At 38.0% G+C, this 72,089-nt stretch overlaps 1 long non-coding RNA gene and 1 pseudogene across 1 annotated transcript; both read left to right on the forward strand.

Moving 5' to 3' along the window:
• Window positions 1–9,808: 9,808 nt before the first annotated feature.
• Window positions 9,809–41,660, forward strand: LOC107536371 (uncharacterized). Its single transcript, XR_015714763.1, has 3 exons — window positions 9,809–9,938; window positions 35,619–35,727; window positions 41,097–41,660. It is a non-coding gene; the product is annotated as an uncharacterized LOC107536371 (long non-coding RNA).
• A 6,464-nt stretch (window positions 41,661–48,124) lies between these two features.
• On the forward strand, window positions 48,125–49,876 carry LOC148092716 (uncharacterized; annotated as a pseudogene).
• The last annotated feature ends 22,213 nt before the right edge of the window (window positions 49,877–72,089 follow it).

Below are 72,089 nucleotides of genomic sequence, written 5' to 3' on the forward strand. Positions count from 1 at the left end.
AATCAAACAGCTCAAGACCCTGAAATTATTATTGGAGGTTTCTGGGATTTAATATTTCTTAAAGTTTTTTTTTTTTTTTCAAATCCCCTTCTTTGCTCCCACCCGCAACCCAAACTTTGACACATCCAGCTGGCAGATCCCACTGACTGGAAGTTGACTAAAAATTGCCAACTCATTTTCTTTCTTTCTTTCTTTTTTTTTCCCCCAGTGCAGCTGGTGCCAACATGTGATGATTTGTTTTGCTCCAGTCACTGAAGTTTTTGTTTTCTTTTATTTCAACCCCCTGCTGGCTTCCCAACTTGGTGCTGAGTCATCTGGTGCAGGTGTTCCACGCGGCTGGTATTTATGTCACTCGCAGATGGTTTGGGTAAATTACACGATGTTCCTGCAGCCCTGTTGAGGCTCTCTCAGCTCCCTTTGATCCACCGGCTTCCTGTGGTTCCTGCACATGTGCAGAACTTCAGGGCACTGGGTGAACACTTGGGCGGATTCTATCCAAAGATGGTTAGGTTGCTCTGGGCCCCATGGTCTGATGGGATCCTACTGAGACTAAGAGAGGTTGACTAGAACAGAGAACCCTGAAATCACAAGGCACCACAGCTTAACCTACAAAAGCTGCTAAATACCAAATGTGTGATAGAACACAAGTAAGTTAATGCTGTAGCTACCTAAGGAAATTGGCATAAAAGGGGCCACTTTCTATCTCTGAAGAGCAAAGCTATGTAAGTCTCAGAAATATGCATCTAGTGTTTTCTCTTTTCTTTCCCCTGTCTAACCCCACAGGGTCTCCAGCCCCTATTCCAGTGATCAGTGTGAAGATCGGCTCACAGGTAAGAAACTGAAAAATCTCACTTATTTATACTCTAGACATAAGGCATCAATCAGAAACATGAGTTCTTGCTCTTTTCCACCTGGGAAGGCTGTCCTTTATCATGAAGCAGTACAATACACTCCAATTCATGGGAAAGGCTCAATGAATTACCTTCCTGAGGAAATGTATAACTTAGCAAGAGAACTCTCTGTTTGGCCATCTCCAAAGACATGAAGCGTTAATGGTATTTCAGAAGCATTTTCAGAGACAGGTTTTTGGCAGAGCTGTGCCTATAGAAATTTCATCACTGCAGGTTGCCTCACTGATTCTTACAGAGTGACCAACCTTCCAAGGGGTTTCCCATGAAGAGTGAATTTCAGTATTAAAACCGAGACAGTCCTGGGCAACCAGTAGCCACCCTAATGTGTGCATAGAACTACCTGGGGAACTTGTTAAAGTGCAGATTTTTGGGTCCCAACCCTAGAGGTAATGATTCAGTTGTTCTGGGGTAGGGCCTGAGGAGTTGCATTTCTAACAAGCTCCAAGATGATGGTAAAACTGCCGGATCAGGGCTATACTTGAAGTTGAAAGCAGCTAGAACATCCTTTGCTACTCTCTAGCAGCTTTGGAAGAGAAGATTACATGTATGAGAGGGTACAAGTAAAGAGCACAGAGGCTGGAGCAGTGCGTTTAATACAAAAAGGCATTATAAAAGTGACTCGCCCTGAGTGTCTCAGGAAAAATTGCCATAAGAAACAACAACCACAAAATTTCAGTGGCATACACCAATCAACACATTCTTACATGCCCAGATCACAGGCCAAAGTGGTTCAGCTAATTTGGGCTCAGCTTGGGGTGGGAGAAGGCAGGGACGTCTTTCAGTCTATAGATTGGGTGTAGGTCCTTCCACATATCACATGTTGGCAACCTGACACCTGTTTTCTCACAGTGGAGGTCAGAAGGGGAAATGTGATGTTTCTGAAAGCTTAGGCTCAGAAATAACACAATAATAACACTTTTGCCCCCATCCCATTGGCAATAGCCAGTCAAGCCCACAATCAATGGAGTGGGCAGCATATTCTTCCATTGAAAGTGCGTAAGGAGGGAGTGGATACTTGCTGAATGATAATCTAATCTACTACAGTGATCTCCGAGTTTCAGAATATCCAGTCTGGTGCCTGAAATATAATTGATACACGGCTTATAACCTACAACCAATTTTCAGGTTCCCTTAGCATTCAGGTAGGCGTAGTTACCTAGGGAATGAGGGACTGAATTTTAATTATATTTAAGTTAGAACTGACTTAAATGTCAATCTGAAAACTGAAAGCATGTAAAATATTTTTTTTATTAAACACAATTTTATAACTTTGGGGGAAATGCTATAATACAGATTCTAGTTACTCTCATTTATTAAAGAAATCCCCTTGATATTTCACCTTATTTGATTTCTTTGTAGGAAACCAAATAGAATATAGAATATGCAATGTTCACCCACGTTACAAGTTCTTGTTTAGAAATAAGGGTATTACTCTACTTAATTTTATTTTATCTGAAATATTCTGCCTCTTATCTTCATTATCTTTTCCTCTGAAGTCCTCAACCAGTTTCCATTCCATTAAATAAACCTGAAGATTCAGTGACTTTTCCCTACAAAAATATCACAGATATCTCATGTTATAATAATGTATCACATAAGAGACTTAGAGAGAAAGCACATATAACTGTCAAAGAAGTAGGTAAATTACTTAAGAAATCATCTTGATTACAATACAACCATCATGTTCTTTAAACAGGTAAATTACTTCTGATTTTTGGCAAAACTCATTAAATGGGATCTACCAGTATATGAGGAAAAAAGTATTATTTCTTATTGTCAGGGCCTCTTTGAGCACTAGAATAATTTTCTATTATTAAAAGACTGGTCAATTTCTTAAACTTCGTCTTCAATCAGGATCCAGATTATGTATCATGGTTTCTTTAGCTTTCTGGCAGGGTCACAGTGACCCTGGACACAGTATTTCCATGCCTTTAATGTACTAATGTATCCACAGGTCTCACTGAAACCACCAATGGAAGAGCAGTGCAAATAGGTTGTCAGGTAGGATTGTTTCTCCAAGAGTGACTAATCTTACATCTGCTATGAAGGTTCAGAGGTAAGTTCCCTTTTGTGCTGCTAATCACTCCAAGAATTTTATGCAGGAGAAACCTGGTTAAAACAAATGACTTTAGAAGCTTTGAAGCGGAAAAACAAGGAGATGGTTGTAATAAAATTGCAATATGCAACCTAATAAGTATGCAGGGAACTGTGGATGGATATTGTTAGCAAGTATCTGCTAATTAAGATGATCCCTCTAGAGCTGTGCTATTCAATATCATAGACACTAGCATTATGTGACCATTTAAATTTAAGTTAATTAATATTGAAAATTCAGGTCCTCAGCCACATTAACCACTTTCAAGTGCTCAATAGCCACATGTGACTTGGGCTACCATATTGGAGAGCAGCAATATGGAACATTTTCATCATTGTGGAAATTTTCACAGGGGATGCAGTCCTTGTTACACTTATATCCACTTATGTTCCAGGATCTGCTCCATTGAACACCACTGAATTCTAAGCACTTTATATATATTGTCATTTGATTGTTACCTTAGGGAATAAGACCTATTTATGGGTTACTTTGAGAAAAATGTGGTCAAAAGAAAGTAAGAGCTGACCTAAGATCATAACTAAGTCAATTTATTTGAATCAAGGGAACTTCATATTTTTTAATTACAGCTACTGTTACTGAGATAACTTCCTAGAATTAAGCCATAGATTCTGCCAGAGACCCGAGGGAACAGGGTCAAGAACAGGGACCATGTCCAAGTGGAAAGGAGAAGAAAAATCTGGGATATTTGTGGCTTCACCAAAGAGTTGAGATTCAGTAAGAAGAGTTGGAGCAGACATGGGAAACTAAAGCAGAAATTCAGCTATAGGCTCTAGGTAATCAGAGATAGGTTGCACTTGGGAGGTTTGAAGGTTCCCAGATTCACCCCAGAAACAAGGCTCAGGGCTTCAAGACTGATGTTGAAACCACTAAATGGACAGGTTAGGATCCTATTTTCCTTCTAAGATTAAGTTGGACCCAGTGTCTAGAGTGAGGAATTTAGGAATCTACAGTTCAATATAAGACTGCCATTCTCAGAACCTTGGAAGAAAGAAAATCCATAACCTCTTTGTTTCTCTTAATAAAACTCAATTTAGCTATGAAATTTCAGAGGAAGAAGATGGCATACATTCAATGTTCTGCGATATTACTATACAAAGAGAAAGTCATGGAAATTCCAAAATAACATAAGGAATTGTTGAGTTTTGAACTTCAGGACAGTTGGTAATAAAAATACCCTACCCTACTATATATAATAAATTACTCTTATTTAGGACATTGGACCAAAATCTCAGAACACCAAGGACTGTGCAACCTTGTTTTATTGCAGAAAAAAATTGCCATGGTGTTTGTATTTGGAAACTTTCTTATGTTACACAAGGAAAAAAATATAAGCTCTCCAGCACCTGGTATTGTTTGTGAGGTATAGCCAGGGTGACAATATAATTTATCGTACAAATAGAGACACTTTTGAGAATGAATGTAATTATTTATAATTATACCAGAACCACAGGTGTAAACCAGAACTGTTAGAGGCAAGGCAGGCGCACTGTCCCCCAGTACAGACCACAGCTGCGTGCAATTGGATCATGCCATTTTCCCACCGCAGTTGCCAAATATGACCCAAAGGCTGTTCTTTTCTGCCAGCTGGTTTGCAAGCTGATTGGAATAATGATGAAAATGCACAATGATGAAGATGTCCAGTACCCTTAAGTAAAAATAACTAGTGTGAAGAAAAATGTGATTGATCATTACTGTTGAGTTTTTGTTTAAAAATAAAACCAGTCACTTAATATAATATATCCAAGAAAAAAAGTGTTCGGTAACCAATTTCCACTCACCATGAGCGAGTATTTCTCTTCAAATGTTGTTATAAACCCAATTGCCTACTATCTTTAAGGTACTGTGTTTGATATTCTAGTCTGGTTGTCACTAGGCAGTAGGTGAATTTGGAGGGCAGTCTGGTTATCACAATGTTTGGGGTGCACTACTGGTATTTAGTGGGGAGGGACCTGGAACGATACATGTCCTACAATGTGCTGGATAGTCTCACCCAATGAAGAGATGTCTCAGTTCTCATCTGACATGCGTGGATGAAAAATGTGTTTATAAATACCTAAGCCTAAAATTTCATTCTTTATACACATAAATAGAAAATATCTTTTTTACACTATCTTAATAGCAACTATCATACACTTGGTGGGGATATGCTCGTTGTCTTATTTGTCACTTTATCAAAAATTGTTTGCTATTTCAAAAAGTGACATCACAGAAGGCAACACCAATCATCATATTTGAGTAGCAACACAACACACCTGCATTTGTTACTGACATTCAAGGTGATCTTTGAATGGGTGTAAACTTTGACAACTTAATTATATCTTCTAGTGTAGTCATGCCCAAGCATTTACATGTTGAAATACTTATTTTATCATGAATTATTTTCCGCTTATTTTCTTTTACAATTTATTTTTACAGTATAATTACAATATTATATTGACAAAAATAAGTGTGTGGGAGGTTTATATTACCTATGAATTTTATTTAATATAGTAAAGACTGTGTTATAAAATCTCTGATATAAATAGGGCCCTTGGATTGGATAGGGCTGTGGACCAGGGCTCCAGGGCAGTGCTACCCAAAGCATAGTCCCAGAGTTGGCAGCAGGGAGTTCATTAGAAATGCAGGTGATTAGGCTCCACTCCAGGTCAACAGAACCACAGTCTCTTAGGTGGCAGCCAGGTGATCTGTGATTTAACAAGCATCCTAAATGATTCTTATATATGCTCTTAATGCATACAATGATTTGAGGATTATTGCTCCAGGTAAGATAAAAATGAAGAGAAATAATTTTTTTTTCAGAGAACAGATAGCCTAACAGTAGATATAAAGATACCTTCTTCCTTCAGTTACATGAGCAAGAAATTCACAGGGATTATGATGACCAAAGACATAACAGAAATTTGGCAATAACCTAATTTCAGAGACTGACACGTCAACAGCAAAAAGCTGGGTCGTGAGACAAGTTGAAACTACACAACTTCGATTAAAATGAACAGGACTCATGCTGTTAAGACTCGGTACAGTTCTAAAAACATACCCAACAGAGTACTTAAGCTGTTCCAAAACACGTCATTTGCTACGTTTTAACAGGGAGCGAACAGCTGGGATGTGTTATTAGTGAGCCATGTTTTCATAGGCTTTCTGGTTTTCTTTAGCCAAAGTCTTACAACAGTCTTCGGACAAATTAGTGCCTGAAGCTATAGGAAGTCTTTAGTCGTTTTGGAGAACTGCTGAGTAAGTCAGGTCTCAAAGACAACATGCCCACACAGACTTGCTTTGGCACCTTTGACCTTTCCACCTTGGAAATGCCTTCGCAACCAATTACACTATTCTCAAATGTCTATTTATTTTTAATGACTCTAGTTAAATGTTAAGAGTTATTCCGATGACCCCGTTCAAGACTCACAGGAAAAGCCTCACCAAATCAATAGATTAAACTGTGAGAAGCTCTCAAATAAAGGAGCAAGCATCAACTCAACATCTTAATAAAAGGAAAAGTTGTTGGGTACCTCTGTGCCTTGATCTTGATCGCACTGAGCCAGATCTCACCTTTCAAAAGACATAGAGAGATCGCCCCGGCTGGGCAGCTCAGTCGGTTAGAGCATTGTGTCATCCAATATGCCAAGGTTGTGGATTCGATCCCTGGTCAGGGCACACACAAGAAGCATATATAAGTGGGACGACAAATCAATATTTCTCTCAAGAAAAAAAAAAGACATAAAGATTTCCACAGGGAAGCACTACTGGGTGAAATGGCTTTCTTGCATCCACTTTTGCTCCAGGGCATTGCGGTTTGTTGTGATTGTTCCTAATTGTCAGCACAGTGATCTAGCTCTCACAGATTCACTAAAACAACTCCTACAGATATTCTTCCTGTATTTGCTTGTTGGGGTAAATCCCAAAACCTTGTCTCCTCCTCCTACGCACAAGCAAGCGGCCTCCCTAAGGCTCTTCCTTGGGTTTGCCTCCTGTCACCTGCGTGGGTATTTCTCTCTAACTTTGTGTTATTTTCATTGCTGCTCACCAAACCTTACCGAATCTCAGAAAGTCCATTTGTGTCATTCTACACAGGAAGGTATTTTTCAAAATATTGTTACATGTCCATTGTTCATAGGCTTATGGCCCACAATGTCTAGCCTCCTTTTTTTACGGACCATGAGCAATTGCTGCAACTGCATAACCCCCACTGGGAGAGAGAGGGGGAGAGAAGAGAGAGAGAGAGAGAGAATGGTGCCAATTCTTTTGATATCTCAGTATGCAAAAATCTATGTGTCTAAAATCATCCGGATAAAAAGTATGAACTCCCCGTCTTACTTTGGCTGGAAACAACTTCACTTTGACATTCATGTCCCCTTTGGTACAGATTGCTGCTCAAAGAAGCATTTAGCAACAGGTGGTCCTGGTTGCACTCAAGCAGTTCGCCTAGGGAACAAACACATGCTTACCCTGGGGATTCCCAGGCCAGTAAACCCAAGTAAAAATTACAACTCTCAGCACTCAGCTCATTTAATTTTACACAATGCAGGCCATCCTCTTTGTTGGGAATGAAAAGTATATTCCTTTTAGAAAAAAAGCACAGTGTGATGGAAGTGGGAGAGAAAGTATTGAAAGTTAACAGACTCGGGAGATAATGAAAGTTCTGCCAATGATCAGCCCTGGGATTTTGGTGAAGAAGTTAAGATTTCTGTTCATTAACAGTATCAGAGTGTATAAAATTAAGAGGTTTAAAAATCCTAGATGGCCTGTGAAAGGATTCAGGAGGTGCACATATGCATTACTTTGGATAAAAATTTGGTGCATATCAGCACATGCTTTTTACACATTTTTACAAGGGTAGATATGATCCAAAAAATTAAGAATCATGGGATTAAATTTCTCCAAGGAAACTTTACTACCCTAATGCTCTATTTAGTTTATTTCAACAAAAATTTATTGAAAACACCCTGGCCAGGTGGCTCAGTTGGTTGGAGCATTGTCCCCACAGACAAAAAGGTTGCGGGTTCGATCCCGGTCAGGGCACATACCTAGGTTGTGGGTTCAGTCCTCAGACAGGGCACATACAACAGGCAACCGATCAATGTTTCTCTCTTCTCACATCAATGTTTCTCTCTCTCTCTCCCTCCCTCTCTCTTTCTAAAAATCATTAAAACATACTTATCCTCAGGCGAGGGTTAAAAAAATAATTATTGAAAACTTTCTCTGACAATACACTGTGTCAGGTCCTTGGATATATGGATAGACAAACACATAGGCCATGCCATGTTGCTGACTCTTCCATGACTTTACAACCCCCCACTATGAAGAGATCAACAGCACAGATTTAATGTTTCTTATAACCTGGGTTCCATGCTCATTTCTTACTAAAATTTTATACTGAGTCCACAGGTAACTCTTATGTACAAATTGAATATATCACCTAGAAGTATCTGCATCCTCTGCGGGTTTACCAACACAGCATGTCTGGCCTCACCCTAGACCTCCTGAACCAGAATTTGCATTTTAAGAAAAAAAGATTCCTATATACACATCAAGTTTGAGAAGCTCTTGTCTGTAACACTCAGTAGTTCCACATCACCCTTCTTAGCTAAAGAAATAAATGACATGATCCTTGTTCCAGAGAAGCCTTAACTTCAGTGTCATTATTGCTTTTGTCAGCATAAAATATAGCTAGGGTGACAATGCAATTTATCGTACAAATAGAGACACTTTTGAGAATGAACGTAACTATTTATAATTATGCCAGAACCACAGATGTAAGCCAGAACTGTTAGAGGCAAAGTAGGGTGCACTGCTTTCTTATAATCATGTGGACTAATAATAATAACAATAAAATAACTAAATTGTAGGGGGGGAAATCTACCTATTTATTTCTGTGTCTAAACATTTATGGGCTTCATTTTTTGAGTCAGAGGATCAAATGGATATCCGTAGCATGACTGTGATTCACAGCAATTGCTCAGAAAATTCTGAATGGGTGAGCATCAGGAACAATACAACAAAGGAAGTGATCAGGAATCTTTGGTTAGAAAGAAAGGAAGTGACTTCCACTTCTGGCCACGGTGGAGTAAGAGGGTAAACATGATGTTTACTCTCCCATCTGGAACAAGACAAAAACAGACAAAATATATGAAGCAACAGATTGCAAGACACTGGACATGAGGCAACAAAGGACAGTGATGGGTGAGGGATGGTAAAACATTAAATGAGCCTTTCCATTACCTCAGATGATTGCGATGAGATCGTTTCCAGGCCACAGCGCAGGGAGGGGTGCTCAGGGAGAGCTCAGCAGACTACTTACTGTGAGGAGGCAGAGCTAAGAGTCTATGGAGATTATGTAGTTTAGGTTGACAGGACAGAGTAGCGGAGACCTGCACAGACAGGGAACCCTGGGGATCTGTGGAAGGTCCCCTTGCATATTGATTAGCCCACGTGTAGTGAGGACACTACTTGAGGCTGAGGAAAGAGTCACCTGAAAGGATTAGGCACTGTTCTAACTGGATCACAAGGGACTGGAGCTAACACCTGTTCCCATCTGCTGGATTAGAAAACATTAAGAATCATGGGGCATTGTGTAGAGTCCACAGAAAGCTCTTTCCTCAGTAGTGGGAAGTAATTAGCCTTAGACTAAGCACTGCTCCAGCCCCACCTAAGAAGTCTTAAAAACAAGACGCAAAAGGATTAAACTGTTTCCAAGTAATTTAATTGTATCCCTAAACAAAACAGAGTATTTAGAAAAACACAAAATTATTCAGCACTCAAGATGGTAAAATTTACCACATCTATTATTCAATCAACTATTTCTAGGCATGCAAAGGACAAAGAAGATGCCACCCATCAGGAGGAAATAGATCGATTCTGCTGCACCAACCCTGAACGGATCCTGATGTTAGCATTAGCAGACAAGGACACCAGTAAGTTTGGAATGAATGAATTAGTATCCTTTTTAAAAAAATTAGGAAATATCATGCTTTTAGGAGAAACATTACCACCTGGTGGTATTTCTAGGTATTGCCAGTAAAGACATTTAAAACAGAAGTATAGTTTTGGGGGGAGATTACAAAAATACCTGTAGAAATCATTAAAACTACTTGTATAAGTAAACAGTTGAAAAATTGTATAGAGTACTTATACAAGTAATATACAACCACTTGTATAAATTATACACACATACATGTATGAGTATTCAGAATTATGTAAATTAAGGTTTCAACTAATAAATAGGCTTTCTGAAACAATTCAGTCATTCATTAAGTGAGAAGGGCATTGTATTCCTTATAACAAAAGTAGTGTTCTTTTTTTTTAGTTTACCGAATTTTTTTTTTTTTAAGAGAGAGGGGAAGGGAGAGGGAGAGAGGGAGAGAAACATTGATTGGCTGCCTCCTGCAGGCCCCCCCACTAGGGATCAAACCCAAAACCCAGGTACGTGCCCTGATGGGGAATCAAACTGGCAACATTTTGGTGCATGGGATGGTGCCCAACCAATTGAATCATACTGGGCAGGGCAAAAGTAGTGTTCTTAAATATAATTTTAATATCATATTATTGCTACTCTCTATCCTGGCTTCTATCTTGGCTTCTTCTCTTCATATAAGTTTTCCCTATATTCATTTATGTGCTTATTATGTGCCTTTTCCTATTAGAAAGTATGTTCTTTGAAGTTTTGTTTCCCCGCTGCTTTTCTAATACCTAAATAATCTTTGGCATTTAGTAAGCACTCAATGAACAATGTTTAAATAATTGCATTCCATGAACAAGATGAATTTATTGAGTTCTGCAGTTTCAATGATCAGATATAATTAGGATATGTGTAAAACAAATTCATGTATTCTTTATGCAGCTATGCGTATATATTATGATCCCAAATCCATTTTATAGTAAGTTTTACATGATCAGATATCAACTCTGTTGGTCAATTTTAGTTTCTTTCTAGCTAGGGGATTATTTATTTGGCAGTTAAGTATATGATAGTATAAAATAAGACTTAAAAGCACAGCCTATGGAGCCAGCCTGGGGTCAAACCTTGACCTTACCTCTTACATCACATGTATGCGGATCAGGCCAATCTAACAGGCACAGAAACTACTGTAGGTATTTTCAACAGAGATTTTACTAGAGGGATTTGATTGCCCTGGGGATAGAGAGTTTAAGAAGCCAAAAGAGAAACAGTCTTTCAAAAGATTAACAAAAGCAGGAAGACATAACCACTTTTAAGGTTGAAAGTTCAACATAGAGACTATGTTGAGGAACTGGGAGCCAGGGCCACCTGGTGGAAGACAAGGCCATCAGACCTGTTGGGACCATGGCAGAGGGGCTGTCAGGTGAGAGCTGGAGCCATACAGGGTACACAGCTGCTGACAGATGTGTGGTCAGGGTCCATAGAGGAAAAGGGAGATATATTCTGACTTGCTCCTTCCTTCTGCCCTCCAATCGCCTGCTCTTTCATCCTATTGCATGTAAGAGCCAGAAGCTTCTTGGCAAGGAAATCTGAGAAAAACAGTTCGCAGCAGTCACTCTCTAGGCTCCAGTTATCCATCTTAAAGTTGCCTAAATTAATATTTTGTCCCCTAGCTTTGCCTCAGGGTCTTTCCACAAATTTTCTCTTGCTCCAAAATAATCTTCCTTTATCTCATCACTTCGTTGCCTCTTTGTCATCATTCAGGTTTACTTTATCTGTTACCTCCTTGAGATGCTTCCTTAATCTTTTAGATCAGGCTAAGTTTTTCTGTTACACATACTCTTGGAGAATTTACGACGTCCTTTAAAATAGCATCAGAATTTGTGATTATGAATTCACTTGTACGACAATATCAAGGAATGTGTTTCTTTTTTACTTGGTGGCATGCTCCAAGAGGACAGCTTTCTTCACCATAGACCTTTCAAAACCTAACACAAAGTTGGTAGTCAGGATATACAGTTGACCTTTAAACAATTCTGATGTTAGGGGCACCAAACCCCATGCAGTCAAAAAGCTGCATGTAACTTTTGACTCTATGGCATTTTCCCATCCGCAGTTGGGAGACTTCAGTTGGGGGTGTGAAAACACTGCTCTTGATCTGTGGTAGGTTGAATCTGAAGATGTCAGATCCGCATTTCTTGAAAAAAGTCCATATATAAATGGATGTGCTCAGTTCAAACCCATGTTGTTCAAGGGTCAACTGTATTTGTTAGATAGTTCTCTACTGATAGCTTCATCTCTGTTCTTGAGACATGATCAGAACCCTGGCTTCATGGACAAACCAAGTGCAGCCTTGAAATCCTATCTCAAACTCCTGGATATGTGGAAGTGACAAATTGCCATTCAAAACATTTTACTGAAAAATCCAGAAAGAAAGGCCTTAAACATTTCTCAACGCCACACAGTCTTTTCTACAAAAATCCTAGCTAAAAATCTTAACTTTGTCTAATTCAATTTCAAAGATAATTTTACTTTGTGTTAGTCAGGGCTCTCCAGAGAGACAGAACCAATAGAATATATATAAAATAATATTATTATAAGACATTGGCTCTCATGAGTATGGAAGATGACAAACACCAAAATCTGCAGTCAGCCTGTAGGAGGCCAAAGAGAGCTGATGGTATAGTTGCAGACCACATCTGAAGGCCTGAGAACCAGGAGTGTTGATGGTGTAGCTCCAGTCCTGATGCCAGCAGGCTTGAAACCCAGGAAGAGCTTATGTTTCAGTACAAGTCCAAAAGCAGGGGGAGACAGGTCTTAGCTAGAAGGCAGTCAGGCGGGAGGAGTGCCCTCTTGCGGGTGGGTGGGTCAGGGTTTTCCTTCTACTCAGGCCTTCAACTGATTGGAAGAGACCCACCCACATTAGGGAGGGCAATTACTCAGTCAATGGATTTCAATGTTAATCTCATTGAAACACACCCACAGACGCACCTACAATGATATTTGACTAAAAGTCTGAGCACCCTGTCACTCAGGCAAGTTGACACATAAAATTAATCATCACAAGTCCACCCCTTGTCAACTTGGCACCCATACACATCTCCATAAACCATACTTAATTTCAAAGTAAAGACAAGAACAAGGTTATAATTTCACCTAACATGGTACAACTATTCTGCATACAACCAAAAACATACTAACCCCTTCCCCAGAAGAGGAGGCCAATTCTTTGAATGATGTTTACTCTTCTTGAAATCCCATGACTTAAACACTATGAGCTAAATTAACAACACTTAAATACTATGATATAAAGTCACGTAACTCTTGTTTTTCTTTGCCCTCCCCCAATGTTGTTCTGTTTAGAAAACAAAGAACTACTTGCAGGAACAAGTAAAAACGCATATGGCAGAAAAGTATAGACTATTGTAGGACATCTTCAAAGTGTAATAATTGGGGAACAAATAGGAGAACTGGAAATTCAAACTAAGGAAAGAATTTTCACCTTCCCCTTTGAAATTTTACACACACGATTGGAAACAGTTTACAAAAGCACTGAGAATTCTACCTTCCTTCTTTCCTCATGTTCCATTGATATTCTATTTGGATCATGCTCCCAAAGCTGGGCCGACTCATAAGTCATAGGTCAAATCATTGTTGGGTAAACTAAGAGTATATTTCTGTAACTAAGAAAGACTGGCAACTGGAATGGCCTTATCATAGATCAAAATAACTATATTAGGTACTATTATAAAATAATAAAACACTATTGTATGATCAATAAACTGGATATCTGCATGTCTACCATTTAATGGTAAAGAATAAGATTCGCCATTTATCCTTAGAAGGGAATCTGTTAGATTTTATGTCTCATCTCATAGAGGTAGCCTTCCTTCAGCAACACAGCCACAACCAAGCCTCATAGTGAGCAACCACACATCAATTTTCTTATGTTCTTTTTGGACATTTCAGAAACAGAATCCTTATCCAGTGATTAAGTGTGTCAATTTCCTCTATCTGACTTGGATGTCCTGATATTTCCAGTAAATAAACTACCTTCCAGGTTCAGAGTGTGCTGGTATATGAGTGTACCAAACTAATCATCTGATTTTCAGAGAAAAATATATAAATACCAATAGATTTCTTCCTGTTATTATAGCCAATGAAAAACTCTAGTGACTCTAGTGTTTGAGGACTACTTAGATCACAGATCCTAATATAAAAAGATTTCTGGTAACCAATGGAGTTCGCTGTGAGAAGTACAATAAATTAAGCCTAACCAAGAGTAATGTGAGACCCAGGAGCATGAGTACACAGGAGTGGGCTTCTCCATTGGAAAGACATGGGAATCAGGAATGGAGGCAGGAGGTGCCTCTGATGAAAAGAATGTGAGAGTCTTCATTTCACTAATAACTGTGAGAAGATGTCATAAAGATGCTTTAATAGTAAGGAGAACCATTCCCTGTTTCCCCTGAGGCTATAAGGACTGGTCATTTGGCTTCAATTTCAAAGCTCAGACACAATACTCTCAGAAAATCCAGAGAGGAAATGTGCTAACCTAGGGTCAAGGGACTAAGGATGTATTTGTAGTATCTGGAGTAAATGTTGGAAGCTACTTTATACTATGACATAAAGATCATGAAACTATTAAAGATACGCCTGTTTGAATGCATTTCATCTCTTAATGTAAGAATTTCCACATGGCATCTGTTAGTCAGTTGGTCTATCAATTTCAAGTGTTCCAACAAAGATGACCTTTTCCCTCTATTTTATTATAAGGAAAATAACCTTTTAAAAATATGCATTTCTTTGTACAATTGTTGGCTCTAAAGAGCTATTTTAGAGATGTTTAGGATTGTGATATTGATTACTGAGCAACTAAGATGAACACTAAGAGTTTTCATACCTTCCCTCACAGAAAAAGGTAATGAACATTTTGTAGGACTGTTAGATATTCTATAAATAGAAGCAGCTATTCTGTTTGCTCGTAATTTGAAGTTTTTCATTCACCAGCACCAAAAGTAATTTTATAGTTGATCAAAACTGTAATGAAAAATTAGTTTCCTGTTACTCTATTTTCATTACTTTTGAGTACCTATGCCAGTAAATCTTTTGAGATTTCCAGTCTGTATTTACTCAAAACCAAGTTAGTGGCCAGTGATCAAGTTTGAGCTTACCAGTTGATGCAATAAACAGTCCATTTGTCTTGTGTTGTTGCCTGCATTAGAGCAGTTATTTGTCCATTTTCACTGGAAACTGAGGTAGAAGTTGAAAGACTGTGCACATAAAAGCAAACTCTAGGTTTGCAGTCGCAACTCATGCACAGCTCTCCCCACTTGTAAGACATCTTTACTGCCTCTCTCTGAACCATTCTGATTTCAGTTCCACTTTAGGTCAAGGGGCTGTGCTGACACGGAGGCCCACATTCATCTATCTTACATTTACTGAGTACCCACCATGTCCCAGACATATTGCTGGATCCACTGAGGTACAGTGGTGCACCAAAAGAGACGCATGGATGATACACCCATTCCTAAGTGATTTTTGTTCATGTCATTTCTGTCCTTTTGTAATCTTTTGTTCCCTATCAGAGGAAATGCCCGTCTCATTTAAGCACATAACTGGTTTCCTGCAGTCATACACCGGTCAGGCCATTCCCCTATAGAGCTAGCCCTGCTCAAGTGATGGATCTCCAACACTATAAAAGCCCATGTCACTCTGGTTTGCTACACGCCACACCCTAGAACCTGACCATGGAGAGCCATGAGAATACAGTTCTGAAAAGCTACTTCCCCTACAGGCATTAGAAGAAATGGGAGGGTTGTGCTTAGTTTAGTGCATCTGATTTTTCATACCAATAATTTAATTGTTAGTTTTGTGGATATTATAGAAGTTATGGCATCATTGAATTCAGGGCAGGAAGGGCTCCTGTGAATCAAGTCCTTTCACTCCCTGACTTTTACACACAAAGAACTCTGATACCAAGTGGTTCAGTGTTTGTTCTCACACAGTCTGCCTGCTTGGGAATCAAAAAAGTCAGGGAAAAGAGTAGAGATAAAATCTAAGCATAACTCACATCTAGAATTTAATTCATTATTATGAAAATGCAGTTTAATTAGAGTGATAAATTATTATTATTTTAAAAGGTCAAGCTTCCTTAGATTTCTTCAATTACTTCACTTGAGAAAATAACTATAATTTCTTCTTTAAAATAGCAAAATTAACAAAAATACTACTAATTCTCTGGGAACCAAGGGTAAAGGAGTCTAGAGCACAATCACACTTAAGCATGTGTAGTTAATGTATTTTTAGCATCTATAAGGAAGTGAATTTTTTTCTTGGACAAAAGAGTCTGTATGATATAATCTGTTTCCACTTTTTGAATAAAAATATGTTGGTTTTTTTTTTTTTAACACTTTTACCTTCTTTCTATTTCTAAAATTGTCCAAAGTCAATGTGATTTTTGTAAAATGTCCTAAAGGTTCAAAATCATTTGACTGCCAATGTCTAATTCTAAACCTGATGTTCTGGAGAAATGTGTGGCCTAAAGCATGCCAGAATGTCTCGTTTTATGTTTAAATGGTCACAGATTTAATAATGGACTGCAAAAAGCAAAAAGCAAAAAAAAAAAGCTTGCATTTAACTACATCTCGTACTTTCAAGCACTCATCCAAGCATGCCCAAACACAGAGAATGCCATGCGCTTTAAATCCAGGAGCATCATGGAAAAGGCCCACTCTGGACTCAGTGCACATTAACAAATTATGTCCCATTAGGTCAGTGCAGAAATTAATTGTGGGATTATTTTCAAATCCACATTGTTTCCTGGCTCTGTTGCAGGCCACTCAATTAGACACCTCTCAAGGCCTTTGTGCTGGACTAAACACAGCTAATTGTTCCATTTCTGCATGGAGTGATTCATCTCCCAGATGTCTCAGACCTTTCAGCAGCTCTGCTCCACCAGTATCTCGACATATGAAAATAGAGTCATTTGGGACCCAGGCAAAGGGGAGTGATTGGGAAGCGAATAGAGCAGGGTATTCTTTACCCCTGCCCTTTGGTATGATTAATCTTCAGTGAGAAAGGACTCCTGAATCATTCTCTTGACAGGGCCGCCCCCTGCCCTATCTGGCTTCCCACGTGAGGAGAGATGGATGAATGCTTCCTTTTTTCTCTCCCTCCAGGTGCAGCCTGACAGCATGCAATAGAATGGTTTCTACTTGCCCGTAGCCGTAGCTCTATAGCCTTTTCTCCTCCACTCTTTCTCATTTGTTCACATCCCAGTGGCAGAGCCAGCCAAACTGAAAATGCATGAAGACCCAACGACAGTCACTTATTTCCTTGGAGCACTAGAGTAAGTGTGTGTGTGTGTGTGTGTGTGTGTGTGTGTGTGTGTGTGTTACAGGAGACATAGCTTCAGAGTAAATCTATAGAGAAAGGTTCTTTCATCTCTAACCTATTGGGTTAGCTTTACATTTTTACTGTGACTGAGTATTTGCTTTGTCTTTGCATTTTTTTCTTAAACTCTTTTCTTTACCCATGGCAAATAATGTTATAAATCCATTATAGTAATTGAGTATGTAATGAGTGTTCTGAAACAAAGAGAGGTGTCCAATTTTACTTTCTGTGTGGTTCCAACCATTTTTAAAAGAGCCAATAACTTATCATTATCAAATTTATTTTTTACATTTAACATAGATTGCCAAAAAACTTCGGATTTAAAAAATGAGATGAGAAATTGGTACTTAAAACTATGTTTAAACTTTATATGGATCCATTGCTAGAGTTAGGTTTGGCCCTACCAAAAATAATTAAGCTAAACATAGGCCTTAGTTTGAGTTCCCTGAAAAAAGACATTGAGTCTGGGGTGTGAATGCATGTAGTTTATTTGGGAGGTGATCACAGGAAGTGAGTTTAGAATGACTCACGGAAGGGAAGGCAATCTACAAAGGGTATATTGTCAAGCAAGTTACCACTGTGGGCAGCTTGAGCTTAATCTCAATAGGGAATTCTGGGAGACCATGTAGAACATGTAACTCAAGATTTATCCCACCTATCGAGCAAGGGCTGGATTACATGAAGTACATGGAAGCAGATGAATTCACTGTTCTCCGTCAGTTGGTGGCCAAAGGCTGCTCCCAAAAGATTTAATTAAACCTGTGTACCCAGGGAGGGTAGACTTGATCACCAAGTCTTCAAGCAAATAGATGGAGATGTGGCTGTTGAAAGGCTGCTGGGGAGCATGAAGATGGCAGGGCATCAGCAGTGTCTGCACTATCATTGTACTTTCTGAAACCTCAGTAAGAATGATCACTGGCTTTAAGCTAATTATTGAAACCTTGCACTGCTGTAGCATATATGGGAACCAATGACTTTAACATATAAGGTCACCCTGGACTCTTCATTTTGTTTCATAAGCTTTTCTGACTTTCTCTGTCTCTTCCTTAACTAGACCAACAGCATGACTAATTAGTCTGAGATCACAACTCTAGGAGAACGTATTTGTTTATTTTTGAAAGTATGTACAATGACATTTCCCCCCTGAAACATTTGTTCTAACCTGATGCCCCAATAACTTTGAATGTTTTAGTGAATTTTATACAAACAAGGACGTAATCACATAATCACAATACACCTACCAAAATCAGGAAATTAACAGTAATGCATTTCTATAATCTAATCCTCAAATACTATTCAAGTGTCACCAATTGCCTCAGTAATGACCTTTATAGCAAAAGGATTCATTTCAGAATCACGTGATTTCACAATGTATATGTTTATCAAATCATTATGTTGTATGCTTTAGACATATATAATTTTATTTGTCAATTATTCCTCAATAATTGGGAAAAAAATAAAACAGTCTAGTAGATGAACTAAAAAGAAATGGCATGTCTCTTCAGGTTTTTTCAATCTGTGGAAGTTTTTTGATCATTTCTTAACTTTAACCCTTGAAAGTCTTGAAGATTACATGTCATTATTTTGTACAATGCTCCACAATTTGAGTTAGGTTTGTCTTATTTTTACTTCATGATTAAATTTAAGTCATGCATCACTGGAAGAAATGTCACAGACCTAATATTGTGTTCTCACTGTTTCATACACGTGACATGTGATTTTGATGCGTCCCATTACTGGTGATCACTTGGTTAAAGTGGTGTCTGCCAGCATCCTCCAATGTAAAGTTACTAACTTTGTATTTGTAGCTTAGAAATGTTTTGAGGAGAGATACTTTGAACCTATAAATATCCCACTGATGATCAAACTTTCAATTCTTTGTTGATTTACGCAGTTATATATCAGGATATTCTATGGATTCTTATTTTTTTCATTGACTCATAATCTTTACTACCCTATATATTCTGATGTTTAAATAGTCACAGTTTAGGTCAATAATAGCTTCTTATGACAAGTTTGTCTTTTGGACAGGATCCCCATCAACCTTCGATCATTTCCTAGGAAGACTTTTAAAACTGAGCAGCCCAATCAACTGTGAGGTAATTGATGAGGCCCCGTGAATGGTATTCCACTCAGGGGAAGCAGAAGAATGGTACTTAGCCAATCTCCATTACCAGTGAAGGAAGAGACCAGTGAGGAGGAAAAACCCAAACCCATGGCATGAGAGGTTTGCCTGAGACACAAGGCAGCTTCTATTGAAGTAGTAATACATATCAGCATGGAAATCTTTCACTTTGGAAATCTTGAAGTACTGAATTGATTCTAATTGTCCTCAAATTACTTAAATGTAGAATTTGCTTTGACTATTTTGAATCAAGAATCCCAAGATATTATAGTTATAGCTAGAAAACTGTGGTTTGGATAGCAAGATACAAACAAATAATTTTAGAAGAATAAAGACTCATTAGTCAGTAAGTTAATAAAATCAGCACATATTTCTTCAAAACATTCTTCCAAGAAGAAGGATCTAATTGTATTTACACTGACAGAACCAGGAATGCCAAAACCCATCCTTGCCAATTGTCTCTTTTTCTTGAGATCATAAAGTCACGAAGAGATGCAAACACACGCTGGTCAATAACCAATGGAAAATAAGAATACTCTGATCAAGGCAATGCCTACAACCTATAGCAAAGAGGTTTGAGGAAACTGAACGTTCCACCTCCCACCCCTCATCACAAATCTTAAGAATTACTAGCTGTGGCTCCATTGGTTGGAATGTCATCCCATACACCAAAAGGCTGTGGGTCCGATTCCAGTCAGGGCATGTATGGGAGGCAACTGATCGATATTTCTCTCTCACATTGATGTTTCTCTCTCGGTGAGGATTTAAAAAAAAAAAAAAAAAGAATTGCCAGCTAGATGGTGCAACATATATGAAGCAATGGGCTTGCATGTTATGATTATAAAGGGACTGAAGAAAGTAAGATGCCTGTGCTTCAAGAGTTATTGCTTCCTTTGCATGAAGTGAATGAAGAAGGAAACAGAGCCCCTATTTAACCCACAGTCACACTGCGACTCATAGCTATGGTCCAGTAAATGGCCTGAACTCAGCATCATGATTAGCAAATCCTTTTCATCTCTTTGTGAGGAGGTGGTACATAGTACTGAACTGAGAGGAGAACAGAAAGTGCTTCCTTTCTTACGTATTCATGGTGCTGGGGCCTAAAGGCTTTGTCAGGGTGGCTCATTTGAAGATCTTGCCTTTAATGGGGAAAGATATATAGTTCAATAAGTAAAACACAAGATTAAAAAGTGTGAAAGTCTATGTAACAGGTACAGAAAAATAGGTAAATGATAATGTACAGCTACATTTCCTTTAACAATATTTGAATTTAAAGAACTTTATAAATGAGATTTTTTGCTGTTGTTGTTCACCTACCCTACATGCAGAGTTAGGAAGTTGTCTCAGATCATTACGCACAGGCCAGTTCTAACCAGGTGATTAGGGTCATGGGCTCAGTTCATTCATTGGATACATTTCCTTTGGGCTCAGTCAACTCAAGCCAGTGCAGAAGAGAATTTAATGAAAAGAAAGGAAATGGTATCAAGGCATCTTAGGGTTTTAAACCTAATGCTTGGCTTCCTTATGCCTTTGGGATAACCATATGTAAACAATTGCTACTTGTCACACCAGAAGCAGGCTACCTTTCAGAGGTGGACTGACTCCTTGGCCATAAAGTTAATAAGTCCACTGGCTAAGTTTATGAAGTGCTCAGGCACCCTTTGGAAATGAAAGGTGCTGTGTGATGGCAAGGGCTCTAGGGTGGGAAGGAAAGGAAACATAGCCAGGAAGGCTAAGTCTCATTAGCCCAATGCATTGCTTTTGCAATGAAATTAGACACATTGTAAGAGAGTTAAGACTGATCCATAACACTGAAATGCCCTTGAGTTGTCAAAGCATGGAGTCATTCTATGCTCTGCCTCTGAGGGCTTTTGGGCATTGGAAAGCCTGAAGAAAGGCTGGACGGAGTAAAAATAAAACACAGTTGTCTATAATAGGTCTTGCCCTGCTTTAAACTTTAAGCAACTCTTCATTGGATGGTTCTTCCCCTGAGGGTAGTGGGAGGACTATCAAGACTTGAGGAAGGATTTCAGAACTTTGCTTTCCCCTAGGGCCGCTAATTTTTCATCTGCCCCAGAAGTAGCTAAAAATTCCCTTCCTTAGGGACACATCTTACCTGAAGCTTCTATTTTCTGTAAGATGAATCATTATGATCCCCTTTGAAGGTAGAGCAGTTAGTTTTTGTGTAATAAACAATCCCAAAATTAGCAGCTCAAACGAACAGTTTCTTTTTGTCATGATAATGGAAGTTGGCACTTTGAACTTGGCTTAATGAGGACTGCTTGTCTCTGCTCTATAAAGTGTCAGCAGAGTTCACCCATTTGTTTATGATCAGAGGGTGGCTTATGGTTTTCTTCACATGCCTGGTGGTGAATCGCTGGTGTTAGGATCACCGAAAGTAGCTGGGCCATGTGTCTCCCACCCTCCAGCAGGCTAGCTGAGGCGCATTCACGGGGTCAGAGTTCCCGAGAACAGCAGGAGAGGAAAAGCCCCAGTGCTCCAGCACTCGCCACGCCTCTGCTTGTTTCAGGTTTTCTCATGTCCCATTGGCCAGCATCTGTCGCATGCCTAAATCCAGATTCAAAAAATAGAGAAATAAATTCTCCATTCCTTGATGGGAAGAGCTGTAAAGTCTCATTGCCAAAAATGTACGGATAGAGGAAGAGAAAGAATTTGTGGTCAGTTTTACAATTGACTATATATGGCAAAAAATGAAAAGAAAGCCAAATATGTTCTCACCATAAATGTGGCCAGACCTTCAAGATAGTAACAGTGGGAAATGTGGGTGCCATATTTATTTTGATATATAATTGTTATCATTGGAACCTTTCAGCTTATGCGTGGAGAGATTTTGGAGTCTGTCATAGTATAAGATCTTTTTCTTTAAAATTTCCCTCTCACAGTATGTACAGGATGATGAAACAGTTTCCAGACAGAGGGGTTTATTATTACCCCTTACACACACACACATACACACACACATGCACACACACATTTTAAAAGAAGCTAAAAGAAAACAATCCCAATGAGATGGGTTTTTTTCCTTCCTTTCATTATTTTCTAGACTTGCTTAGTAAGCAGAATGAAGCCTGTGGTAAACCTGTTCACACTTTCTCACTTTTAGTGAGTAACTTCATACATTTATTTTTGTATGTTGATGGAGTTCGGGACATGCTAACCCAACATACAGCACCTTGGTGTATTGAATATTTGCAGTTGAAGGAGTTTGGGAAAACAACAGAAGCAGGAAAGCCACGTTGACCTTCCCCCCACCTTTCTTTATTGAAACTATTCATAAAATCCTTATGTGGGAGGTGCCCTCCCTATACTGGGGGGAAAGGAGCACCCTTATATCCAAAAATGAAATGATGATGAGGAGAATCTAAACAAGCAGTTCTTGCTAAGCCCCCCCCCCCAAGTTTGCAGCATTTAACTCATACTCCTTGACCTGTCACATTCCTCCACGACTGTCCACTCTTCCTACGACCTCACATAAAATCGCTCAGCTCTAACTTTCTTTGAGTCTTCGTTTCCTTATGAAGCCTTTCATGTCACTTAAAACTTATACTAAAAAATGTGTGTGCTTTTCTCCTGTTAATCTGCCTTTGTCAGTTTAATCTTCAGAGTTACCCAGAAACCCTAGGAGAGTTGAGGAAGGCTTTTTCCTTCCCTACAACGTCAAGCAAAATGACCGTTCTTCTGTTTCTGGTGTGTGGCTTTGGCACATTGCTGAAACAATCGGTGTCTTGGTTTCCTCATCAGCAAAATGAGAATAATGAAAGTATCTCCGTCAAGAGTTGTCACAGGAACTAAAAGGGTCATTATTGTTAAAGTGTGTTGAACGCTGCCTGAAATACAACTAAGATGAGGCCACTGTGAAATGAGTGTTTAGTAAATAAAAACAAAAGTTTGAGTTTATGGTGACCATGTTAACCCAAGGCTGAAGAGGTGGTCAAAATATTATTCTAATTTTAGAGCAAATTTTGTTTCACTTATCAAAATAATTGAGGCAGACCCTACCACCACCTGCCTATTCTTAGCTTGCTGTTGTCACCAGGAGACAAGAATGTCAGCTCCACGGCCTTGCAGAATGGCCTCCTGCCTCTAAAGCACCTTTCCATGCACCTTCTCTGATTCTTGCAGTGGAGCGTGCAGAGATTCACATCAGTGGCATTTGAGGGCTATTTCAAAATCCTAGCCGTAGTGCAGAAAGAACAAAAAGGGAAACAAAGGGAAAGGAAGGATTAATTCTTTATTTTGGGGGGACTTATTAGCCATGCTCCTTGGAAACTGCCAGCATTTTTTTTTCTGGGATTTTGCAGGCAGCAACTTCACTTACAAAAATCTAGAGGAAACAGCAATAGGAAACAATCACACTGCAGATAAAATTCATGAATTATGATACGACCACTTTAAAAAAAAGGACATTGCCAGAAGTTTTTCATGACCATAAGAAAGCTCACATTGGGAGTAGCTACATCTTAGTTATATTAGCAAAAATGGACAATACCCTTGATAAATTTGAAGTGATGTGTTCCAGTTTCCCATTACTTTTATGGAGGGGTGAAATTTTTTGAGAGCCTGATTCTGAAATTTTCACTGACATCACTTGCCCTTAACTCATCTTAATTCTTCAGATAAATTTTTTTTCTGAACAAAATGTCAAAATAATGTCTTTGTCTTCAAAATATTATAGGAATTTTATAATTTTTTAACTTATATGACCCTTGTGTTTTACATGGGATTGTAAAGATGTTGTAGTGCGATTATATATCAAGCTATTATCCTAAGATCTCTCCTTATTATTAAAGAAAACATTTCTGTCAGCTAGTCTGGTTGCATCTCACCCTTCCTGGATATCATATTTTCATTTAAAAATTAATTTATTTTTTATGTTGGGGCTCATTCTGCAGCAGGAAATTTTTTGAGAACTTGCACTTCTTAATATTTTAGTTCTACCTTGTCTTAATAATCACCAAGTTTGTCAGTATTTTAGACTGTTTTCCAATAGTCAGTAATTGTTTTTATTCACTTAGTAAATGTCTTTAACCACCTTCCTTTTTCTCTTTTTAATTTCAGTTTCTTCTTTCCTGAGCATGTCCTTTAGTAGTTTCTTTTATTGAAAGTGTGTGAATGGTAAATTCAAATTCTTTGCTGCCAGAAAATTTTTAATCTTGGCATTATAGTTTAGTGTTCTCTCATTTCCTTTGTTTCTATATGATAGAATTCTAATAATGGCATTGCTTAGTTTAAGTGTTTAGACAAGTTTAATTTTAATAGAAGTTGCCTGATTGCTGATCCAAAATCCTATACAATTATATTTTCACGTATGCTGTTGGAGGGTGAGAGGTAACATGCAGCAGAGATGAGCCACCCTAGCTGAGGCCAACCTAGACCAACCAACACTGCAGCTGTCCTCAGACACAGCTCAGCGCCAGATCGCTGACACACAGACTCTTGAACTAACAAAATGCTTAATACTTAAGCCACTAAGTTTTGAATTTCTTTACTATGCAGTATCAAAATGATACATGAGAACTATAGTAAAAAGAATTTCAGAAACAAGGCTGTAATCTAGTAGTTGGAGAATGAAGCCATAGTTTGGCCATACACATGAATATATCTGGTTATGAGAGCTACAGATTTTACAGTCAATTTTGCCGTTGGAGCTGAGTCTATAAGCTGTGGGACAGAGGTAAACACATAGGGAACAGGCTATGAGAGAGTCTTCCAACTATCCAACTCCTTAAAGCTTTAATGGATCCTTCCTCATTGCCAGGTATAATGCTAAAATGTCCTAAACAAAGAGAGGAGTACCAGGTCTTCAACTCTGGGATCAAAACCATCAGGCAGCCTGGCCAGACGTGGCTCAGTGGTTGAGCATTGATCTAGGATCCAGGAGATTGAAGTTTGATTCCCAGTCAGGGCACATACCTGGGTTACAGGCTCAATTCCCAGTCGGAGGCATGCAGGAGGCAGCCCATCAATGATTCTCTCTCATCACTGATGTTTCAACTCTCTCTCTCCCTCTCCCTTCCTCTCTCTGAAATCAGTGGGGATATATTTAAAAACAAACAAACAAAAAATAACTGTCAGGCACACACTCTATCCCAAGCATTTGGTGCACATAGCTACAAGAACTCTAAAGTAACCCAAATTATTAGTTTGAAAAGTAGATATAGGCATAGCATACTTGATAGTTTCCAGTGATAGTCCCACCTCAAAGGGAGATAGTCTACTCTTCACATGATGCTCCTTAGACAAAATGAATTCTTTTTCAAAGCAGGAGGAGGCGGCATCTTCCTCCTTCTCTAGACTCATGGAGGCTGCTCTAGATTGTTGAAGGTTTCCCTGTCTGGATTTCCATCTCCATACATCTGAAAGTGCCTTTGGGGTTGGCAGTGGCAGAAGGTGTTTGATTTCTCTGCATCATTTTGGACAGATTGCCAACATCCACCTAGGATTCTAGAAGACAAATGCGATAAGTAACTATGAGAGATGGATAAGTGAGTCCCACTGGACTAGTGCCTAACCTAGTATTATGCATATTATGGATAATATATAATCATAAGATCAGTTTTGGTAAGTTAATTTTTTAAATTATGGTGACATGGTCACAGGCTAAATAACGTGCATTTTAGGTTTTAAAAATTTCTCTTACTTTGCCCATGCTGTAAATAAAAATATTACATCAAAAACACTAAGTAGTAAAGCTCAAGATGCTCTTGTTGGATACCTACCATTACCTTAGATGCTTTCCCTTTTTCATAGAGGCTTTTTCCCCTTTCCTGCCAACTGTACTATTATAAAGTATATTTTATGCACTTAATTACATTTCCACAAACGTCATGTCTAATGTGTGAGCATGCCAAAAATCTATGAGAATATTCCTTCTCTTGTTGCCATGCCAAGTTCAGTATGAATTAATTTTCTGAAGATCTTGCAAATGTCTCATTTAACATGCCTTCAGCCTAAACTTGCCTAATATAAATGTACACAAGTGGTAATTCTCTGTTGGGAGATTGGTTGAGCAAAGATGTCATTTTGGAAGGAACTCTCAGTTTTAAGTGATTCCCTTTTAAAAGCACACTACATATTACCTGCTCTGGTTAGCTCTCAAACAAATAGCCAGCAATTTCAATTGACTACTTTCCAAAGCAAATTACTCACACCTTCCTACTCATCAGAAAGTCTCAGCTGAACTAACATTTTAAAAGACTGTTCCCAATTCACAATTCTTATGGAACAAAATTGGATTTTTTTCCCCCACCCCTCATTTTTGCTGTAACACTTTGGCTACCTTCACCACATGTCACTGTAATATGCTACCAAAAATAAAGTCTTAAGTTGGTGACATGAGATCAATTCTGGTGTTCATCACTGTTGTTCTCTAATGCTTCATCCATTACAAATCACGGAATGTTAAATAATCATTTTTTCTTTCTTTTTTGCCTATCTTATTTTGGCAAGATGTTTTAGTCTTTCAAGAAAAAATGAAAGCCATGTGTTGTGAATGGGTTCCATTGCAGCATGATTACTGCAATGAAGACATTTTATTGTGTTAATTTTCATTAAATAAAACCCTGTTGAAAGCCAGTAGTTTTCCAAAACCCATATGATTTATGACATGCTAATGTTTGTAGGAATACACTCTGTTTCAATTATATGGAGCAAGTGACGCCTTTCAGAAGAACTCAGTAATAATACCACCTACGACAACTTTAATTTTAGACCTACAGCAGGGGTGTGAGACCTAGGAACGTATCGACAAAATTGTCAGCTTCTGCACAAGTTTAATCTTCATCACCTCCATGCTATGTTTAACTTCAGATGGTTGTGCTTGCCAGGGACTTCAATAATATGCTTCCAGAAGGCAGGCACTTCATAAACATTAGAAACTGGGTTTTCTATAACTCAAACATTCTTTAACAGTCAGCAGAATGAAATATGCTGAGGCTCTAAGCGAAATAGGGGTGCACCTGTAGGAAATGGGCTGTATTTCAGATATTCTGCCCCTACACTCTTTTTCTTTCTGTTTGGTCTACTTATCTTCCACTTACTGACTTTTAGCTCTTCCTGAAGTCACAGACGTTAGGTGCAAATACATGACATGAAAACACTATATATTTTTTCACTCATTTTATAGGAAAAATGGTGTGTTCTTTTCCAACCCAGAAATATATATACGTTTGTCACAGATAAAAATACATTGATAGTTTTAATTTACAGTTTACAGAAGTCATAAACAGAAAATTGAAAGTACTCAAATAGTATGTACATAAAACTGAACGAGATAAAGATTTGTCCTACTTGTCAAAATGTGAAATGAAGACCCGAGAGTGAATGAAAGAAGTTGAAGATTGGTTCCAGAAAGCCATTTTTTGGAGGCCCATTCTCTCTATACCATTATTTTTACTACTACTTGAAATTTTCTGAGGCTCATGATTTTCTCACATTCAAACTGAAATTTAAAATAAAACGAAAACAAGAAAGCATCTTCAGTTAAATTAAATGCTACACTTTCAATTAAAGGGCTCAGAACACATAGAAGGACATGAACATAGCATCCTGAAGAGCTGTAGATGACAATACTTCTGCATGGCTCCCTCTCAGGGTGCATTTCCAAAACAACTCCCCTGGTGTTGATCTAAACAGCAGTATGCAATTCTAGTTCATTCCATAGCATGTCCTATGATGACTGTGGGAAGCAAGTCAGCATGATTTTGAATGAAACTGTAACATCAAAATGCCATTTTAAAAGAGACACTATGGTGAAACCTCATTACCTGAGTAATCGTTACCGAGGTCAGTCAGTATTTAGGGGGAACAGGCTGCCCTTGGCTCCTGCAGTTATACAAGATGGTTCCTCTGATTCTTTTCTCTTCTGATTGCTATTGTGCCCAGATGATGGATGCTTCAGGAAAAATGATGAGGTGAAACAAGCCACAAACATTATCTATCTGGGTGGAGAAGTTGGAAAGTCCATTAAGCATATTCACTATCCAGTAAGATTACTTTGGTCCTAAAATATGCCATTGCCATGAGAGGGCCATTAACTATAACAAATTTGCCACTCAACATGAATAACACTTTTTTGTCATGTGTAAAAAATGAAAAAATGAATTCCAAAACTTGTTTCTCAGTAGTAATCAAAGGGTATAAGCAAGAAATCTGAAGAAATGAATTAACTAGCAACATCCCAACCAAATACTTACAATAAGGATTCAGTTTAAATTTGGGAGGGTGAACTGAAGCACATTTATTAGAGTTAAAACAAAACATCAGGATTTTAGCTTAATGTTATTATTATTATTTAAAATAAATTCTGTTGGGAAGAACATGAAACTGGCACCTGAAATTATAGCTGTGGATATCTGAAACTCTACTCTCTAAGGAGGTAGACACTCAAAGTGAAGAAAGCAGGTAACTCACAGCACAGATCTGGTAATTCAGTCTTTTACTATCCAAATAAAATGGATGAGTCCGGTGTATTTTGGAAAGAAAATAGCACCCGATTAAAAAATGGGCCGAAGGCCTTAACAGACACCTCACCACAAAAGATACACAGCAAGTAAACATACGAAAATATACTTCACATCATGTCATCAAGGAAATGCAAATTAAAACAACAGTGATACACCACTGCACACTTATTAGAACAGCCAAAATCCAGAATGTTCACAACACCAAATGCTGGCGAGAACGTAGACAAACAGGAGCTCTCATTCGTGGCTGGTGGGAGATCAAAATGGGACAGCCACTTTGAAAAAGAGTTTGGTAGTTTCTTACAAAACTAAGCATGCTCTTACCATATGATCCAGCAATCACGTTCTTTGGTATTATCCAAGGGAGTTTAAAAGTTAACCTGCACACAGATGTCTATAACAGGTTCATTCGTCACTGCCACCACACAATGGAATATTATTCAGCTTGAAAACTAAGGACCCTACCAAGCTCCAAGTGCGTGCTCTTCCCGCAGGACTTCATCATTTCTTCATGCTCTCCAGAAACAGTAGAGATGGTTCTCCAGAGAAGATAGCTGAGTGGGGACTCACCCAAATCATCCCAACTGATTTTCTGGAATTAAAGAATCAAATCTCTCAACATTTCATTACATTCTGTTTATTTAGCTATAGACTGAAACCACTGGGGAATATCACCAGCCTTTACCACTAAATATGAAGCTAAATAACACCTCTGTTTCTTATCTCCTTAGAATTAACTTCTCCAACAGGAAAAAATAGTCAGCAATTTAGAAACATCCCATTTATGCATTCCAAGCAATAAAAAGAAAGGCATCAAGATAGTCCTAGTAATTAGGTACTGATTCCCTACCACTGTATCGTCTGACTTCATAATTACAAGGATGTGTTTCAACCTGCTTTATGTGAGTCTTTGCTCTTACACCCCTGTATGCACTCACTAATGGTTATCAAATGGGCAGCTGTTTATTTTGCGAGGGAAGGCCAACCCTGCAGACCAGGTTGTTTAAGTATTTTAAATAAACACTCTCTGTAAACTCTAAAATGGTGCATTTACCATGACTTCTATAAAAGGCTCATTTACATTTATGTGGAAAAAAAATAAATAGAACAAAGGATCATTTAAACCTGGTCTTCGCTCAAATCCAATCTCCAGGTTCAAGCCCCTGATACTCCCTTTCAGATCAGGTACTTTGTGGTTAGAGTATAAATCGAGGTGAGGCTGCTAAGCCTGCAGTCAGATTACACAGGATTTCCAGAATGTGCCCAGAATCCCTTTGGATGCTAAGCAACCCCAAGGTGGGGTCCATTTATAATTCCTGTTGCTCACACCATACTGCCGATTGCAAAGTTCTTGGTGCTGCAGAAAGATAATCATTTATAGAAACAAGCAGTGCAATTTCATCCAGAAAAGCCCTTTAGAGAGAAAAACCAGGTGGCCCCTACTCTTTGTCACACTCATTTGTCAGTGAGAGACATTGATATTGGTAATAGACTCCTGGACTCCACCTTTTCTGGGGCACTGAAATGCTCCCAAGAACAGAATACCATTGTGTAAAAACATTTTTTAGGTCAGGGGCCCCTTTGCCTATGCATACAAAGTAAGAAGGAAGCATGAAATGGATTTTCTTCCCAAGTCCTGCCTACATGGAACAGTAGTCAGCCTCTTCTAACAAGTTATGGGAGTTATGCTTTGCTTTGACTATATAACATCTTATGACATACTTAGAGAAGCCATTTGTTCATGAGAAGCTAAAGAAAATGTAATAAACTTCATGATGATGTAATTGTAAATACCATATATCATCACGCTGTACAATAAATGACATAATAAAGAGAATTTAGTTGGAAAGAGTTGTGTAAATTTACAAATATTTGGAAGTAGAATTATCATCAGCTCCCTAGGATCACTCTTGGATTGAGGCTAAAAGGCAGTAAACAACTAGTTGAAAAGTGAAAAATTCAGCTAATGAATTATTTTGCCTGTGCAGTATCACATGATCAGATGTGCTTGTTTGTAATCTCAGCTGAATAATTTATTGCTGTGATGGGTAGGTGCTTACAAAGAGCAGCACCGCTCTCTAGGAAGAGCACTGAGCAATGAATCGTTCAAATCTCTGCCTGATTTTTCCTTTAATTTTAAGATGTTTTTATATTTACGGAAAAGTTGCAAATATACTACAGAATTCACATATTTTATTGGTCACCCAAGTTCTCCTAATTTTAACATTTTATATTAACCATAGTACAACAAAGAAATTAGGAAATTGACATTGGTGCAATACTAATAAATACCTAACACACTTTATTAGAATATCACTAGTTTTTCCACTAATCGACTTTCCCTGGTCCAGGATCCCACATTGCATTTAGTTTTCATTTCACTTTTGTTTCTTCCATCTGTGGCAATTCCTTAATCTTTCCTTGTCTTTCATGACCCTGAGACTTTTGAAGAGAACTTACCATGTATTCTGTAGGATGACTTGTATTTATCATGTGTTCTCATGATTAGATGGGGCTCATGCATGGGGTTGAGATGTCTCATTACTGATGATATTAACCTTGATTACATGATCATTTATCTGTAGAGGTACTATTATTCCTTTCATAATGAATAAACATCTTGAGGGGATACTGAGACCACGCCAATATCAAGGACCTAGTGAAATGGCAAAAAAACACAGAGGGTGTAACAAGGGTGATGATATGAGTCAGAAGTTTTCTTTGAAGGATGAACAATGAGGTCAATGTTCTGGAGCAAAAGAGCCAAGGGTAGCAAGCAATAGATGAGGTCTGAGAGGCAATTGCAGAACAGATGAGGGGAAGTATATGACATGGTAAGGAGTGAATATTCTTGCATGTTAATAATGCACTTGCATGCTAGCAGAATTCAAAAGACTTTAGACCCATGGTTCCAGTCCATCTAGATATAATGTGATGTACATACTTGAAAATTTTCTTTGAATGCTTTGTGGAGAATACAGAAGCTGGTCAGGATAACACAGAAGAGAAATGCCATGAAGAATGAGCCCTGAAGAATACCAACATTTAGAGATCTGGAAGAGAAGGACAATCAGCACCAGAAAATGAGAAAAAGTGGCCAATGACATAACAAGAAAAGTAAGAGAGTATGGTTTCCTGACGGTATTTAAGGAAGGGTGGAGTGGACAATTCTCTATTAGGAATTTAAGTAAATTTGATCATTGAATTTGGAAACATCTCTCCAGCTGATCTGACAAATGAAATTTCAGAGGAGTGAGTGAAATCTGTGGTGTTCCTGGGACTGTGCTAGATTCGTGACAAATGTCCTCAAGGAGATTGCAATCGATTGGGAAAGATGGAACCTGGCATAATGAAGGGTGTATAGCAAACGTAAAGACACCAGTAATAAGTAGTGAGGTGATCTGCTCTTAGTCAACAGTTTGGGATTGAAGTCTTTGAAGGGGATTTTGAGATTAGAAAATATATCTATAGTGTGTTTTAATTAATATCCATTTGTTAAAATTTAAATGTAAAATTTAGTTTTCTTAAGCCTCTAACTTACAAATATATTTATTCATAAGAAAATAATTACTTTCAATAGTCTAATGAATTAATAAACTTATCCTCTTAGATAGCATGTGAATATTTGGCAATATTTATCTAGTAATATTTCTCCATGCATTTCAAACTATAATTACAAATATAATATGTATTACAAATATTAAAAATATCCAGTACATCAACCTTACAAAGGAGGAAACCCTTCCAAAGCACTTAGGCAAGATTTGTATGTGTGATAAATGCAATTTAGAAATGTCTTTGATAAGCTCTTCAACTGCTTTTTGGACATATGGAAACGGAAGAAACATATACAAAGTGGCAAAATGGTTGCAAACTTTACTAAATTTGTATAAAAACACACCTTACACAAGAGCATAAATATAGCTGGAATGTATCAATATAGAGAATTATCTGTTATTGTTATTGCAAACTTTTATACCCTTTTTTCTAGCATGCCTTCTATTATGTGCCCCTTTTGTGTATCATTATGTATGGACTTATAACTTTTCACAAAATTCAGTTTTCTTTAGAAATCTGACATCTTCAAGACTAAGCCAGGGAGAGCCTGCTTTGAGTTAGCTTTTTGTTCCCTCAGATGTATGGGACAATATTTTTGCTCTCTGGCAACAAGTTGTTCCTACTTATCTTGGTCTTCCTTGCTCTACTGCATTTAATCAGCTATTGTCCTGTTTATACTTAGTGATCAATTGAACTAGAGACCAAAATCTAGATGGTAAGAATACATACCATGTTGTTTCATATGAACAGCTGCATCTTCACGGAAAAACCAAAGGACATTTGATTAATTACCAATGACATCTTATTTATTTGGGCCATAATAGAGACAATAGAAACAACAACGTAATGTGCCAAGTGTGGTGCTAAACATGTGATACCAATTATTCCATTAACATTCACCCCCATAAATCTACTCTCTATAATGGAAAACCCCCCAAAACATTATTATTCCAATTGGATAAAGTAATACCTGGGTTCCAGAGCAATTACACACAGTTTATGGTAGAGCCTAGCTGCAGAACCAGAGGCTGGCTCTAGATCCCAGGCTCTAATACCTGTGGATTCTCTCGCCCTCTCGTTTATCTGCCAGTCTTGTTTACCATTTGTACTCCAGGACCTTGCATGGAACCCAACACATAAGAGAGGCTCAATAAATATTTGTTAGGTGAAAAGATGAATGGACAGCCATGATTGTTTTTCTGCCTGAACTAAACAAACAAGCAGACGAACAAAAAAAACCTCACTTTGCAGAGGTAACTCAGATGAATGCAAGAATCTCGTGTCATTAGTGTACCTGAGAAAGACAATGCGAGTATCTTGGATGAGGGCATTCCTCTCCACTCTCCAATATAATGTAATTCACGTTGAAATCAATGGGAACTGAGCACTATGGGCATAGCTTGGCTGCAGAGCAGTTCTCATAGTTCTAAGACACGAGATTAAAAACACCCTCTGTTTGATTGTTTTAGTAAGGATTCTATCAGCTTAACTACCTACTGCCACGCTCACACAACAGGATATTAAACCATTAATATCCCTGGTTGTGCCCCACTATCTCAGTGCTGTTTTAACATGAGAATGCAATTAACTTAGCCTGCTCCTGTGAAAGGATCAGGCTTCTGGGAGTTTAAACAAATTAATAAACTTGTTGATTAGGAAGGAGAACTCACCAGCTTCCTCTGTATATTTTTATTCAGCACAGCACATATGTAGAATGTGTTGTTATTTTTGTCTACTGGCTTTCAGGAAAGAGAGGATGGTCGCCAGCTGCTCTTCATCACCAGTGGGGTAAGAGGGGACAAGCTTTCGCTCTAGCATGAGGTCATGAGGTTCATTATAGGGAAAGTTCAATTTCCATGGGGCTTTTTCATCTTTCATCTTTGGAATGGATTGGTGAGGAAGATGGAAGCTTTTGTCAGGCAGGGTAAATGCCATTTTTTGCTGAATTATCAGATAGCAAGAGGTATTTCTTTTTCAAGTCAACAATCTTCTGCATTTTCCCCTTCTCTTTATATATCAGTAGCTCTCAAGTGATGCATGGAGACAAAATGGAATCCTTTAGGGAGATTTTAAAAACCCAAGGCCTAGGCCATACCCCAAACCAATTAAATAAAAAAGCTCTAGGGGTCACAGCCAGTTACCAGTATTTGTTAAAGCTCCGGGGATGATTGTAAACTAAACTGTAAACTAAGGGAAGCTCCTTAAAAGGAAGTTCCCCCAAACAAACTGTGGTGACTGAAGATTGTGATCAAGGAAATTTCCAATGCACCTTGAGCCTGAGCACAGGGCCTTGCCCACCGCCTGACCCTAGCTCAGCCTGGGGGTTGTGAGAGCTTCTATGCTTGAAGAAAGTAACAGAAGCAACCACTGCTCTAGAGAGCCGATCAGGATCAGTGTAAAAACACAGTTGAGGCAAACCGAAGTCTGTACCCTATTAAAAATCTGGGCTCAGCCTAATAAATTTGTTGGATCCACACTGTTCCTAAAACACTGCAGACTTGGGGTTCGGCAATCATCCTGAGCTTAGTTTCACCACCACCAACCCACCTTGAACTGACAGTCCAGGTACTCATTTAAACCCACTAAGCATCTTTTCCTGTAAAATTCTATGGCTTCTGCCTTTATCAATCCCATACTTGCCTTGGGTCTGGGAAACAGCCTTCAGAGATGCTGCTCTTCCTCTCATAAAACTACATATAAATCAAGTTCCAATGTTTTCAACTAATTGCCTCTGAGTTATTTTTGTAATGCTCTCCTCTCCTGACTTTATAAACTTTTTTGAGGCAATTTTACATTTTATTGTAACTAAATATACAAAAGAGCATTTTCCATTTTAACCATTTTCAGTTATAATTTAGCAGCATTAAGTACATTCACAGAGCTATGCAGCCATTGCTGTGATCCATCTCTGTAACTTTTTCTGAAGCTCTGTGCCTGCTAAGTAACGACTCCTCTTCCCAGCCCCTGGTAACCACTGTTCTCCTCTCTGTTTCTATTAAGTTCACTATTCTAGCTGCCTCATCTAAGTGGAGTCACAATAATAGTCTTTTGTGTCTGGTTTACTTCATTTAGCAAAATGTGTTCTAGGCTTGTACATGTGGTAGAATGTATCAGAACTTTATTCCTTTTTCAGACGGAATCATATCCCGTTGTGTGCATATGGGAAATAATTGCAAATTCACATGCAGCATTAAGAAGTAATACAGAGATTCTATATAACCTTCACCCAATTTCTCCCAAAGGTAAGATTTTGCATTACTTTAGTACAATATCACAACCAGGAAATTAATACTGATACAGTCTATTGACTTTATTCATACTTCACCATCCTACTTGAGTGCTTGCGCGTGTATGTATGTGTGTGTGTGAGTGCATTATATTTAGTTCCATGCAATTTTATCATGTTGAGGGTTGGCGTGTTGAGGGTTGGCATGACAAATACCAGAGTTCCAACATAAGGAGCTCTGAGGCTACACTTTTATAGCCACAGCCACCACCCCAACCTCCCCTTCTCACTAACCACTCGCAGCCTTTAATAAGTTCTCCATGTCTGTAATTTTGTTATTTCAAGAATTCTATGTGAAAGGAATTATATATTATGTAACAGTTTGGAATTGGCTTTTTTTTTTTCCACTCAGCATAATTCCCTGGTGATCTATCCAACTTGTTTTGTGGATTAAAAGGTTAATTCTCTTTTTATTTGTGAGTAGTAGTCCATGGTAGGAATGTACCAAAATTTGTTTAACCATCCACATGTTGAATAGCACTAGTTTCTATTTTTCAGCTATTAAGAATAAAACTGCTATGAATACTTATGTACCAGTATTTGTAAGAATAAAAGTTTATATTTCTTAGAATAAAAGCCAAGTGGAACTGCTGAGTTGCATAGTAAATGCATGTTAAGTTTTGCTAGAAAATGATATGCTTTTATCAAGCATAGCAGTATAATTTCGCATTCTCACCAGCAATCTATATGTGATTCGATTTCTCTGCAGCCTTGCCAACATTTGGCTTTATCACTGTTTTTATTTTATTGGTTTTGATGGGTGTGTAATGGCATCATATTTCGGTATCAGTTTGCGTTTCTCTTAATGGCTAATGATGTTCAGAATCTTGTGCGCTTATCTACCATCTATGTATTCTCTTCAGTGAAATGTCTTTTTCATGCCTTCTGCCCATTTTTTTCAACTTCTCTCTCTCTGCAATTGACTAATGACATAGGCAGAAATTCAAAAAGGATATAGCTGAACTGAAGAGCAACATCAATCAACTGTATTCAGTTGATATCTATAGAATACTTCATCCAACAAGAGCAGAACACACATTTTTCATATGCTCATGTGGAACATTTCCAACATAGAACACATTCTGGATCATAAAACACATTTGAACAAATTTAAGAGAATGGCAATCAAACAAAGCATGCTCTCAGATTACACAGAAATTAAACTAGAAATCAATAATAGAAAGATAGCTAAAAATCATAAAATATTTCAAGATTAAACAAAGACTTCTAAAAACACATGGGTCAAAGAAGAAATCTCAAGAGTAATTTCTAAACAATTTGAATTAAATAGAAATTAAAATGCAATTTACCAAAATGCATGGGATGCAGCAAAAGCAGTGCTTACAGGAAAATGAATAGCATTGAATTCATTTATTAAAACAGAAAAAAGTTTTAAAATTAATAATCTAAGCCTACACCTTAGGAAACTAGGGAAAGAATGTCAAAATAACCTAACATAAGAAAAAGAAAAGAAATAATAAAAAATTAAAGCATCAACATCTCTAATCATCAGGGAAACTCAAATTAAAACCACATTGCAATATCACCTCACTCCTGTTAGAGTGGATGAATTAATGAATTTCACAGTTATTCTCTAAGCTTGTGGAAATGGGCCTTCTTTTTAATCTATGCCCATAGAATAAAATAGGTACTAATTTACTAAATAATTATTGAATGAATAAGTGAATATCTACCTACATGTATGAAAGACAGTGGGTTAAATAATGCCTTCCAAGACAATCATTCTTATGGTTCTTGCTGGAAGAATTAAGTAGGTGATATTTGAAAATTTCTTCTTTAATAAAAACAATTCAGAATTATTCTTTCTTCTGAAAGTTTGTGTTTTACAGCCAAAGTAGACAACTTCTGCCCAAGTCAGTCTCTGGCCACTCCTCCCTCAAACGAGTCGATCTATCATTTTTTTCTTTCATTATGGGAAAACAATTTAGTTAGACAAACGCTGGACAAATAATTCCACAATGTAGACTATTTAGGCATTAAAATTTGAATTTTCATATGTTTTATGGCTGAAACTTGCCTTACCTACAAGCAATATGTCTAATGAAGATAATTTTGCTTCTAAGTTTGGGCTCGAAGCTCTCCTAGGAGACAAAAGCTTGCTTCTTAACCACAGGTAATCTGCAGCAAACATTGAAGTGTGCAGGGGTGGAGAAGAAGGAATCTAAGAAAAATAAGAAATTGTGGAATCCAATTAGAATCCAGAGATTTCTCAGTCAGGTGCTCACAGTGAGCCACATATATGTGAAAACCACAGCGTTACACTCATGCTAATGAAACTCTCCTCAAGAATTCAAATTGTGTTTATTTAGTGGACTCTTTAGAAATTCCAAATAATATGTAAATCATTCTGTCTCTCACCTTTGCCTTTGAGGTATTTTAAAAGAGATTATCTCTCAAGAAACATGTTTGCACACATATAAAAATATATTTTTATAAATACATTACAAGAGTCATTCAGAGGAGAGATGAAAACAAAAACAAAATCATGTGGGTGCAATTCTGAAAAGATCTTGCAAAATGTCTCCCTGTGTTCAAGGTCACAAAGGGAGACCTTTTGACATAGAGCTCATGGAAGAAGATGAAATGTCTTCATTTTCAAATGAGCACATTGCCTCTCTCCGTAGATTGTGTTTTTAGCAGGAATTGTGAGAAAAGTCAAATCGAACTGAGCTGCCTGTGTGCATAGATAGTCTTCTCCACTTTGCTGGAAGATTAAGGGAGATGTGGTCCTTTTTACTCAGTTAATGACCAGGCACTGCTTTATCGATCCTCGCGGGGCTTTGGAAGAGGGAGGCTGCCATGGAGGAAATGTGGGTTTTGTGGGTTCCATGCCTGGGCCGCTTATATTATGGCTGATTGGAAAATCAGTTCTTTCTGTTTCCTTTCATGTATCTCTGCATCAGTAGTAACATGCAACTAATCAAATAAATAGAAAAGGGTAGAATGAAGATTACGACAAGCTCCAAACAGGCTTTACAACTAAGTCATCCTAATTAAAAGCTGGCCTCATTTCTACCACATGTAAAAACGCTGGCAATGAAAACAAATACATATGCGACTTACACACTGACTTACTGTTTTACATTAGTTTTCACTGACCAATGACTTCATAGGATTTGAGGGATTTTACTTTAAATTTTATTTTACTTTCTTATTTTCTTTTGGGTCATCAACAGCAAAAAATTGATTTGTCAACCTCCCGTTGTGTGAGGGCTGAAGCTCCCAATTATTTTTTAAAACTTCTTTCTCTTCTGTTGTGTCTTAGTTGTCATCAACCCTGTGTAGAAAACAGAAAAAGTAACAGGGGAACTGAAGGGATATAAAAACAAATTAGTCAAGTTTGTTATGTTTCCCTTGGTGAAAGGAGTTTAGAGAAGATATAGAATGTGAAGTTTATGCTCTATTCCTACTTTTACATTATTTCTGTCATCATTTGCCTTCTGATTTGCCTCCTTCCCTTCTCTGTTATTTCAGACCAGGTCCATTTCTGTAGGACTTTCATATTTTAAATATGGAAAACACACACGCAATTACTTCAGCATGAGCTGTCTGCTCTTTTGTGATTTAAATACAATACACACAAACAGAAATATGTGTTACTTTTAACTTTTTCTTTCTATTTACAGTCTGCCACATCTTTTGTTAGTAGTCCCAGCCAACCTACCATCTGAATGGAGTCATTAACGAGCCCAGAAAAAATTACCAAGAGGAGTCCAGATCACCAGAACCCAGTTGGTCCAAACATCTGTTAAAAAGTAAATGGTTGTTGTTTTAAGCCACTACTTTTTAGGGGTTTGTTTGCTATGCAACATTATTGTGGCAAAAGAGAAGTGATATATATACCAACCTAGACTCTTTAATGCTGTAAAGTGAACTAAGTTCTTTTCATGTGGCATTGCAAAAGTGGGTGTCATGACTAACTGACTTCATTTTCACATATAGGAATTGTTAAGAGAGGTTATTTCCTCCAAAGCCAAAAGAAATTGCTCTCTTTCCACAGGATGTAATGCCAAAATATTTTCAAAAATAAATAGATGAGTAGATGCTGATGTGGTCAAGACATATTTCAGGAAATAAGATATATTTGTCAATCTTGCATTGATTAAAATTTCTTTGATCAAATTTTTGAAAATTTATTTTATGTATATGCAATACATACTGACTCTTTGCTATTGGTATTTTATTTATACCTTCTAAATTAAAAATCATTACAGCCCGGCCTGGCGTGGCTCAGCGGTTGAGCGTCGACTTAGGATCCAGGCGATTAGGGTTCGATTCCCCGTCAGGGCACATGCCCGGGTTGCGGGCTAGGCAGCCGACCAATGACTCTCTCATCATTGATGTTTCTATCTCTCTCTCTCCCTCTCCTTTCCTCTCTCTGAAATCAATAAAGATATATTAAAAAAAAAAAAATCAGTACAGTCTGTTGGGCATAAAATGCAAATGCAAACAACAGCTGGATAATTTATTCTGTTTATTTCTTCACTGTAATAATTTTTTTTTTAACTCTGAGAAGGACTGACAGTAGATTTCAAAGATATATGAAATATAATAGCTAATATAAAATTAGTAGTAAATAAGAAAGAAAAATAAGCATAGTGAATGAAACAGGAGATAGAAATAAAACATACATTTTTGACTGACAGTAATATATTATTCATAATTAATAAGAAAATACCACGAGTTTAAATTTAAGTCCTTTTTAGCATCCAATTGAAACAGGCAAACCTGAACCAGTTACACAATTCATCACAACAGCAGCTTAGCAAATGTAGAATTATCCTCTATGGGACAAACTATCTAAATTAAAAACAAAAAAACTGGCCTATGTAGGATATTTGATTTTTGAAAACATTACAGATAGAAAAATACAATATGTGATTGCACGAGAAAGATCTTTTCACTAAAAGCAAAAATGAAAAAAGTATGTATTGAACAAAGAGCATCCGAAGAACAAGAAAGTGATCTTAGAAATTAAAATGTGACTCTTTAGAAGAAAAGAAAAAAGTAATTCCATAGGAGAAATAAAAAATAAATTTGAGCAAGTCTTGTGTGTGTGTGTGTTTGTGTGTGTGAAAAAGGACAATATATAACATATCTAGGAGTTCTAACATGTGATAGAAGGAATCTTTTTTAAAAAATGGAACAAAATATGGAGAAATTGTCAAGAAAATTATTTTTAAAAACTAATCTGTCTAGAGTTGAATAACAGAATGACATAAGTCTAAAGGTTTAAAGTGCCCATAAACATCTGGACAAAATATATATATTTAAAAATACCTTGTATGATTTGTGAATTTGTAGAACACCAAGAATATGCAGAAGCTATTAAAATTTCCAGAAAGAAAGTGGTGACTTATGAAGAAACAAGAATCAGACTGAAACACTTAACAAGCAACTCTGGATCTCAGAAAGAAATGTTTCAGTAATGTTTTCACTGGACTTAGAAAAAAGAAAACGTTTTAATCTAAATTCTGAAACCAGCCAAGTGTCAATCAGGGCAAAATTAAAGAACTTTTTAGATATTCAGGGCCTCAGAAAGGTTTACCTTTCATGTGCTCATTGTTACACTGTGCATGTACTTGACAGTAATAAAAGGTGAAGAAAAAATGTAAAAAACGGTACATAAAATGGGGTTTTCCTGCCTTCTAAATTGTACTTAACCTGATGCAATTACATTTACAGAAAAATACCTAAAACCTCCTATGTGGATTCATGAACATGGATGAATTTATAGATCTGATAAAATATTCAGAATTCATAACATCTGGGGGATAAATGCACTTTGTAAAGGTAATCTTGGTTTAAACAAGATTAAACAGGGTTTGGGGGGACAGAAAAGAAGTGTTTAATTCATGAAATAAAATACGGTTCTTAAGCCCTTTTGAAACCACCTCAGCTGCACCATCAGCAATTAACAGAGTTCTAAGAAAGTGCGGTATTTTCTGCCCATTCGAATGGGCCTGGGAGGACACCTGCTTGGGCACATGAATGTGAGTGGGCTCCCCTTACTGCCCCGGTTGAAAGTAAAACATGGCATCTCTTTTAACATTTCTTTTATTTCCAGATTCAGGCCAGGCTTCCTTGTAATTATTTTGAATTGGTGGAATTGTAGTCCATTTGTTTCTTGAGCCTTTTATTAATATTTTTTCATTATGGAAAATAATGCAACTGCACATATCCTGGGAGTAAAAATTCAAGGAAATAATCTCATCTAAGTTATTTCTGATGTCAAATCACACAATCCAGAAGTCAGGCTGTAGCAAAACATAAAAAGAATATGCTTTATTAAAAGGCACTCTCAGTTACAGGAAATTGCAATTAGGTGGGCGTATTAGTAGACATTTCATAAGGCATTTCCATGAGAGGTGAAGGCAGATTTCCGGCCTTTTTATGACCCAAGTACACTCTGAATACACTATATCTTAGCTAAAAGACTTAAAGTTAAAATATGTTAATAGCAAATGTTATGAAAGTGTGTCCAGCCTGTTTTTACAGAAAATGAGGAAGCAAAGCAGAGTGGAACAAAATCATAGGTCTGCCTTGGCCAGCGGCTGGAGAAAAGTGTATGCTACATAAGAAAAGTTATGGCAAGAATCTGTCAATAAAATCTGTTAAACGAATTAAGTGGCTTTGCCATGCCAAGGGTAAGGCAAAAAATATGTCCCTAAATTAATGTAACATTGCCTTTTATAAAAACGTAATTTGTAGTTAGAAGAAAGAGGAGGGCCCAATTTGTTGTACATATGATATGAATATAGGAAGGGTGTGCTATGTATGTATTGCATGTGCATATGTAATACATGCAGCATATGTATGTATATCCATGTGTGCGGATGCATGTAGCATCCTTTCTATAATCATGCTGCATGTGTAATAAACACAAACATATTGTTCAGAAAGAATTTGAGGCAACTGGAGGGTTTTTAGAGTTTTTAAAAATAGTTTATTTGTATGTTTTTTATGACTGTGCCAATAAACAGCCAAAAGCAGAAACTAATATTGTCAACACCGTATACCTACCATCCAGATTTAACAAATGATGTTGACACTTGGACATATTTGCTTTCACATCAGTTTCTTTTCTCTTAAATAAATACGCTGTGGCAAATACAGCTGATGCCACCCTTTTCTCCGTTTCTTTCCAGATTTTATTCTACACTGACACTAGTTATTATCAGTCCCATCTAGGGTTTTAGACTTTACCACCTACATATGGTCTGTAAGTGGTGGTATTTTCCATGTGCTTTTTATTTATATATGTGTTAGCATCCTGATGCATTCTTATGCAACTCGTCTTATTTACTCAATGTTCCATTGCTCCCTGGTGTTCTGTTATATAAACAGACCATATTGCATTCATTCAGATTTACTATTTGCATTTAGACTGTGAGCAATTTGTTGATCTTCTAAATAATGTTATAATGCATTCTTTTAACAGCCTTTCTTGAGCACGTTTGTGACTTTTTTCTACAACATATAACTCAAAGTGAAATTGCTGCACCATAGGCCACAAACATCTTTGTGTTTTTTAGAAAATGCCACACGGGCTTCCAAATAGTTGTAACTCTTTACATTTCCACGAGAAGAATATATGAACATTGTCATTTCTCGAGTTTTTCACCAACACTTGCTATTGGTTTTCCTAGTGTATATAACACAGATGTAGACAGAATGTTCTTTCTCTCTCTCTCCCCTCTCCCTCTTTCTGTGTGTGTGTGACTATGGATAAATACAAACTCATCTGAATACATGCTTTTAAGTTTTGGACCATTGGATGGGTATGTATAATGCAAAAAGTTTTAACAAGAGAAAGCTTAAGGGTTTAACAGGTATGAAATATGAGCCAACATTTGCACACTTTACCAGATTTTATTCTCTAGCTAGATTTTGAAATGATTTTATTCAAAAATTTATCATTACATAAATTACATTCTTGAAAAAAAGTGAGAGATGTATCCAAGCCACACTGCTTTTATGCACATATTTGGGTCAGAATCTGTTCCCAGAGCCCCTTGTTTGCACTGTGTTAGAGTGGGCGTGTCACACTTCAGGTGATGAAACACTTTCACGTATGTTATTTACCTTGCAGGGGAGATACTCCGTTTAGACTTAAACCACCTTTCTAGTACAAGGCTTGCAACATGCTATCATTTAATCTAATTCTTCAGAATCTTAAGCATATTAGCTCGCATTTTAAAAATTAAGAAAACAAAACCCAGAGATAGGAAGACACTGTGAAACATAATCAGAGAAAAGAGCGATGATACAGGATTTGAACAGAGTCCTGCTTCCAAGTCTATTCCTCTGGGCTTGTAGTTCATTCACTGGTTTTGTTCTGTTTCGACTAAGGAAACTAGAATAGTCTGTAGGGACCTTGTTACATCAGAGGAATTTTGGTAAAATCTGAGTTTAAGTTAATTTTAGAAAGGAAAGGGGACAGGGAATTATTGGCTTTTAAAATCAAGCCTAGAAAAGTTGGGTCTGTGCTTTCCACCAGCCAAAGAGCTTGTAAGAGGCTCCATGGGACTGGAGAGTGTGAGGAGGGACACAGGGCTCCAAGCACATTTCCAAGGTTAAAAGAAAAAGGACATTTTCATATCTGGGCATGATATCAGTAATTGACCCAGATGAAGAAAAGAAAAGGCAAGACACTGTTGCACTGTTTTTCTCTAACAAAAATCACTAGAAAATCATCCCAGTCACTATGGTAAATTTCCATGCACCCATTTGCAATTTATTCTTCATTCTGATCTCCTGGAATTTTTCCACCTGCAATTTGCTTTGCCTTGCAAAAGTCATACTTAATGTTTGACTATCCAATGCAGAAGCCTCCAAGACTGTGTTTCTGCAAGAGCACAAGCTCTTAACTACTACTTGGGTAAATAATTGCAAATGCACCTGAGCACAGGTATTGCAGAGCTTTTCCAAAGTGCTGGTTCTGGACCCCAGGTCCTGGGACGCTGGCTCTCATGCTCATGAACCTGGAGACCCTAAGCTGTTTATTTAAACTCTCTCCGCTTTGGTTTCTCCATTTGTAAAATGAAGAATTTTGGTGGTTTATATTTCATGAAAATTAAACAAAATTAAGCAGATGAAGTAATTAGCAAAATGTCTGGCACCTACTAAGCATCCGATACATACATGCCAGATATTATTTTTATCATAATTTTGAGCAACATACTTTGCATAACTTTAAGTAATAATGTAATAGGCACACAGATGCAAGTGGGCCGATTTTGCCATAAATAGCCTTTTTACCCCCGATCCCATATTGTATCTGACCTTGAAGTTAGAAAATACATTCAGTCAAGATCCTCTTTAGTCATGAGCAGGTGACATGAGTCTGCAGAGGGTTCAAAGCCAAAGATATTGCTGACCCATGAGTCCATTCTAAGCTCTAGAAGAACTAATAATTGACTACCTATGACCCACAAGGGCATACCTGAATTGCAGTGCCTTTCATTTCCTTTTAGCCAAGTTTCTTTGTTGTGGTTTTTGTTTACATCTTTCTTTCTCTCTCTTCCCCCTCCCACCAAAAACAAAAGTTATCTCCCTGGAGCCAATCCAGGGCCGGTCCTGAGGACCTTTAGAATGGTGAAACACAGATTTTTATTAAAGAACACTAAGAGGACCAAAACAGTGAGGGGGGGGAGCAAAAAGTAGAACCTTATGATATTTTTAATTAATAAAATATTTTTCAATGGAAAAGAAAGAATAGTATTTTTATTTCTTGGGCAATGGCTTTGTAAGAGCTTGGTTAAAAATTATAAGCAGTCCGAAAATTACTTCAAATCTGAATCTGAATTTTTTTAAGGTTCAAGTAAGTTCAGTCGCTCTTTTTTGTTTAATTGTGTGCCTTGGTGTGTAGTGGTTGCCACCTGGGACAGGAGGAGGGTTATCCAAATGTGAAGAGAGCCTGTTCCTTGGCTGTTTATGGCCAATGATGATGGGGGAAGAGTGAGAAGCCTTGCAGGAGCATGGGGTTATATGAGACTTCCAGACCAAAAAGGTTTGGAAACTATTCAGAGAAGTACTCAAACCTTGTGATGTGTATCTGTCCTCATGGCTTAACCTTCACAGATCCATTCATCGCCAATGATGGCATTCACTCTACCGAATTTCCCTATGGGATTTCTATGGAATAAGTTGTTCTTGGTAGCATTTCTAAAATAAATACTCCGTTTGGGGATAAATATTTAGACAAAATCAAGGATAAGGGTTTCATCTAAAAGTTTTAAGGACAGTTAGATATATTTGAGAGAGGCCACTATCTTTTGAAACATATCTGGTTGATTTACTGGCATGATTATTTCAGTACCACTGATATCTAGCCATTTCCTAGCCCAGATACTGGATAAGAGATGGTCCTATCCAGGGGTTACTATATCTATCTCAATTTTATGAAGATTGTCTTAAAGTGGTTTAGGCATATCATCAATTATTTAACCCTACAGCTAACCCAGTGACAGCTTTTGATTTAGTTTTTTAGTTACTTTTCACTTAATGTTCTAAGCTTTTCAAAGAACCCAAAGAACCAAGCAAGCAATAACTTCCATGATCAAGAACACAAAGTTAAAAGAAACATCATTGATTAAGGCATTTTGAGGACAAATTTTTACAGATGCAAATCTAGGTAATCATTTGATTAGCTATCTAAGTAATACGTGATTTTAAAACCTTTGTTCTTTAGTCACCAATAAAATAATGCATCCAGAAAGTTTGTATAATACATTAATATTTTCTTTGTAATCAATTTGTGTCTGATAAGTAGGTAAAATAATACAGAAACAATATGTCACCAACACTCATTAGAAAGTTTGAAATTATTGCTTTAAAAATTCTTATTACTAAGACACATTTCATTTTTAAATTTGTTCCTTGGAAATCATTTAATTTGAACTTCAATTTTTTTTGTTAAATATGTTTTTATTGATTTTTTTCGAGAGGGAGAGGGGTAGAGAGATAGAAACATGAATTGGCTGCCTCCTGCATGCCTCTACTGGGAATTGAGTCCAAAACCCGGACATGTGCCCCGGCTGGGAATTGAACCAGGGACCTCTTGGTTCTTGGGTCAATACTCAACCACCACCACACACCAGCTGAGCTGAACTTCAAATTTATATCTTTCTTTGCTTTTAAAAATTTTATTTTTTTTTCTTTTTTAATGCAATGTTACATTCATTTCAGATATAAAATCCTATTTATTCTTTTTTGTAACCCTAGTTGCTCTTAAAGTCAGGATTCATGATCAATCTCTTTTTTTTTTTTTCATTGAATCCTCTCTAACTTCTCTCACCCAGAGTCATTTTTCCCTTCTGTGACTCTTATCATGCATCATATTCTGAAAAGGACACATTTAAGTACAATATTCCTCATTATTTTTAAATACCCACCTTGAGAGGAATAATTCTCCTTTTTTACCTAATGAATATATGGGCAAAAACCTGTGGAAAACATAAACATACATTTCTTCATCAGTTTCTGGCTGAATTTCTAAAACTTCCTTTCCCATTAGTAAGTAGATCTCAAATGAAACCAGAGAACATCTCAGTAATACTCTACCTCTGTATACACAAAGTTAGATGCATTTCACTCTCTGTCCTGTGAAAGTTATTAATTGGCCTCTGGTAATTACTTTCCAACTAAAAGAAACTTCTGTTCTAAATGTTCATTTATGTATTCATTGTTTGATAATTTAAAAAACCTTTTTTCTTCTTCTGAAAAAATAACAGAGGGTGGACTTAGGTTTTATGCAGCCTTGAAAACTCTGAGTTTGTGTTGCATTTGCTTGATCACCTATGAGGACAATGACAACTTTTGGGGGACAACACTTCTCTCATCTGGAGACCACTTCCAGCAGTGGGAATTGGTTGGATACCCCTGGCCACAGTGGTTGATTCCTAAATTGACACATGATTCTTCTTGAATAATTACAGAAAATACCAGAACATTTTAGGAAATATCAGGAAAGAGGCAATCCCTTTCCAAGCAGGCAGGATACAACCTCATTGTCATCTTGGCAAAATATTAGAAGGATCTGCATGGAAATGAAGCCAACACAGAAAAAAGAGAACTGAGAAACACAGGCAGAGTGACAGTGTGTCCTGAAAATACATAATCCCCTGGATCTAGCTGTACCTGAAGTCAGTTCTAAGACTTTGTTATTATGTGAGCTAATATTGTGCCTTTTCTCCGTAAGACATATTGGGTTTGGGCCCTAGCTGATGTGGCTCAGTTGATTGAGTGCCATTCCATGCACCTAAAAGTTGCTGATTCAATTTCCACTCAGGGCACATGCCCAAATTGTGGGTTCTATCCCCAGTTGGGGCATGTACTGGAGGGAACTGATTGACGTATCTCTCTCACATCAATGTTTCTCTGTCTCTCCCTCTCCTTTCTACTGTCTCTAAAATCAATAAAAATGTGTTTTTTACAAAAAGACATATTGGGTTTAGTTTCCATCAGTACAATAAGCATATTATCAGGTTTTTATTCACATAAAAAAAAAATCAATATAAATTAGATTTGCCACAGTTAAAAACAAATCTCCTATCACCCTTAAGGTGAGAATTTCTCACATAAACTGTCAATGTAAGAAATGTCCAAACCTGTAAAGAATTTTTATGAGTTTATTTGACCCAAATTGACAACTGTTGAGAAGCAAAATCTCAATTGATTGAAAATGTGAGAAAACATTGTCAGATGTCAAACCTCAGTGAAGATCTGACAGTTCACACAAAGGCAAAACCTTGTGATAACAATGGATGTGGAACATCTTGCAAGAAATCTACCCCTCTTAGTACACTAGAGAACACACAGAGAGATTAAATTCTATCAAAGTAATGAATTTGGGAAATCATTTTCTGAGATGGCACAGCTCAAAGAACATCAGGATTTCACACAGAGGGGAAATGCTATGAATGTATTGAATGTGGGAAAACTTTCTCTAAGAAGACATATCTCAGTGCACATCAGTGAATTCATACAGGGGAGAAACCCTATGAATGTAATGACTGTGGGAAAAATTTTGCTGATAATTCAATCCTCATAACACATAAGAGAATTCATACAGGTAAGAAACCCTATGAATTTCATGGCTGTCAGAAAACTTTCACCCACAATTCAGCCCTCAGAATGCATCAGAATTTACACCAGGGGGAAACTGTGAATGTAATGAATGTGGGAAAACCTTCTCCAAGAAAGAAATCACACTTTAGGGACATGAGAGAATTCACAAAGGGGAGAAACCTTATGTATGTAATGAATGTGAGAAGACTTTCTCTAACAAGTCACACTGCAGTGGACATCAGAGAATTCACACAAGCAAGAAACCCTATGAATATAATGAATGTGGGAAAATCTTCTCCAAAAAATCACACTTCAGTGGACATGAGAGAATTCACAAAGGGGAAAAACTTTATTAATACAGGGAATGTGGGAAAACTTTTGCTGATAATTTGGCCCTCAGGGCACATCAGAGAATTCACATGGGAAGAGAAATGCTATGAATGTAATGAATGTGTGAAAACTTTGTCCAAGACCTCACACATCAGAGCACATCTGAGGACTCACACAGGGGAGAAACCCTATGAATGTAATGAATGTGGGAAAACTTTTTCCCAGAAGTCATATGTTAGTGTACATCAGAGAATTCATACAGGTGAGAAACCCTATGAATGTGATATAAGTGGGAAACCTTTTGCCCATAATTCAAACCTCAGAGCACATCAGAGAGTTCACACAGATGTAAAATCCTATAAATGTAATAAGTATGAGAAAACTTTTTCCAAATGTCACACCTTAATGCACACCAGAGAATACACCCAGGGGAGAAACCCTATGAGTGTAATGAATGTGGGAAAACTCTGGTCTGCAAGGCAGCTCTTCAAGTACATCATAAAATGCACACTAGAGAGAAAACCCTTCATGTGATAAATTTGGGAAGTCCTATAGAAACTCATCCTTTATAACTCACAGTGAAGAAGCTCATGTCACATAGACTGGCAAATTGTTAGCTGTAACTATTTCCTTTTCTAGTAGACACTAGCTTGTCTAAATTTCCCAATCTGTACTTCATCCAAGTGGGGCTAGTTGTGGAATATTATGCTTTTACATTTACTTTAGATGTGGAAGATAGTTTCTGTCAATGTCCCGAATAACCAGATGGCTTCATTAAAAACTTGAGAACACTCAGGGAAAAACACAAAAGTCTCTACCACCAAGCGAACTTCATTAAACATCAAAAAATTAAGATTAGACTAAAATATTGTATTCTGATAAATAATATTTTTAACACATATTGAGTTTGCATCAGGTAGAGTTTTTCTATGGAGATGTGTCAGCTTCAGAATTGAAGGTAAAATCTTCACCTAGAACTGATATACTAAAACTTATGTTTTTTATGTAATATTGTTTTATAGAAAATATATAAGAAAATATTTACTTATGCACAAACTCACTGTGGAATGTGAAGTTTTAAAGATGGAAGAATAACTGAAATTCTGTAAACAAACACCAATAAATGTTTGTGACTAGTTTCTGGAAAAAAATAGTCCAAGTCATGAGAGAAGCAAATACAGTCCCAGTGGAATCACATGGACCTTGGGGTTTATGTTCATGTAGAAAAAGGAAATTAACCAGAAGAAAGGAAATAGTATATTCACCTGTGGCTCCCGATGATTCATCCTGAAATTGTGTAACTCCTGAGTCCTGTGTCCTGGTCTGGAATCTCTTATCAGTTACCTATTATTTCATTGTCCCAATATTTTACTCAACAGTCTCAAGGAGTAAAATTATGCATCTTAATTATTTGAGTACATCACCTCAAAATCACCTAGAAGACTTAAAATTAAATAACAAGATAAAGAAATTAATCAGATCCTTTGATAGAGATTTTTCTTGTTAAATTTAGGAAAAACCTGTGCATATAAAGTAGTTTGCAATTTTATCATTTCAACTTGCAATGAATAATGGATGTTAAAATTATAATTTTATATTTAAAGGTGTAATAAAATTTAATTGTTTTTAAAAAGTAATGGAATGCTTAAGAGAACTCATGTCACCTTATTTATAACTTTGAGCTCATAGATTTCAAAGAGTTACTTCAGGATTTATGGGCACTTTGCTTTACGTAAGCAAATTTGTCCTTACATGCATTAGACGTAATTCAATTAAATATGTTTAATTGAGGACTGATTGTACTTTAAAATGTTTAAAGGTATTTCACTAAATGAGGCCAATCACTGTGACTATTTCTATGATAAACTTTAGTTAGTTGAATATTTGTGAATTAACAAATGCAGATGGTTGAATTTTTCACAAGAGCTTTATGAATTAAACAGAAGCTTTGAATGTTGAACTTGACATTTAAAAAATAATGCGGCTTTTAAATTTGCAACTTGAGGTAAGAAAGGTGAGGGGATTAATAAGGAAAAAACCCCTCACAGACACAGACAACAATATAGTGATTACCAGAGGGAAGGGGTTGGGGGGAGGTGGAAGAGACGACTGGGGGTGGTGAACACACAATACAGTATATAGATGATGTATTATAGAATTATACACCTGTAACCTATATAATTTTATTAACTGATGTCACCCCAATAAATTTAAAAAAAGACAAATAAATAAATAATAAACCACATACACATACAAATAAATACATTTACAACCTTAGTTAGTAGAATATTATTTAGAACCAAAATAATTATAAGAAGCTATTTCTGTACAATAGGCTTTCTTAAGACTTAAAATAGCTCACATTAACATTTTTCAATTAACATACAGAGTTAGAGCAGATGTCTCAGAACGGGATTCAGGGGAAGAGTCTCTTATTTTATCTTATTCTGCTTAATTTTAGTAGGGTGGAAGCAACATAAACAAGTTTTTAAGAAGAAAGCAAAGAGAAAGATGACAGGGAAAAGAGATTGGAGACACACATTCATGTAAGCGTGCGCACGCACACACACACACACACACACACACTCACATATCCTGTTTTCTTTTCTATATGATAAAAAGATAAAATAAACATTTGAACCAAGAGTTATTTCAATGTGTCTGCATATAATTTTTGAGGAAACATTGACCTATCGCTAACAGGAGGTGGCAACTTAAGTGCAAGTATAAGTGCAAACTTTGATTATTTTATTTTTATGACTGGAGCTTAAAAACAGTCAATGAAATAGTTTTGATGCTCTGAGATGTTGCAGTACTTCATTTCTTATTTTCTTATATATTCTAGAGGTATGGAAGCATTAGGACAAATGATTTAACACTGATAAATCAAGAACATAACTTCTAATATAAATAAACATATATAATATCATCTTGATTATTAATATAAGTATTGAAGACTAAGTACAAAGCATAGCAAAATTTATTTTACTTGTTTTTCTTTATATAGAGGTATATTTTCCCCACACATGATATATCTGCTAAAAATAAAAATATATATATAAAACCTTAAATTAGATGGACTATGTAGTCTGTCTAATATCTCATCACATGGTAAGATTATAGGGGAGGAAAATGTTTTCTATATGCTTCTAGGTTCTTTGGCTGGTCTAATAGTCAAATTAACATAAGACAGATTAACAGGAGAAAATCAAATTTAATTAAGTACTTGTGGAAGGCCCTATAGATATGGGACTCAAGGGAAAGTTGAACAAATGAGACTTATATGCCATCCTGAGATAAGGAATGGGACAGAGGCCAGGGGCTTCCAAGGGAAGGAGGGTAATTCACAGGTTGATAAGAGCAGATGTTTGGTAATTAGACGTTAGTCCTCCCATACAGACAGGTCATGTAGATGAAAAGTTACCTAAGGTAATAGCTCTCTTTCTGGACCAGGTCTTTATCTAAATTGTTTTAGATAGTTAAGGGAGAGGTAAAAGTTCTTGAATCAACCAGGTCTTGATTGTCTTCAGCTCAAAATAGTCCATATGTCAAAGTGACACATTTGGGGGAGGCTTGTTCTGAATCTCTTGTTCTGAATCCCTTCAAAATAATATCTAGGTTTTGTTTTGTTTTTTAATTTTTCTGTGCTTGTTTTTTACTAACTTTCTTTCTGAGTCAGATAAAACCACACTATCTCAAGGAGAATTAGGATTATTAAAAGAACAGGTGCTGACAGGTAGTTCAATAGGTTAGAGCATCCTCTATGATGTGCCAAGGTGGCAGGTTCAATTCTTGGTCAGGGCACATACAAGAAGAAACCAATGAATGCATAAATAAGTGGAACAACAAACTGATATTTCTCTCTCTCTCTCCCTTTCTCTCTCTTGCTCTAAAAATCAATAAATTTTTTTAAAAAATTCTTAAAAAAAAGAAAAAGAAAAAGAACAAAGAGGCCTCACTTGTTTTGACTTTCAGTCTGGGCTCCTAAGCTTCCATAGAGTAGGCCTTGTTGGGAACTGAAGACAGAAGATGTAGGGAAGGAGAGGCTGAGAACCTGCTCCTAGCGCTTCCCCCAAACCCAATCCATGAGGCCCACCTAGGCTTACAGAAGATCATGCATGACATTAAAAAGGTGGTGCTTTAGCATGTGTGAGAATTAGTTGGATGATCTGCTAAAACACAGACAGCTTGGGACCAACCCTAGAGTTTCTGAAGCAAATTTGGAGGGAAACTCCAGAATTTGCATTTCTCACTGTTTTCCAGCTGATACTGATGCTGCTAGTCTGCAGACCTGGAAATCAATGACTAAGGAGATGGGGTAATGGCCCAAAGGCAACAAGAGGACTTGATAAACTAGCTCCCAGATGAAGCCTTTCTTCATGGCTAGCTCTGGAAGGTGGGGTGGAAATGCAGCCAATGCCTACAGATCCTCTCGCAGCCAATCAAATATGAACTTACATCATCTGGCCAAAGAAGATAGGTGAGGGCCTATCAAAGTTGCCAACCGCTGGCCTATGCTTCTTTAGGTTAAAAGTACTTGGCCTTGTTCTGAAATTTTGCTGAATCCCATGCCAACAGCCTCTTGGGAACACATTGTTTTTTAAGAACCCAGTTATTTGCAAACATCTGAAAGCAGAGGATAGGGCTCTTGATGAAGAGGTGTTGATACTCATGTGGAGAAGAAAGCCTTAGCACCACACTTGGATGGGCCCAGATGTGGCAAATCCTCTGTCATTATACTCAAAGATTCCTTCTGCGTTTAGAGACCATGATTCTATATCTTATTTATAAATGCTCCAAGTTTCCTCTTTTCCTCGCTCATGTTTTTCCTTACAGTCTTTCCTGGTGCTTTAATGAGACCCACGCCTCTCTGACATTAGCCAGAACCATCCATATCTGGGAGTGGAGGGTGTTTAGCAGTAATTACTTCTAAAAACCATTGCTATTATTTCCCACAAACACATTTATAAACTTCTCTGTATCCTACTGCATCTTCTTCTTCAATAATTGTGTTAGCACAGAGAGGATGCCCCTAAATATTTTTCAAGTCTAAGGTATCCAAAATAGTCCTTTGATTGCTATCCAAACATCTCCACCAGTCTTGATCTCCAGGGAACAGACAATAAGCTCACTGCTGCTTCACAGATGTGAAAGATCAAATTATGCCAGAGAAATATCCATGCCAGTCCATATGGAGCTAAATGTAAACACAAAATCTAGGTTTTATAACATCTCCTTCCAATCACCTGACAACTTGGGTCTGGATATAACATGTGGACATCAGACATTGAACAACTCCTGATGGCCTATTTGGCACTCATAGTTCTGGATAAAGATTGGGAAGAAAAACAGACCAGGAGGAAACTGCACTGTGTCAGAGCATAGCCCACCCCTTAATTAAGGCCCACTCCATCCTATACAACCTACATTCCAAAAGGGAGCCTGGTCCTGCAAAGAATCTGGAATATCTCAATTTGTAAATGGACTTGCGCCTTTTACTTTGGGTAGGTTACCATCAGTGTGCCTTAAGGTAAAAGCACACTGGAGGTGAGATAAACCATAAGATCTGTGATCCTTACTGCCTTTTGGGGTCACTGACTGCAATCACATTATACAACTAAAAATGAGTCAAAGGAATGGGGCAACATGAAATATTTGAAATGTCTTTGTTTTGGGAGGTATAAGGAATATTAGGAGAAAGAAAACCTTCTAGGCGGTAAATGTCAACCATCTCCCTATAAACTCATTTTGTGGGTATACGTCTATGCCTTATAGAAAAGGACTCTCTCAGCTGCATAACAGACCACTTAATAAAACAATAAGCATATCACAATGTTCATGGATTCTGTAAGTGAGGAATTTGGAAAGAGCACAACAAGCTATTGTTTCTGCTCTGTGATTTGTGGGACTTCAATTGGGAACCTTCAAAGGTTGGGGGTGACTGGATGTTTAAGAGGTCAAATCATCTGAAGGATTACATATTCACCTGTCTGGTTGTTAATGTGTTGAGTTCTCAGTTGGGGTTATCAGCCTAAGCACATACATAGGTGCTCTTCATGTGACTACATGAACTTTCTCACTGCATGGTGGTTGTGTTCCAAGAACACATGTCCCAAAAGAACAGGAAGAAACCTCTTATGAAGTAGCATTATAAGTCACATGACTTCACTTTGGTCTTAGTCATGAGCTACCCACATTCAAGAAGGGAGAACACAGAATTCTACCTCTCAACAGGAGGGATATTGAAGTCTCACTGTAAGAGTGTGTGATATGGGAAATATATTTTTTTAATCTGTGGAAAATACAATCTGTCAGAAGGACCATCTCACTTCTCCGAATCATAACTTTTGCCATTTGATTAATTTACTTTTCGTGTCTCATAAAATTGTAATTGCCTTCTTGTAGCATGACACCGTCCACTCAAAAACAGAATCCTTACTTCTGTAGATTAAATTGCTTTGAAAACACAGTTAAGATTCCACAGACACACAGTAGATGAAGGAGGATAGGTCTTAACAAAAGAAGACAACCTGTTTTGAGTAGAAGCAAAGGGAAAATTGACTCATAATGGAAAACCTGCATGATTTTTTTTGGACCTGTGGCCCATCCACTTTTCCTTGGACAACTGGAAAACCATAGTTAAGATGAAGAGATCAGCTAGGAAACTGCTCTGACTGACGGCTACTAATGGTTGATAGAAGAATATTTTATGATCAAAGTAGTTATAAAATTAGAAATGAGCCCATTTGAGCCCATCTATACCATTATCTGATAAGCCTGAATATTTCATAGAAATGGACAAATGTCTATAAGAGATTATCTACTGCGTCTGGTGGTCCTGGGTCAATCCACAGCTGTTCCCCATATGAAAAATTCCTCAAGACTCCAAAGTTCTGAAGACTTTGAACCTGGGGTTCCTGGGTACAGGCTTTGGGCTCTTTTGCATCTCTTTGTCTCTTCCTCAATTCTGCTAATGATTCTAAGGCTCCTTACCTTTTTGTGAACTTTATGAAAATGAATGCTAGCAGTGATCTGGGCCCCTTTCCTGAATGTCCCTCTCCTCTCTCAGCAGCCTTGGAGATGAGACAATGGGTTAATTGAGGTAGTATCTGAATTTGGGCCCTGAAGGAACCTATCTCTCTGTTGATTTTGGACTGTGGTCTAACTAAACAGCCTCAAAATATTTTTTCAGAAACTTTTGCCAATATTGCAATTTTCCACTAAGGCTTTTGAGGATGAAGAAACCCTCAGAGGATGCTTCATAAAAAGGAAAACTAACATTCTAGGCCCCTCATATATTATAATTTATAATATATTTATAATATACTTTATATTGCATTTATAATATTATGTATAAATATAATATTTATAAATATACCTTTTTTCTTCTTCATTAAGATACACCCTCTGATATTCAGTGTGTATCTTGTTGAATCATAATTATGAAATCCACAGCAATTGAACTGTAAGAAAGAAGGGTCCTATCTTCACAGGGGGGCCATGTCCTGCTAAAATAAAGCAGTCCCCGTCTCTCTCTCTCTCTCTACTAGATGAGGTGAATAACATTCTTCTTTATGATGGAATTAAAGTGATTTCAAGAAGAGGTTCTTCAGTGAGGAAAATTGACTTAGACCTGATACCTTTGCCTTCTTTCACCATTAATAAACGAGGAACAGTGAGTTTGGTGTACTAGCAGCATAAATGCCTCTATCACCTGGATCAGAGCTTTTCAAACTTGGGTGCATCGGAATCACCCCAGAGCTTATCAAAATATATATTGCTTCTGGGGGCTCCACTTTCAGAGCCACTGCTCTTCAGCCTTACTTACAAAGCATGGTCTGTGGACCAGCAGCATTGGTCCTTGTAGCCTCTGTCACACTCCTGAAACGGTTCTTGCACTGAACTGGTCTCTCCATTATATTTACACTACTTACTAATCCCACTGACCCCTCTCCCCTCCCTGCTGTTGCTGAGACTCTCTCCTCTAAGGATCCTACACCAGTTCTCTCTTCTGGCCCACATCCTACAGGTTGATTTGTGTGTGTGACTCACTTTTCTTTGTCCTGGATATAAAGGTTAGTGTTTCCACAGTCGCCTCAGAAAATTTTCATGATCCAGTATCTCAAAGACTGGTCAAATTAAAGACATATATTTGTGTTTTATTTATTTTTTAAAATATGTTTTTACTGAATTTTAGAGAGAGAGAAAGGGACAGAGAGAGAAATAGAAACATTAATGAGAGAGCAACATCCAACGGCTGCCTCCTGCACTCCCCCTACTGGGGATGGAATCCACAACCAGGGCATTTGTCCTGACTGGGAATTGAACTGGAGACCTCTTGGTGCCTGGGATGACACTCAATTAACTGAGCCACACTGGCTGGAGCTATATATTTGTGTTTTAAAATACACAAAAATTCATGTTGATGGTTGGAAAAGAGGTGGTTATTAATGCATTGACTTGGGCCTGTGTACTTCAGATTCTTTAAATAAGGGCACAAATAACATTATTTCATATGGATTATATACTTGGGTATTTACCAGGCACTTAAAAGTTCATGGTTTGTAATAAGTATGTGTAAGTGATCACAATTATTATAAAGCATAAAGGACCAGATTTAGCAGAGTGTCACAGGTGGAAGAGGTCAGCTGGACCTTTCAGACTCACTATGAAAGGAGAAAACCATGGATTCCAATGAGCCCTGCAAGCAGAAGTCACTCCCAATTCCAGATGGACAGGATGCAGGGACAGAGTTTCAGAAACACAAATAACAGAGTGAGCTGATCTTCCATTTCATTGGTATGGGGACTTATGCTTCTGACAGCATCCCTTTAACTAGGGAGCGTACTATTACACACATCCAGCCTTTCTAACACTAATGCAGAATCCGTGACTTATTTAGCTATTTCATGCCCGAAGGCTTTCCACTGACAACCTTGTTCTTTCCATACAAATGCCAGGAATATATCTTTCAAACCAGGTTTCCTTCTTTTGCTAATCATTTTATGGTGTCTGGACTGTATCCTCTAAAAGAAAATAAAACACCTTGGGCTTAATGTCAGCTGTCAAACGAATGTTCTCTTCATGTTCCAATGACAGGCTATTACACCTTGTCCCATCATATAATTCACAGCTATTGTGGGAATAGATGTGTGAATTCCTAATGGAAAGCTGAGAACAGGACATGAGGTGTTGTGTAATAATAGTAGGTGCACTCATGAGACACCTTAAGGACAAATCATCGAGAAAAATGATTTATAGGATGAAGTTAGATTATATTGCAACATGCTATTGCTATGTGTCTTGCTCTCGTCACCCAAAATTTATTAAGGTAGTGATGTTAGGCGTGAAGATAAATGAAGCTCTCTCCTCCAGTATTTACATCATAATACATCCAGAATAGCAGATCACCCATGTGGGGAAGTAGCTATAACAAGGTAATTATTTTTCTTCTGGTGTGATGACCACTTATATCAAAATGCAAAAAAAAAAAAAAAAAGATTACTTTTTTCATTTGTGTGTAGCTAAGAAAAAATTTATAGGGCAGTTGGTCACACTGCCCTATACATTAGAAAGTGATAAATTTAATAAGTATATTTGTAAGATGTGCCCACTGGGATAATCTTTTGCGAGAATGAGGACCCGTCAAAGTTGGCCCCGTGCAGACGTGAAGAACAGTGCAGTTGGACTCTGCTCTCGTGCCTGCTCGGGGCCAGGGGTGAGAAAGAACATGTCCAAGGTCACAAAACATCTTTCTTATTTCCAGGACTGCACAGGTAGCCTTCATTTTGTATATGTGAGCTATCTAAAAGCCCCAATTTTGTCTCTTTATAAATCTGGCTTATAGGGGGTAAAAGGTTGTTCCTAAAAATCCATCAGACATATATCTATATTACCAAGAAAATGCTATATTTGGGGTCTAGAATTTTGTAAAGCTTATCAATTCTTGTGGAAATAACATTTTAAAATTAGTTAGGGGACCATATAAAAAGGAACAAATAACAGATCTGAGCAGTGTGTTTGACAAAACAGGCACACAGTACACCCCTTCATGGATGAAGCTTTGTTATACATCATCCAAAAGGCTCACTGTACATGCTGGAATTGGGAAAGAGGATGTGCTTACAAGAAAAATAAAGAAGAAAATATCTGTGGACTAGTGGCATCAAGCTTCTTACTTAAGCCAGAAAAAAAATCAGAATTAAACTTTGAAATTGCGTATCATGCTGCTGTGCCAGTGCCAATGTTTTATACTATCAACAGCCATAGGTAAACTACAGCAGTAAGGGTGAGAACTAATAGGTCTCCTGAATGAAAAACTAATCATCTCTAGCTAATAGTTTTAATAGCTATTGACATTTCTGATTCTAAACTGAACAGAAATAATGCTTAGACTATTAACATTTCACCGGAAGAGTTATAAATATAATATTTCTTTAAATTTCTGAGGTATTTTCTGAAGGCCTGGCTCAGAGAAAATAATCTTATTAACACACTTATCTTGGTATAAATATTCACATTATTATATTAATTTATATTATTAATGTTCATAGTTATAAGACCAATATTTTTACCAATTAAGTGATGCTTGTGTTTCAGTCACTGCTGTGGGGAGGGAATGGGGGGAGATATGATAGGTAGCTACAGCACCAGCCAACGGAAGAAGGCGTTTCCAAGGTAACTTGTTCTGTCTATACTTGAAAACGGATTTGGGGGGAAACAAACTGTGAACAAACCAGTTAGTCCATTGGAAAGTCACTGAGATTTACCTCCTCCTATGAACCAGATGCTCTGTCCTCACCTAATCAACCTACATAAAGATGGGGGGTAAAGAAAGTTATCCATGTCAATGCAGCAGGGAGATGCTGGAGAAATGGACTGAGGACGAATGTTTCTGTTTAGGTGTGTAACCCTGCAGACTTACTGTGGGGTTTTATTTCATCATCTGAAGCAAAAGAAACCAAACTCATGACCTCTAAGATCTCCAATAATCAAATGACAACTATTTTTTAACTTGGAGTTAAAAATCTTTACTTTTACTAAATTTTAACTCTAAATTCTATGTTGAAATGTAATATTTCCTTCAATTATGAATATAATAAACCACAGTAGTAATGGCAGGAGCTGTCCTTAGTCATCAGTAGAAACTACGGACACTTTTCCATTATATTACAATTGTCGCAGCTGTCTCTCCACATCATTTACCCTCATCACATTTTTAAATTTAAGGTAGTAATTAGATGCACCACGAGATCCTTATTAAGTTATGTGATAACACAGAGGCATATATTACTTATCACAAATTTATCTTCTTACATTTAGATAACTGTCTTTCAAAAACTTGTTTTGTAAAGTTATATATGCAATATATGTATATGTATATACATATACAGGGCATCCCAAAAATGTGTATACACACTTTGACAGCTGATAGTTTAAATATTTCTTTCTTTTCAGATTTAACCCATTGGAATGAATAATTTTTCAATATATGTATATTTAAATTATATATATAATTTAAGAGACTATTCTTAGAAACATTTCATGGGCTCCACCAGACCTCCCAAAATATTCATTACAAGAAAACTAATGATAAAGCATTGACATAATGAGTGCCTTAGACAGTGATGTGATATGAGACAGATATCCTTGTAACACATTTATAAATAATGAAACAGGTAAAAAGAAAGTAAAATCTTGTTTAATGTCACATAAATTGGACCAGATATATAAGCCCAGGGCCTTGGGTCTTTTTTATGTTTTCTCAGACATCCACTTGAAACTTTTAAATGCCAAATTGGTGCAAGTTCTGCCTCGTCACAGATCTGTAACGTCCCACCTTGCTTTTGAATTATACAGATGTATACATCTCAAAAACTTGAGGAAACACTCTAAAAGCCTTGAGGAACAGACTTTGCCAAGTCCGTGTTCTCCCTCAGTTGCACTGGCTTCAAAGTCAATTAATGGTTTAGATACTCTCCCAGAATGAGCTCAACGCTCAGCTAAGGACCAGGGAGAAAGGGGAAGAGCAAACTCTGACTTACGCAACACAAGAGTTGAAAAGATGGCTTTGAAATAGGATACAAGCCTCTGAACCGCTTCCCGGAGTCTATTTTGTTCCTCCCGCACTATATGGTTTGCAGGAACTTTGAAGTTCACATTCGAGACTGCAACTGTCTGAATGCAGCGCAACAAGATATTCTGTGAAATTAGGACAGATAGACTTATTAGCCTCGTGGATACTCAATGACAGATGAGCCACGCATGCTTGGAAGTTCAGAGTTAGTTCAAATAAACCTCCAAAATGTTATCTGTTCATCCAGAGCTTATCCAAATGATCTGAGTTTCTTCACCATCCAAAGTCCAGCTGACACTCGTGTGAGGATTTACTTTCCCATGAGAATTTTCTTTCTACTCTCAGCCAGAAATATCCCACACAGTTTCCCAAGGTTATACAGCTGAGAGGTCCCAAATGGACTGGAAAGCAAAAATAAAGGGAAAGGTAAAAGGCAATATATTTAACGTGGAATCTAGTTATGCAGAATTAACGTCCTAAGTGAATACTACAGGTCTTCACATATAGCGCTCTGCTAACGCCTGTAAAAGATGCTACAGGTGTGGTAACTGTAGTGTACAGGAGCCAGAAAATAGTAATCTGTACTCATTCTTGCTTTGCCATACAAAACCTAGGTTCTACAGTAAAATAGCAAAATGGGAGAGTTAGAGAGGATGGAAGAAAGAGCTGCAGAGATGATCAAGGCCTAAGGATGTAAATCTAGAGGGAGAGGCTCAAAGAGCAAGGGCAATTAATCATGGAGAAGAAAAGGCTACATGGAGCCAACATGATTCATAGGAATAAATGAAATAAAACAAAGATGAAAAAGTATCCTAGGCAAGGATAGAGATCAACTGTGTCTCATTTACTCTGAGATCAAAACCAAAAGAAAACATTGTAGTGGATCTGAGAAACAGACTGATAAAGTTGTTCCATTTCAAGGCGAATTACTGTGGGAAAGTGTGTAATCGCCTCTCTGAAAATCTTGATTGAAATTTTATTTTCTACCTAACATTACTTAAATGTGTTCTATCTTCATTTCAGAGGATGGACAAAAAGATTTTTCAAGATCTTCCTGTGAATGAATTCTGAAACTCTGTGCATTATCTTTTAATAATAAGAGTAAACACAATCATCAATTAACCTTGCCTATAGAAAGACTGTGTTCTAAGAGGAACTCTATTGAGAAATAATGATACATAACAGGTACCCTAACTAATGATGGCTGGAAAATTCTGCACCAAGAAAGGGATCCAGTGGCCACCAAATCATTCCCCAGACCCATTTTCCAATTCATAGAAGTCATGCATAGCTTTTGTTTTTAACATAAAATGTGGCAAAACACCCTCTGTATGCCTGCCTTATGACATTTAATGCAATTTATTGACAGGCTTTAAAATTACTTTGGGTATGTGACATAGCAGCAGTATTTAATGTTCAATTTTTCTCCACATACCTATGAGTTCCCTCATATTTCATAGCCTATTTTTTCTTCCCTGGGACCATGTGGCTGATTCTGATCAATAAACTGTGAGAGGAAGTAGCACATCTTACTTCCAGGTCAAAATGCAGATGAGGTGTAATTTCTTCATGTGTCTCTCCACGTGGCTGTGCTTCACATAGAGCTCAGCTAAGAAGACAGCACTGCCAGAGGCATGCTGATTGGATCACTGAATTCCCAGAGCTACACTGTGCTCACATGAACAGTGTACAGAATTTAAAGAGTTAAGCATTGCCCATCTATCAGAATTTAAAGAGTTAAGCATTGCCCATCTATCTTAATAGCTATGATAATGCTTGAGATAATAGTTAAGGTAAAGACATTTCTAATCCACTCTCAGTTCTCACAATAGCTACCCTTAAAAAGTAACAGCATCACTGAGTTTTGGCTATGGACAAGGAGCTGCTGTTTTATCTGTTAATTCATGGAAACGTGAAATCATTTATCAGCCATATCCTTACATTCTGATTACACTTACCACAGAGTTGTGTGTGTCTTTTTAACTATGAACGTCACATGATCTATTTAAACAATTATCAAAATTGGGTTCATCTGAAAACACACACACACACACACACACACACACACACACACACACACAGATTCCTAAATTTACCTAGTTTTAAGGAAGTAGACCTGGCTGGGTGGCTCAGTTTGTTGGAGAGTTATCCCATACACCAAAAGGTTGCAGGTTCAATTCTTAGTGAGGGCACATACCTAGGTTGTGGGTTCGATCCCCGGTCGGGGTACATGTGGGAGGAAACCAATCAATGTTTCTCTCTCTCTCACTTCCTCTCTCTCTAAAATCAATGAAACATATCTTTGGGTAAGGATTTTAAAAAAAGAAACAAAATAGTCATGCTATGTGTACTGTTTCGGCAGCATTTACATGCTGCATGAGCCCATTTAGGCACCTAATCAGTGTACATGTGAGCACACATAAACATTAGTTAGGAGTTTCATTATTCCACATAGTAAACATTTGTATAGAGCTCACTACAATTAAAGGAATGGATTTGGGGGGAGGCATTGTGGAAGAATTGTTTAATAACTTTGAGCCTCATTTCTAGAGGCTTCATGGATTTGTGAAGCACTACGATTCTGGTTGAATACAAGTAGCATGCACACAAAGTTTGACAAAATAAATAAAGTACTCATCACCACTACCATTTTAGCTCTTTAATTCTCATAACTCCTTGAGGTGGGCTCTTTAACCTCACTTTATAACATAAATGAAAGCTCGAACAGCGATAAAAAATGAAATTAGAGTTCAAACCTAGATCCCCACCCTTTATGTATACTATACATCTACCATGTGCTAAATAAGTCCCCGTTGTGTCCTCAGGGACCTGGCAGAAATGCATGGCATGTTCAGACAGAGTACGTGAATGGAGCATGAAACACTGACTGTGTGAACTTATACAACTGTGGTTAAGGGAAACCCCAGGAGCTTGAAAGAGCAAGGATGACTTGAGAACCATTAGACCTGAAGTGACAAAGAAGGGACGCAATTACAGGGACCCAGCAAATGCCTCGAGCTGCAAAGGGGACCATCCTATATCACTTGAGGCCCTTGATATGCGAATGACCACCAAAGATCTATGTTCTCTCTTCCCCATGAAGATTTTTGTGTGTGTGTGGCTTCCATTGACCCAACCCAACCGAGGCCGGAGAGTTACGGAGGGTGCTGGGGAGCCGCGAGGTGTCTCCAGCCAGGCTCAGCAGCAGCCTGCCACAGCCGGGTCGCCCGTGTGGCCGGAGCACTGTGGCCATGACGGCGCCTTCCTCCTAATCCTCCTCGTGGGTCTGAGCTGCAATGCAGCTAACTGTGAATTGTATTTAAGTGATGGAAATTTCATCAGCCACCCCAAATCCCCCAATTAACTAACACATTGTACACTCTTGGAATACTGCTGAGAATCCCCCCAATAAGTGATCCTGGCGGCTTTGCCTGTACTTCTAGTGCTTCTTTTGTTCCCCTGCCTTCTTTTTTTTTTTTCTTCTTTTAAATAAAATTCTGGAAGGTCCAACTTCCAAGAAAGTAGATTAACCAAATACTTTTCCTTCAAGTATTGATGTCTTCAGCTACCTTGAGAGGAGGGAAGTCTTATTTTGACTCATGGTGTACTCGGAGGAGCCGTGGAGCGAGGCGCTGTGAAGGGAGCGCTGAGAACAAATTCTCTTTCCCAATCTGGTTGATGTTGGACGATTCAGCAGCCTCTGTAAGGCAGAGTTTATGACTCAGCTGTTAAGGTTCAACCTTTCGATATATTTGCTTAACACAAAGAGAGTTTTAAAAGAACTGCAACTTAGGGGTTACTCTAAACATTGGGTGGCTTCCTACCAAACCTTTATTTCCACTGTTTCTTGTTAAGTTGGCAGATGTGGCCACAGTGAGCCAGCATTCTTGATATAGAACCCTGGGGAGGATTCGGGTGATGCTGTGCTTTTTAGGGTGAGGTGAATGTTCTCTACTGTAGTCCCAGCCCTTCCATATGAGTGGTCTTACTCTTCTCAAATTCAGTTTTCTTTCCTGCTTGATCCCTGGTGCTATCAGGTATTGTTGACAGTGATTCCATCCATTATAATGTGTGATGGGTAGTGTGCCATAATCACTAATCTGCGTTATGTACACACTCATACTTTTAGGTAATCCACAAAGGGTTCTACACAGACAATCGACACAGGAGTTCTTTAAGGTACCATTCATACCTAAGTCAGTAAATCGCAGTGTTTGCCCCACAATCTGAGTGGTTTACTTAGGAAAAGGCAGACACGGTGGCCTAAATTATCATTGGTTTTGGTTTATAAGTTTTATTTTTCATCAACACTTTGGTTTGGTTCAACATACCACTGAAGTCATCTAAGCATGGAGGTCCCTTTAAAGTCCATGGATGCTCCCAGGACAGATGAATTTATGTGAGAAGTGGGCCAATTTTTCCTATATAAGCAGTATTACCAAATATTGTTTTCTGTTCTCAAATAATTGCTACCTAATTAAGCATCAAACTGACAATGGCCATGTAGTTGTCATTTGCTTTCCAGAACCATCTGGTTCTGTGTTCCTGTCACTCTGACATTGCACAATGTAAATTGAGGAAGCAAAAGAACCACCACTTAAATTGGTCCATTCAAATTTCTCCTGACGCATTCTGGTTGTTAGGATTTTCCATTGCCTGGGACCTCTTTGCTTTGACTTCACCATGGGCCAGGGTTCTATAGCTGCCCTATAAAATAAATCCAGTTGCTCTATCAATAGTGACATTAGAGGCTACCAAGAGTTCTTAGCTTTTCTCAGTGTCATGGGCCTATGTACCTATCTCAGAATAATGTCTTTAAATGTATAAAAAAACTTACATAGAATTACAAAGTAAGCAACTACACTGAAATATGGTCATCAAGATATTAAAATGTGATATGTTAAAATGTTATATATATGTGCCTATTGATATATTATAAATAACCATTTTAAACATATCATATTATAATTTCAAAGCGTGCTTAAATGATATTCTGAGATATTTGCAACAAGCTTCTATGGTATGGCAGAATCAGGGGTCCCCTTGATATGCAATTTGCTGCCTATAACAGTAACTGAAGGAAATGCTAAATTTCAGTTAGAGTCCGGTAAAAATAAAGATGTCATTAAAAAAAAAAATCAGGTTTATAGAACCCTTGAATTCCTTTCACAGACCCTTTGGAGGTCCATGGACCCCAGGTTAAGAATAGTCTAGTCTGGACTAATCTTGGAAAACTTAAACGCCTCTGCTGTACCTGTTCACTTTGGTGGTAAAAGAAGACTGGTATGGGGTAATTTGGAGAACAGCTCAATCCACTGAGCCATCTAGGGGATTAAAACATAATACAGTTTTAAACTATAATGTCCAGCATCCCATTATCTATTTAGGCAAGGACAAAGAACTACTTTAATTTAATGTTTTCCAATTAGTTCACCATTGAACTGGCTAGTGTGTTAGTCTCAAAGAAATAAGTCAGAAAGCTATCTTTCTAAACAGGGCTCCTTGATGGGCTTAAGGAGTAAGTGTAGACCTAGAGGCAGGTAAAATAAGGTTCTATCTGTTTAGCAAGCAGCCTCATGCATTCACAAATGGGTGACACTCAGCCAGGTTTGCACTTTACAGAGAAATACTGTAGCGCTGCTGATGCGCATCAGTTCTCTTTGCCTAATTTGGGAGCCACGTGATTCCAAGTAGGAGTCGCAGTTTGCCATTCTCTCCAGCCCTGCTCCACCTACATTAAACAGCCAGGTTTTAGTTTTCTCATTTCTGAGCGGCTGCCTGACTCTAATCATGACAAACAGGGGTGAGGCGAGGAGGCAGGAAAACCCTAGCAGGAGAGCAGGGCTTCCTCTCTTTCCTGTGCCCCATGCAGATTGTACACTACTTAAGAGCCCGTGAAAGTTAGAAACTCACCCTCTATGAAAAGCAAAAAAAAACCCTAAATAGATGTTTTTGAAAAAGACCCTCTCAGACAAAACATTTTTAGAACAGTTACTCACCCTATCACAGCATTCAATCAATGTTTATTTTTTTTCTCAATAATAACAACAACTTGTTAAAACGCTGTCCAACCGATCTGAAAGCTAAGCCGGGGAGGAAGGGGATGCTTGTCATTGCCTCCTCTCCTTTCAAGCCACCACAAATATTATGCTCTTGCTACTTTGTTTAACTTGGGCCGAATTCACTTCATAGAGTAACAGGGAGACAGAGTTGGGTCCATTAAGAATAAACTTCAGAAACCCTCTGGCTTCGGGGCTTTCTTGTGTTACTCCACCTCAACCCCAGGGGATAGGAAAGATGGGAAGATTAGCAAGGGCTTTGCCCTGCCTGTTCTTTGACTGAATGGCTTCAGAAATGCCAATTGAAATAATTATCAAGCCATTATGATGATTTGCATTAAAAATGGTAACTTTAGCAAGCAAGTCCCTGTGCTTGGAGGAGGGCAGTTGAGGGGTAGCATTTAATGTTATAAAAGGCCCATTGAAGCCATCCTAGCTTTCTGGCTTTCCGAGGATTACCGCACAGTAGTTCACAAAAAGGTTATTCTTCCAGCTCTATTTATACTCACAGTACTTACAGTGCATGCTCCCCGCACACCCATTCCTGGCATTGATTCGTGCCTCTGCCCAAACTCTCATCTGGCACAGATAAGGCAGCGGCTTCTGGAGATGGTGATGCAATGCTTGGAGCATGGCAGACAAAGAAAGGCCTCTTCTTATCAACACTTCCTTTGGCTGTTTAAGTGAAAATACCAGATGCCCTGGGTACCATTTCCTACTCCCTCCACCTCCAGCTGCCCAATTGTCCCATTGAAGCCCTTGGCTTACCCTGGATCCCCTTGGAGAATCTACTTAGGAGAATAAGGCAGGATATTAGGAAGATCAAGTTCTCACTCACCCCTTTTCTCAGTGAGGGAGGCTATTGTCTTTTGAAAGGAACCATCTTTGTTTGATAAATGTCACAGACTCTTAAAGGACCTGAAAGAGGAGGGGAGGGTGTAGTGTCTGACCACTACCAACACTCTAGGTGGCGGCTCTGAAAGGTACAGGGGGAGAGACACCACCCCTGTGCAGGACCATGTGGCCCTGGAAGCTATCTCACAGGTGATGGGGTTCAGGAACATCACTCCAGAATATCGCACTTTGGCATGCTGAATATTTCAGGTGGAAGGAATATGAGAAAAGGAATATGCATGAAGGACTTTTTGACCTTCCCCTGAAGCAGGTCGTAAGACCTTCTTGTGAGAAGTGCTGTCTCTAAATCCAGAGGAAGAGTCTATTTCTGAAGACTAGGGGACACAGAGAGACATCTGAATGGACAGGCCTTGCTAAATTTCCTCCAGTTTACTACACTTAGCCCACACCCTGACCTATCAGATCTTTACAGGATTCTTCACCAGACCTCACAGAAAGACTTAAGTTTCACCATTTCTTTGGGTCTTCATTTCCTTATGAAGGCTCCTGAGTCATGTAAAACTTACATTAAATAAATTCATATGCTTTTCTCCTGTTAATATGTCTTTATCAGTTTAATTTTCAGACCTAGGCAGGGATACTAATGTTATTAGAACCCCAATGTTTTTTGCCTTGGGTCCGCCTGCCTGCATGCACTGGCCCAAAGAAATGCGTAAGCAGGGATTTGCAGTATAGGAAGAAAAAATAGTTAAATATTGAATTGGCCAACATGGAAACAGGGAGCCTGTGCTCTAAACAAACCAACTCACCCTTGGTTACAGATCATATAGGGCGAAATCACAAGACACTATGGGTTAGGGGTTTGGGGTTGTGCTGGGAGCTCATTGGTCGGAGGTGAGGTAAGGGTAACAACTCATTTCTTCAGGTCTTGAGGAGAGCTCTGAGGTCTTCTCCCATGTCCCTCCGTCCAGTCTCATGGGAAGGTAGCCAGGTTTGTTTCACCTTAGGGCTCAGGAGTGGAATCATAACTTAGGTAATGATGTTATCTTTAGCCTGCCAGAGGTCCAGACCCTGTTACCATTAGTCAGGTCCAGCCTACTGTCTTCTGCTGCCTCGGGGGTTGCTAATTATCTGAACACACTCTGATGCAATTTCCCTGTTTCTACCTCAGTTCCTCTTCAAAACATGCCAGTTGGTATCACCTGCAGACATAGAGTTTAAGTTGCAAATAGTGGCATTGGACAAGCTACTTCACTTTTCTTAACCTTAATGTCTTCATCAATGGAGATAATGGAACTTAATTCCTGGGAATTATGTTTTAATTAGAAGAGTAAGTAAAATACATAGCAAAGTTTCAACCTATGGTAGATAACACAATATTAATTAGTAATATTGGGAAAAGCATCAACGGTCTAATTATATATGGCCAGTCTTCCAGTTAGCATCGTAGGTAAGGAGGGACACCCGTAGTCAGTGATGTGGAGCTGTCATTTTATCATGCTCATGGTTTCTGTGGGTCAGGAACACAGACTGCACAGTGGGGACCATTCTCCCTGCTCAGTGTCACAGGCCTCAGCTAGGAACGTGAGATTGCTTGGATTGTTTGAGAGGTGACACTGGAATCTTTTAGAGGTGACTTTACTCACATACCCAGCAGTAGATGCTGCCTGTCATCTGGGATATCAGTTGGGGCTGCTGACTGGAAGAGCTCACATAACCTGCCCATGTGGCCTGGGCTCCCCCAGAGCATGGTGAGCTCGGGACAGTCAGACGTCCTACATGGCAGCTCCAGGCTCCGAAGAGGAGCATCGCAGTGAAGGAGGCTTAAGGTGGATCATGGGCAAAGCGTCAACGGTCTAATTTTATATGGCCAGTCTTCTAGTTACCATTGAAGGTAAGCTCACCGTGTTATCACTGAAACTCACCGTGTTATTAGTGAGGCACAAACCCAGATTAAGTAGAAGACAATGTAACTTCACCTCTCAAAAGAAGGCATGTCAAATTAGGTGAACCATTATTTTTTAACCACTGAGCCCTGAAACTAAACGATATTCACGGTTCTCTGCAGTTGCACATACGTGAAGAATGCTATTGTACGATTGTAGGCTGTAAACATTTCCTAACAATCCAAAGCAATCAAAGGAATTCAATGACATACAGGCTCGGTATCCTGAAAGGCACCTCCACTCTTATTCTCAGGACTCAGTTACAATCGTCCCTCGGGATTCATGGGGGTTGGCTCCAGGACCTACAAAGATGCCAACATGGTGGCTGCTCAAGTCTCATATAAGATGGTGCAGCATTTGCACGTAACCCAAGTGCACCCTCCTGCAGACAGGCACACCTCGCCGCATCTTACTGCGCTTCGCAGACAATGTGCTTTTATCAGCACTGAGGCCAAATCCCCCACCAGCAGAAGGACTAGGACTCACTGAAGGCTCCAATGATGGTTAGCACTTTTTAGCAATAATGTCTTTAATTAAGGTATGTATATATTTTTTTTAACATGATGCTATTGCATACTCAATAGACTACAGTATACTGTAGACATAACTTTCATATGCACTGGGAAACCAAAATAATCCATGCAGCTGGCTCTGTTGTGGTGTCTGCAACCGAGCCTGCAGTAGCTCCAAGGTCTGTCTGTACTTAAATCATCTCTAGATTACTCATCATACCTGATATGACACAAATGCTTTGTAAGTAGGTGTTATTCTGTACTTTGGGGAAATAATGACAAGGAAAATAGTCTGTACATGGTCAATACAGACGCAACCATTGTAGGCCTACTTACCTAGTACACATCAGCAACAGTTCCTGGTCAGTGCACAGAGCCAGGTTTCGGATTCATCTCTCTCTCTCTCTTTCTCCCTCCCTCCCTTCTCTCTGGAAATAATCTAAATAAATATCAAGAAAAGGTAGGAAACAAAATGTTTTAATGAAATATTAGTCCAGTCATAATATTCCAATACTTAAAGTGATCTGCAGTAATTATAAAATGGTTAAGTCTTAATCCTTCCCTATCATACTTTTGTTATGTTACCTTTTAGGGCCCTTTCATCTGAAATCTGGTGTCAGCCATGTGACTTGATTTGACCATGGAGATGTTAACCAGCGTGACACAAGCAGAGTATGGAAAAGCACTTGTGAACTGGGATTGATCTTTCTCTCTCCCTCTTGCCTCTTTCATCACACCAAGAACATGCCCAGGCTAGTCTGCTCTAGGATGAGAAACATGAGGGGCAGAGCTGAGTCATCCCAGTCCCCTCAGCCAAAACCAGCCTAGACTAGCCGACAGCCAGCAATCCTCAGACATGAGTGAGCTCAGCCAAGATCAGTAGAACTGAAACTGAGGGTACTTATGACTTTTATTAAACTCAGCTTTGAATCCTAGCTCTAGAAGTCCTCTCTCCCTCCCCCATCTCTCCTTCTTTTCTGCACACCCTCTCAGAGACCTAGCCTTCTCCCAGATAATCAGCAACCCCCTAGGCAGCAGAAGACAAATGTTCCATCTTCAAGAACTTATTGCGGAGGGAGTGGAAGACAGATAATAAAAAAATAAATACTCAATATAATTTTTGGTAATGATAATTGCCATGAGGTTTCTAAAGCTCAGCCAGAATGAACAGGTACATAAAAAGATGATCAGCATCACTAATCATGAGGGAAATGCAAACCAAAACTACAGTGAGATATAACTTCACTCCTATTAGGATAGCTACCATGAAAAAAGACAAGAAATAATACATTTTGTCGAGAATATGGAGAAGAGGGAACCCCCATGCACTGTTGCTGGGATTGTAAATCGGTGCAGTAGCTACAGAAAACAGTATAGGGATTCTTCAAAAAATTACAAGTAGAACTACCACATGATCCATCTGTCACTTCTGGGTATTTATCTGGAGA

The sequence above is a fragment of the Miniopterus natalensis genome, chromosome 7 (genome assembly GCF_054644295.1).
Source record: "Miniopterus natalensis isolate mMinNat1 chromosome 7, mMinNat1.hap1, whole genome shotgun sequence".
Taxonomy (NCBI): Eukaryota; Metazoa; Chordata; class Mammalia; order Chiroptera; family Miniopteridae; genus Miniopterus; species Miniopterus natalensis.